General features: G+C 47.8%; 1 protein-coding gene and 1 long non-coding RNA gene across 8 annotated transcripts; one reads left to right on the top strand and one right to left on the bottom strand.

Moving 5' to 3' along the window:
• Nucleotides 1–40,327: 40,327 nt before the first annotated feature.
• Nucleotides 40,328–60,298, bottom strand: IRX6 (iroquois homeobox 6). Of its 7 annotated transcripts, XM_077310294.1 has the most exons (9): nucleotides 56,051–56,116; nucleotides 55,754–55,816; nucleotides 55,299–55,466; nucleotides 49,142–49,402; nucleotides 47,520–47,632; nucleotides 46,037–46,344; nucleotides 44,301–44,927; nucleotides 42,164–42,281; nucleotides 40,328–40,984 (listed from the first exon to the last, which is right to left on the bottom strand). In XM_077310294.1, the coding sequence occupies exons 4-8, from the start codon at nucleotides 49,238–49,240 to the stop codon at nucleotides 42,169–42,171; spliced, it is 1,260 nt and encodes a 419-aa protein (XP_077166409.1). In that variant the 5' UTR covers nucleotides 49,241–49,402; nucleotides 55,299–55,466; nucleotides 55,754–55,816; nucleotides 56,051–56,116; the 3' UTR covers nucleotides 40,328–40,984; nucleotides 42,164–42,168. The 7 variants fall into 7 exon arrangements, with proteins under 7 accessions (XP_077166409.1, XP_077166408.1, XP_077166411.1 ...); XM_077310293.1 differs by lacking the exons at nucleotides 55,299–55,466; nucleotides 55,754–55,816; nucleotides 56,051–56,116 and adding exons at nucleotides 58,498–58,585; nucleotides 59,961–60,298; XM_077310296.1 differs by lacking the exons at nucleotides 55,299–55,466; nucleotides 55,754–55,816; nucleotides 56,051–56,116 and adding an exon at nucleotides 59,961–60,298.
• LOC143823727 (uncharacterized) lies at nucleotides 51,309–59,483 on the top strand. Its single transcript, XR_013226563.1, has 4 exons — nucleotides 51,309–51,450; nucleotides 51,888–52,012; nucleotides 52,252–52,497; nucleotides 58,520–59,483. It is a non-coding gene; the product is annotated as an uncharacterized LOC143823727 (long non-coding RNA).
• Nucleotides 60,299–70,706: the final 10,408 nt, after the last annotated feature.

Below are 70,706 nucleotides of genomic sequence, written 5' to 3'. Positions count from 1 at the left end.
TCCCATAGTAATGTTTGAGGTCCTAAAGAAGAAGAAATGTTGGTTTTTCGGCCCTGCTTATCACTGCCTGAAAAAGTCTCAAAGCGGCTTACATTTTCCTTCCCTTTCCTTGCCCCACAACGGGCGCCTTGTGAGGTAGGTGGGGGTGAGAGAGCCCTGAGAGAACTGCTCAGTCAGAACAGCAATATCTAGGCTGTGAGGAGCCCAAGGTCACCCAGCTGGCCACGTGTGGAGGAGCAGGGAATCAAACCCGGCTCACCATATTAGAAGCCGCCGCTCTTAACCACTTCCCCACACTGCCTCCGATCTGAGAAATGGCAGAGGGACCTGGGAACTGGCCTTAACAAAAGCCCGGTTGCTCAGGAAACTCCGGGCCGCAAAAATTCCGGGAGATTTGAAAGCAGAGCCTCAGACCGTGCAGTTTCAGGAGAGGAAGGACCTTGGCGTGCAACAATGTCACCCAGTCCACCTTCAAAGACAACCATTTCCCTCAGGAAATGTGGAATAAATGTTTTAAACCAACCAATCAATCAATTATTCATGTAATCCAGAAACAGGAGATCTCCAGCTGCCCCCTGGAGGCTGGCAACCCAATGCCAGCGGCCGCTGTATTGTGTTTTGCGAAATGTCATTTGCCTCCCTTCGCCTCTAGAGGGAGCACGGGCACTGTCATTTCAGGGGGAGGACAGACCGTGGCTGGCCGGCCTCTGCCGCCTGGCCCCTCTTTACAACCCCCCACAGGCCTGGTCTGCAGTCCATGGGAAGCCAAGGGGAGCAGCACGCTCGGGATGTTAACACGCTCGAAATTAAACTCTGCTCACCAAGGGCCTCGTTTCAGAACCGTCGCTGTTCTCCCCCCCCCCTCTTTTCAAAAAGGAAAAGTGTGCAGCTGCATTAGGAACGGATGCTAACAGGAGCAATTCCTGGACAAATTGCAAAGTTCCTGGCATGGGATATGAAACACGGACTTGGTCGTTCTCGCCCTCTGTCTTCCCCGTGCAACAGCAAAAAACGATGCAGGTCATAACCTCTCAGATCTGGCACAGCAGCCAGAAGTGGCAGAAAGGTTGGGGAGGGAGATCGCCCCATGGTACCATATATCCTTCCCGACCAATATATTTGGGGGTCTCTCCAGGTCCCCTTTGCGGGGAGGCTGGGGTGGAGAACAGGCTGTGCCGAAAGAAAGGAACCAACCACAGACAAGTGGGAAGGCAGTTATTAAATGCTCCACACCTTCCAAGGGAGACGGGTGGCCACCACTATTTTAGATCTGGGGCCTGTTCCAGCATTTCCCTTCCAGCTTCGAAGGAGCCACTCTGATCCCTGAAAGGAGAGCAGCGTTCCTTTCATCATTGCCCTGCTGCCCCACTCGTCTACCAAAATGGGCCAGTTTGGAAAAAAAATGACCACAGGGTTTTCTTAAAAACACCGACGGCTCCTGAAAACCTCAGGAAAAACTTTGGGTCTCAAAAGGACTCTCCACTGGCCTTCCAGCAAGGGTTGACCAGTTCCCTGGATTTAAAAAGTGTCCTCTTGACACTATTTACCTCCAAGTTGTGAGAAGCTTCAGCTGCCCGTTTTCAGAGCTAGCATGGTCTAGTGCAGAGGTAGTCAACCTGTGGTCCTCCAGATATTCAGGGACTACAATTCCCATGAGCCCCTGCCAGCATTTGCTGGCAGGGGCTCATGGGAATTGTAGTCCATGACCGTCTGCAGGACCACAGGTTGACTACCCCTGGTCTAGTGCACAAGTGGCAGTGGCTCTCCAGATGTGCATGGACTACAATTCCCATGAGCCCCACTTGGCCTCCCCTAGTCTAGTGGTTAAATCTAGAATCTGGGAGCCCCAGAGGGCAATCCCCACTCCACCATGGAGGCGCGTTGGGTGACCTTGGGTCAGCCATCCCCTCTCTGCGGCACCTACCTCCCAGGGGTCTTGTAAGGCAAAAGTCGGGGAGAGGAGAAAGGTGTGAGCCAGTCTGGGTACCCACTGGGGAGAAAGATGGGATATAAATAAATAAATGGAATAAACAAGGGAGCAGGGCATTTGTTTTCTCCAGGCTGTTTGCAAGCCCACTTGTAGCCCAGTTGAGAGCGGTAGCCTCTAATCTAGAGAACTGGGTTTGATGTCCCTCCTCCACAGGCAGCCTGCTAGATGACCTTGGGCCAGTCTGTTGGGAAATGCAACATCTGTAGTGTGCACGATTCAATGGCACATGAAGAATATTCTGCAGATGGCATCGAAGGAGATGTGTAGTTGGCATATTCGGATTAGGAACGTCCTGGTATTGGCCAGCCCTTCTTGGGCCATCAAATTAGCAGCTGAGACGGCAAGAAGGAGAGATTGGGTAAGGACAGCAGCAGAAAAAAAAGGGGGGGCAGATTACCCATCATGTATTGCAACTGGAAAGGGCGCCAGACCTTAATTTGACCACATGTTGCTGGAAAAGCAGGCCTCTTCTCCCCACCCCACGCCACCCCACCCCACGCCACCCCACCACCCGCCCTACATGTGTGTCATAAAAGCAAATGCCAAAAAAAGGTCTTCAAAACTTGTAAAAAATCGGATATCTTCCAAACATTCACAAACAAACCCTCAGAAATGGGGGGAAACATCAAAGGGGGGGGAAGAGCAGGAAGAACATGGGCTTCCCAAACATCAAAGAAGCTTGAGAGGACTGAAAGGGATATCTGAAACAGCCATTGCTTTGTTTGTCCGCAGCAAATTAAAATGGGAGTCGGCCCGACATGTACTCGATATCTCTTTGGCCTGGTGAGCAAATAGAAAAAACTGATTTCTGCGGACTCTAAGAGAGGAAGGGGAGGGTGGTGTGAGGGGAGAACCAGAGCTAGAGAGATCACGACCCTGGCCTGGATCGCAGAAGCTAAGCAAGGCTGAGCTTCGCCAGTATTTGGATGGGAGTCCTCCAAAGATTTTGGGCGGTAGTTCCTCCAAGGAACACTAGGGGTCATGGCGCGGAGGCAGGAAATGGCAGACCGCCTCCAAAAGCCCCTTGGATCTCCTGGCGCCATGACACTCGCACCATGTGATACATTCATAAGAGATTTCACAACAGCAGGCTCTGAAAATGAAAGCAACCAATGCTTTCTTGGTCACAGAGGGTGATGTGGAAAGCCCACCACGGCAGCCGAAATGCCCACCCCCCTGTCCGTCAAGGGCGGTTGCTCCTGATTCAGATGTAGCAGCAATTAAGTCACAAATACTTAAGGTTCTGCTAACAGTCAGCTGGGACATGTGCAAAGGAAAGTTCTCTTTTCTTCGCGGTGTCTGTCAACTCTGTGTCTCGACAATGACTCTCGAAAGGCCCCGATGCCTTTTATTTGTTTCAAACTCTATAATTTCACTGAACAAACCACAGAGCCGCCTGTCCCCGTTCGCCAATTCCTACTCATTTCCCTTCCTGTCCTTCACTTCCTGTATTTGCTTTGCCTCTCCTGAGGTCGCTTCTTTAGAAAACACGGATCCACAAAAATTCGAAGAATCTTCCTTGAGTTCCCTTTTTATGTTTGTTGATGATTCAGACTGATGATGTCTTTCCCCTCTTCTGGTTGCTGAAATAACACTTCTAACTGAGAATTATGTACCTCTTGAGATCTGACAGCCCGCAATGATGTCTTAATCAGACTTCTCGCTGCTGAAATTCGTGGAAATGTTTCATGAACGTCTTTAACTGCCTCTGAGGCGTATCCTCCAACTGAGCCACCACGGTCTTGGTCTCACAGGGCAAACTGGGTTGGTCTGCTCTGGAACAGTCAGAGTTGCCAGCTCTGGTAGGGAAATACCTGGAGACGCTGGGGGTGGAGGTTTCGGGATGAGAGCCTTCTTCGGTGGCCAGGCACATGTGAGCATACTTGTGTTGTAAGGTACAATAGCTCCAGACATATAATAACTATTTTCAAAATAGGAAAGAGCCAATGGAGGTTGTAAATCGCCCTGAGCCCTCTTGCTTGACAGACATCCCAGGTAATGCAGCCTCTTTTCCCGTTAGTCAAAGGAGAGTCAAAGAGACGTTGTGCCGATTCAGGTGGGCTCGGAACTTGCACGTGCTCAGACTGAATTACCTGGGATGTCCGTCAAGCCACAGAGCCGAACCTGGAAGCCACAGAGCCAAATGTGAATTTCATGCAGCGTCTCAGTACTTTGCTTTAAACACAGAGCTACAGAGCCAAACATGGGCTTATGTTTTGCTTTAAAAAAAATTAATTAGCTATATTTAGATTTATCCACCGCCATTCCCAAACGAAGAGCGACTCATGGTGGCTTACAATAAAATAATAAAAACCCCATAAAACAGGAACAACACTAATCCTTGAAGGTGGGTAAAATAATCTATATCCCTCCCCCTATCCTGACCATGGCCTATAATGCCAAAGCATGCCAGTCTCCAATATTCCCAGACATTGCCTCTATGGGCATCTACAGGGGCCTATACAGATAGAGAGGGACCCGATCTTCTGGGCCCAGCCTCAACCAAATGCCTGATGGAAGAATTCGATCTTACAGGCCCTGTGGAACGTAGAAGAAGAAGAAGAAGAAGAAGAAGAAGAAGAAGAAGAAGAAAAGAAGAAGAAGAAAAGAAGAAGAAGAAGAGTTGGCTTTTATATGTGACTTTTTTTTACCAGGAGTCTCAAAGCACCTAACTTCCTTCTCCCCTCAACAGACTCCCTGTGAGGTAGGTAGGGCTGAGAGAGTCCTGATATTACTGCTCAGTCTGTACAGTCTATCAGAACTGTGAGTAGCCCAAGGTCACCTAGCTGGCTGCATGTGGAGGAGTGGGGAATCAAACCCGGCTTGTGAGATTAGAAGCCACTGTTCTTCACCACTACACCAAGCTGGCTTAACCACCACACCAATTTATTGACCTCCACGCCATGAAAATCTTCAGCTGCAAATTTTCTTATTTCAAGACTCTATGAAAAGGATGCCTCCACGCAATCCTACAAAAACACACATAATTCTGATTTGCTGATGTTTGGGGGGGAAATCCAAGGGTGAGAAAAAATCCAAATGTTACACAAATTCAAGTTTCACGGGTTTGATGAACACAAAAGAGGAGCGAAACCAAAGGTGAAAACTTCAGATAGTTCTCTCAGAAATGAAAAATCTGGTCACGCCTAAGAATTGGCAAGCTTAGTACTCCGAACAAGACGTCCCACAGCTCTCTAGCTATCTTTGCATTTATTGACGCTGTTTGAGATTTTAAAAATGCAACCTTTCTCATCCCTCTCCCTTTTAATTGTCTCCAAAGTTGGGACATTAAATGGACGAGTTAAGGAAGAGATGTCTGAAAGAGTTAAAAACTAAATGAAGTCCCTCACGTACTTTCTTCCCCTTTTATTGACATTTTAATTAAGGCTGGAGTATCCTTCAGGGATAGCTGCACTTAAACAGAAATCATTTTAATATGCGACCCTGGCAGAGCGTAATAGAAGCATACAGGCCCATATTCCCGTATGTTTTATGGCACTTAATGATTCTTTTGTACAATGTATTATGATGTTAAGACATTTTATGAGTTTCTATTGGCTAAGTTGAGCCATATCAAATTATAATTTTGCTCAGTGGATTTCAGCGTAAGGAGATTAAATAGGGCACATTCCATATTTATTCTGCACTTCTGAAGGCAGGCAGAATTTGCGTTGTTGAACTGTTGTTTTTATGCCTTTAAAATGAATGGAACGAATATTCGATGAGAGCCAGACTGAATTCTGAATCTAGTTTTCCGGGCTAATAAAACCTTCTCCGTTTAGGGTGGGAACAGACCAAAATGTCGCTCTTCCAATGACTTTTTACCCATTTAGCCGCTTTGCCAACGTTGCTGCAGATGTTCTTCGTAAAGCCAACGATTCGACAAAGGGAATGAATGCTCCAAGTCCCTTCCCCATCCAATGAGTTGCCGATCATGATCCTATCTTTCTTTGGCAGGAACGTCACTCGCTCTGCTGTTAAATATTGTTGAAAATCTACACCCAGTTTCCTGACTCCAAAGAAGAGTGGTGTCCAAGAATTTAATTAGAAAAGGTCCTGGAACAAAGAAAGAAACAAACATTTGAACTTCATGTAGTGCCAAGCTCACTCGACCTGCTATGTGGCCAAGCCCGTGAGTATTTGACAGATCTTTCAGCATTTTGAGTTGCCCAGGTTTCATTTACAAGAGAGTAAAGAAGAAGAGTAGATTCTTATATGCCGCTTTTCTCTACCCGAAGGAGTCTCTAAGCGGCTTACAGTCACCTACCCTTTCCTCTCCCCACAGCAAACACCCTGTGAGGGAAGTGAGGCTCAGAGAGACCTGAGATTACTGAAGAAGAAGAAGAGTTGGTTCAGATATGCTGCTTTTCTCTACCAGAAGGAGGCTCAAAGCAGCTTACAGTCGCCTTCCCTTTCCTCTCCCCACAACAGACACCCTGTGAGGTGGGTGAGGCTGAGAGAGACCTGAGATTACTGAAGAAGAAGAAGAGTTGGTTCTTATATACCGCTTTTCTCTACCCGAAGGAGGCTCAAAGCAGCTTACAGTCGCCTTCCCTTTCCTCTCCCCACAACAGACAATGAGGGAGGTGAGGCTGAGAGATCCCTGATATCCCTGCTTAGTCAGAACAGCTTTATCAGTGCTGTGGCCAGCAAACGCTGGCAGGGGCTCATGGGAATTGTAGTCCATGGACATCTGAAAGACCACAGGTTGACTACCCCTGCCTTAGATGATTTAGTTTTCTGCAGCAACCCACAAAGTTCCTTCCTTCTCACTAAAGTTTTACTTAAAGTCCAGATGGTCAAGACATTACCCAAAGATGGCTCTCAAGTTTTGTTCGAAAAGGAGATGCCTCCAAACCACACCCATCCGGACAGATCTTGCTTCTGTTGATGCCTTCCCTGCTCAGAATATACAATGTCATGCCTAGAATTTGATGGATTTTGTCCTCAATATTCCTTTAGGGGGATACCTCCTTCTGAAAAGGGGACAGTAGGTATAAGAAATGAATTCATTAACGTAGAACAATAGATTAATATCAAGCCCAAGGGCTGGAACTATCAAGTGAAAAGGTATTTCTTTGTTCTCTGGAGCAGGGGTAGTCAACCTGTGGTCCTCCAGATGTCCATGGACTACAATTCCCATGAGCCCCTGCCAGCGAATGCTGGCAGGGGCTCATGGGAATTGTAGTCCATGGACATCTGGAGGACCACAGGTTGACTACCCCTGCTCTGGAGGATATTCAGCCAGCAGGGTCTAGTGGTTAAAGAGCAGCAGACTCTAATTTGGAGAACCTGGTTCGAGTCCCCCTTCCCCTTCTACATGCAGCCAGCTGGGTGACCTTGAGCCAGTCACAGTTCTCTTAGAGCTGTTCTCACAGAGGGATCTGAAATAACCTAGCTTTTCTTCTTTCTTCATCACTCTGCAGCTAAGTGAATACATTTTCATATGCCAAAGGAATTCCTTAGTATTAATTTTTTTTTCCCTTCAGGAAGAGGGGATACATCCAGAAGCTATTGCTTTGTCTGTTCTAACATATGCTAACAATAATCCCTCCTCAGATGGGGAAAATACAACCCCACAATAACTTTAAAGCGTTAAGCACGGAAAATCTCAAAGCTCTGCCTTTTTGCCACCGGTTGTAATTCTACAGTTAATAATGTACCTTTCCCCACCCCTCTTTATTTCCATGGGAGCCTCTGATATTTTTCTCTTTTGTCTCTGCATTCTTACCTCTTGGTGGAGAAACCTTAAGACTTCTGGAGCACGGAGAGAGGAGAATGGGACATGGATTAGAGATGTGAAGTCGAGGCACAGACCATCAACTAATTGGGTGGGCAACTGTGGCCCTCCAGATGTCCATGGACTACAATTCCCATGAGCCCCTGCCAGTTGGCAGGGGCTCATGGGAATTGTAGTCCATGGACATCTGGAGGGCCACAGTTGCCCACCCCTGAATTAATGGATGCAATTCTTCCAAAGCCATTGGGGTCCTAGAACACAATTTCCCAGCCCTTAATATCATGTTCTTTTCATATCTCCCTTCATCTCCCTTGCTTCTTCACCCAAGGCATTTATATATTTTTTAATGCATTGTTCCTTTTGCTCTTGATTAAAAAAAAAAAAGAAAATCCTGCAAAAATGTGCTTTCCCGAATTAGTATTTGACCTTCAAAACACAAATTTGCAGGGAGTTTCCTTCAATGGCAGAATCCATTGCAATGCAACTGGTCAGGCGCTTTGCATGGCTGCATTTTAGATAAAAGTGTTGTGTTTTGAAAACAACAACAACAACAACAACAAAAGTGTCCTTAAAAATATTGGCAGGAAAAAGGAGGTGTTGGGCTTTAGCCTGAGCCATTAGCGGGAGAGAACTTTGCCTCTTTTAGAAGAAGAGTTGGTTCTTATATGCCGCTTTTCTCTACCCGAAGGAGTCTCAAAGCGGCCTCCAATCACCTTCCCTTCCTCTCCCCACTACAGCCACCCTGTGAGGTAGGTGAGGCTGAGAGAACCCTGACAGAACTGCTCTGTGAGAACAGCGCTATCAAGGCTGTGAGGAGCCCAAGGTCACCCTACTGACAGCATGTGGAGGAGGAGCGGGGAATCAAATCCAGCTCGCCAGATTAGAAGCTGCAGCTCTTAACCACAATACCAAAGAGGGCTTTGTTGTGAAGAAACAGATCAGCAACATATCAATATTATACCGTAACATTTTTTTAGATGTTTCATCATGTTTTATGCTGTGAGCAGCATACAGAGCCTGCTTGTGGAGAAGGGTGGGCTACACATGTAGTAAATTAGTAGTAGTAGCAGTAGTAGTAAAAGTCCATCACTTTTAACTACTACACCCCCCATGGCTCATTCTTACATATTATCCTTGAATATCCAATCTCACTTATACATGCAGGTTATCCTTCTCCTTTCTTTCTGTTGCTGCTCTTGCTGTTGCTTATTTGGTGTAATCATGACGAATTGGACCCTTTAATATAAAGCTGACATTTAAATTCCACTTAGTTCAGAGAGATGGATGATCGAAAGGAATAAGCCCATGCCCAAGAGTGGTAACTCCCTCAGTCTGCATTTTAAAGCACTGAAGTTTTCAAAGTAATCACGGCCATCGTCTTCTTCTTCTTCTTCTTCTTCTTTTTTTTTTCCAGAGGAACCAAATTGTGAAGACATCTGTTATGTTATTAATTTCACATACATCTTAAGCTCTTCAAGGCCTGAAATGAGGCTTCGTTCAAGCTGAATTAATGAAACATGATTGTAAGGTCCCTTGCATAGAAATGCTGTCATACAGTATTGAGTTGCTTATAATCACCGAGTAATCTTTCGGGCTGCCTAGGGAGAGCTACTTTAAATCCCTCCATAAAACAATATCTGAAAAATATCAGAACACTAACTATATCCTGAAAGATTAATAGCAGATGAGGATTTCTGTGAAATGAATCATGCTTTCTCAGGAAAAGAGACCAGGCCTTAGCAGGGGAAACGACAGCTTTCGGTAGAACGTGGCCGGGTGTGCAACCTCCTGGCCAGATGTGAGAGGCGTTTAAGCCCCACGATTCTAGAGGAAGACCAAGTTCCTGCGAGCGGGGAAGAATTTTTATATAATTGAGAAAATGTTTCTGGCCTCTGAGAGGCTCCCTAATCCAGGGTGCCTCGAATCCGGGAGGACTGACGGAGCCCCGATGCCCTCCCGACCTTTTGTTGGCTTTCCCCCCCCCCTTCTCTTTTCCTGGGTCGGAATGACAGGATTAGGCCCCGTGGGCAAGAGGAACAAAGAATGTATTTGTGATGTTTAAACGCTGCGTTCTTGCCGCAAATGGACTCCCAGAACTGTTCAGCAAACCTTTAGAATTAATTGGGAATCTGCTAAAATAAATAAAAAAAAGCAGTCCAGCAACTCTCGAATGTTGTGGATGTTTCTGCATGGTGGCAAAAACAAAATGGCTTCCTGGTTAACAAAATGGCTGCCATAGGGGCCAGTCACAAAATCCCAGGAGCCTCTAGGGAAAGTGACTTTGTACGATGAAGGCAACTATTTCCAAATGGGTGCTCAGTGTAGGCCTGAAGGTGGTGCCTGCTGGGGTCTTCTAAAGCTCTTCTTGAAAAGAAGAGGTCTTCTGGGGACAGGTCAAGTAGCAGTGTGTGACCCGCAAGCGCCACAAATTCTCATCTAAAAGGTGCTTGGAAGTTTTCTATGAGCCCCTTCCAAATCTCCAAGAATTTCCCAACTCCCAAGAGTTGCTAACCCAATGGCTCCATCTTTTGGTAAAACTTTGGCTCTCCAGATGTCCATGGACTACAATTCCCAAGAGACCTTGCCAGCGCTGGCAGGAGCTTATGGGAATTGTAGTCCATGAACATCTTAGAGCCACAGTTTGGCCAACGCTGGTGTATGTTTTATATGTGTACACACACACACACACAAACAAACATACGCGTGTGTTTTGCATGGAAACTGCATAATATTCCGTCTGATGTGTTAAGAATTGTTGTATCCAGGGACTGGAGTTTTCTCATCAACTTTCAAAACACCGACTGATCCAGCCGAAATGGGAAATGAGACGTTGCAGATGGTATTTACTTTTGCAAATCTTCTGAGTCCTGTTAGCTTTGATAGTTTCTTTTTTTTAAAAAAATAACAATAATAAAGGGAATTGAATAATAAAATAGCAAACTCTTTAATGTAGTGCCAGGATGAATCATGGGCTGCTGCATTACCGGCACCCTGTATTTAAGGGTCAGGATCCAAAGAACTATTTTAGCTATGGGCAAAGAGTTCACACATGCCCAGTAGGACTTTCTTCTTTGAAGAACAAGAGTTGGTTCTTATATGCCACTTTTCTCTACCAAAGGAGTCTCAAAGCAGCTTATAATCACCTTCCCTTTCCTCTCCCCACAACAATGAGGGAGGTGAGGCTGAGAGATCCCTGATATCCCTGCTTGGTCAGAACAGCTTTATCAGTGCTGTGGTGAGCCCAAGGTCACCCAGCTGGCTGCATGTGGAGGAGGAGCGGGAAAGCAAGCCTGGCTCACCAAATTAGAAGTTGGCAGCTCCTAACCACGACACCAAGTTGGCTCTAGAAAGTTATAGAACATATGATCATGGGATAAGCGACTGAAATCTCAGATGTACGCATGCACTAACTAAACATTCGCCTTTATTTGGTCTTCATGGATGGCCAATAACCCCTGTCTAGTTGGCTCGTAGATATGATCTTCTGGCAAGCCCCCTCCTTCTCCTTTCATGGTCCTTTCCTGCATTTTTCTTTCTTCTTTCCTTGATTTAGGAAGTCCGTGGGATTTTGCTCTGTTCATGCTTAGCGATTTTAAACAAATAGTTAAGAAAACGTTTCTCTAAGCGAGCCACAATTTTATGAGATCACATGCATTGGTTCTGCTTTTAATTAAAACATTTGTTCCGTCCGAGATCCACAGGGCTAATTTAGGTGGCCCCGATAGGGTTCTGGAGTTTCTGTGAAGTGTGTGTGTGTGTGTGTGTGTGTGTGTGTGTGAAACCCAAGTCCAGATCCACCCTGGCAGCCTGGAATGAGTTGTGTCCTTACTTCCTTGCCAATGTTCCCTTTGATTCCAGTGGTTATTGGTTCTTAACCTGCAAGAAATAAAAATTCGCTGTACTTCTGATCCTGTGTAGCAACTGCTAACAAGAGGAAGAAACTTTTGATGTTTTGCCCAAGGGAAATGAGAACAGCTGTGGATTTATAATTGTATATGGGTTTTGTTTGGGTGTCTTGTGCATGTCAGCCTGGCCCAGAGTCCCCTGGATATGCAGAAAATATGTAGACTGGGCTAGCCCATTCCTACTGTTTCAGGCACCAGAAAAACACCCGAACGAGCCCTTTACAATGTATATATTTCCTTAAAACATTCGTACCCCTTCTTATCTGTGGAAAATCATGGCAACTGAGAGAAGAAGTTGGTTTTACTACTCTGTTTTTCTCCCACGCGAGGGAGTCTCAAAGTGGCTTACAATTGCCTTCCCTTCCTCTCCCCACAACAGACGCCCTGTGAGGGAGGTGGGGCTGAGAGAGCTTTGGCCATATTTGGCCATATACATATGGCCATATATAGTCGTCTCACTTGATAAATGTTTAACACATTCAAAAACTAAATTTGAAATTAATTCACTCCCACCCATTTGGGAAACCATTCCAGGGCCGTCAAGGAAACCCAAGGCTTCACGAAACCCTGGCTGAGGAAGCCTGCCCTAACCACTACACCCCAGAGCCTCCCAGACAATCTGCAGGAAATGAACAACAGCCCCCCCTTCCGACATCTCCAGCCCCGGCTCACTGGTGGACTTGCCAAGCTGGTTCTGATTAACGGCCATTCGTTTTCATTCCCCACCTACATCCTTTCCGAACAATTCTTTTAAAATTAAAAGCTGGAAAGCCTGCTGCACCATTCCGTTTTTCTCCCCCCCCCCCCACACACACATGCAGAAAATCAAATAACCATTACAAACTGGGATCATGTTTGTTTCTTGCAGAGATACAACCGCAAATTTATACGCGGAGATAAGGAAATAAGAAGTACATTATTTCTGCCTCGCTTTAATCAGAAGCGGGAACAGAGGTGGTCTAGGCGGAATGGTGTGTTGCAAATAATAATTCCAAGAAAACGGATCGAGGCAATGATCCCGTGCAACAAGCTGTGTTCTTCCACTGATGTTATCGGCTCTCTTGCCCTCCCAGATGCACATACATCATGCGCTTGAGCCAAATAAGCTGCAGATAGCAATGGACGACTCACAGCATTTCTTTTGCATCATTACGACCCTCTGGAGAGGTTCTCCTTCATAGAAAAGAGTTTGTGGAAGGGGGGGGGGGCATTTAGGACTCATGCAGAGGTTTCCTTTGCGAAGTTAAATGATATACGATCTCCGGAGCAATGTTGTTTGGGTTTGTTTTCACTGATGCTTTGCAAATGCTTAAAGCCGATAAAGAGCATAGGAGGCCAATCAACTCTGACAGCCATGTCTGTTTGCTGATCCATACGGCATGCCTGTGGTTAGTTTTTTTAAAAAATATATCTCCCCCCCCACCGATTTCCCAGGGAGGGGGGCAGCTTTCCTGGAACTCATAAACCTGGACCCAAATCACTGCGCCTCAAAATAGATATTCTAGCATCGGGAAAGGTGCAGAAAAGGGCAACTAAAACAATGAAGAGGATGGGACACCTTCCTCATGAAGAGAGGTCAAAGAGGTGAGGGGTCCTTAGCTGAGGGGGGGGGCGTGATAGAGGCTTATTCCAGGTACTTGTGGGATAGAGAAGATAGAGGGGGGGTCCTTTTTCTCCCTTTCTCATAACACAAGAACTCGCGGGCACTCGAAATGAATGAGCAGGAGGCTTAGAACAGAGAAAAGGAAGTCCTCCTTCACCCAAAGAGTCATTAACAGGTGGAATTTGCTGCCTCAGGAAACGGTGGCAGCTACAAGCATAGGCACCTTCAAGAGGGCAGGGGTAGTCAACCTGTGGTCCTCCAGATGTCCATGGACTACAATTCCCATGAGCCCCTGCCAGCAAATGCTGGCAGGGGCTCATGGGAATTGTAGTCCATGGACATCTGGAGGACCACAGGTTGACTACCCCCGCAAGAGGGGACTGGAGAAACATCTGGATCAGATCCTGATTCATTGTGGCTACTTGTACGTTCTTAAGTCTTTGGCTGCTTTGTGGCAAGATGATTATTGGCCACCAGCTGTATTTTGCTGTGGAACTGGAAGTTTGAGGATTCTAACCAGCATCCTGCCCACGCCCTTTCTTCTACCACCCTACCATCAGCTTTAGCTGATCCTGCATTGAGCACGGGGTGGGATAGATGGCCTGTATGGCCCCTCCCAACTCTATGATTCTATAATCCATTTGAGTTGAAGACTGATTCAGGAGAAACATCTTCTGCCTTGGTCCATTTGTTCACTTAGCCCACTATCTGGTGCAGATGGACTTTCCAAAGTCTCAAGCATTGGCCACTTTCTCAGCCACTGATAGGACCATGGCTTCAGATTCAAAGGGGCTCACAACTAGTCCGTAATATTGCGACAGGTTGATTTACTTTGTAAGCCACTGTGACTTCCTGTATGGTAGAAAGGCAGCTGATAAATGTTCTAAATAAAAGATGACAGGCAGGCAGAAAGATGGACAGATGGGCGGATGGACAGATGGATGGATGGATGGATGGATGGATGATAATACCTTCCAGTTTTGATAAACTGTTTCATGAAGTTTCCATGTACATTTTTTAAAACAGATGATCATTTCTCGAATTCTAAGAAGTTTAGATTGCTCTTTAGCTGATGTTTTAAAGGGGGGGAAGCCCTGGACACTCAACTTAATATTTAAGTGGTAAGAGAAAGCCACAAAACAAACTTTAGTCTCATCTTTGGTCCCAGAGGGGGGCTGGGGAAGTTTCAATATTGAGAACAGATAGACTAGAAGGTGAGTCTGTATCTCTCAACAAGAGAGGGGTAACTTAAGTCTTATACACCTGATCAAGGCCTTTTTTCTCTCTGCCTTGTAGGTATTTTCATACAAATGTGTCTTTCATTTGACTGATTGAAGGTCTCCAACCTGCAATAAGTCGACCATCTGATCTCCTTGAATCCAAATCACTTTTTTCTTTGATTTTCTCCTACTTCTCTTTCTCGGCTCTTTGTTCTACAGCCAGAGTCAAATTTCCCTGTAGAAATTGAAAGAATGTGTGTGGGTCTCCCCCCCCCCCATATGTGGTGTTCTCTGCTCCCCCCCCCTCCCTCCAGTGCTGTGAGAGTCTTTGCAAAGAAAGTGTTATTGGAGAGTTGACTGGTGGGGAACTGAAAGGAAAATTCGTTTCGCTGGCAGGCTGCGGTGAAGTGCTTTACATATCATTACGGTGCTGAAGGGGGAGGGGGCAGAATACTATTTATACAAATTAGTTCCTGTACATTATTTGCTAGATCTCCCCCCCCCCATGTTTTGCATTACCAACATTTTTCCCCCCGCCATCAGATATTGATACAAACGCTGCAAATGAAGCAGTACATCCATTTGGCTTTTTTAAAAAAAACGCATTCTATATCTCTCTGCATATTCTTTGTGTTTCATAGCCATCTAGTAGCTAACCTGGGACAGTTTGTTTTTTTTTAAGCTTGTAAACAGGATTTTGCAGGGAACCGCCGATGCTAATGTTGTATATAATTACGCCTTTGTACAAATCAATCAGGTCAAATGAAGAATGACAGCCTGTTCAAGCCATGACTGGGTTCGACTGTAGCATTTATGCCTTTTTCCAGATGTTGGTGATGTTTATATATATTTAAAGGTGGGGGGGGGGAGGAAGGAATGAAAGAGCTACAGGAATCGGAGAGCCAAAAAGCTGTACAACCACCAGAGGTGTTGTTTTATCAATCCACCTGTGTTTTGGGGGTATTTAGAGTCAACGCCCACACAGTTTTATGCATATAACGTGTTTCCCCCCCTTCGGATAGTGGTATGGTATCACATGTAGGAGCATCTAAGGATGGAGAACAAAGGCCTGCAGGATGCTGCAAACGGAAATAACCACTTTGGTCAATGGATCGGCAAAAGGTCACCCAAGAGGCAGATGCCTTTGTGCGTCCCGTTTGCTAGAAGCGCCCATAATGCACCTCATGCACACGAGTCCATGGCATTCACTCTGAAGGTGTTGGGATGGCCGGCAGCTCAGGCACGGCGGCTTTCAAAAATCATTAGGTAATTTCACAGAGGAGAGGTCGGCTGACGTTGATCGGCTGAGACAACTCAAGATATTTGAATGGCGTTAAAAAGTTAGCCATGGTTTCTTTTTGGAGTGAGCCTGGAGACAAGAAGATCCTTTTTATCTGCAAGCCTGCCCATTTGTTTATTTTATTGAAGTATTTTGTATCCCTCATTCCTCCCTCTGCAACCAGCTTGCGCTACCGCGATACGCAGAAGTGTCGATTTTAGCAAAGATATAGGACTTAAGAGGCCCCGAGTACACTTTTCAAGCAGGCAACGAGCAAGACGTTCACCCCCACCTGTTAGGGTTGCCAACTTTGGGTCTGGGAATTCCTGGAGATTTCAGGGTGGAGGGTGGGAGGGTGGGGTCAAGGTAAGATCTCAAAGAATGGGCTGTCAACCTCTAGGCAGGGCCTGGAGATCTTCTGGAATTGCTTTTGATCTCCAGGCGACGGAAGTCAGTTTTCCTGGGGGATACGGATGCTTTGGAGGGGTGACTCTATGCAGTTGTACCCTGCTGCGTTCTCCGGAGGTTTTGCAACCCTAGAGAAGATGCTTAATGCAAAGCATTCTCCGCTCCCGTCAGAACAGCTCTGGAAAGGTGCGTTGCTTGCGTGACAGAGCCCCCGAAACGACAGTGTAAGAGGATTACCTGGTCTGGAGGCACGGCAGCTGTTCCAGCTGCAAGTCATCCTCGGCTGACCCCCCAAGGATTCCTCCGATCTCCCACGAAGGCATCGGTGGGCCCTGCTGTCATCACCTCGCACATGTCAGTCAGCCCCCCTGCAGAGATGTCCGTTGTCTACTGCACCTGCCCAACGACACCGATTCCGTCCCCTCGGCGAGGCTTGAGAGCAGCTTTCTTGTGGTTTCACAGAGATGTGGGAGGGCAGAGGGATGTGTTCTGCAGGATCACCAAAAAAGCTGGGAAAGCTGGGGTCTTGGCTTCCCCCAGGCACTTTGAGCAGGGGACAGGCAGACTCTTGCAAATTCCTGCAGCAGCTGCTTGAACCAATCTGAGATTACCTAGAAACGGGAAGGGTTGGTGGAATTCTGGCTCCACCGGAGGACCTCCAAAACACAATATTGGTGTGGGCCAAGGGCCTGATTTAGGAGGAAACCAATTCCTATGGCTGCATGTTCCTTCAGGATGAAACAAGAACGCCCAGGCTAGCCAAAAGAGGTTCCTTATAGTTCAGATGTTCTTTATGGCTGGAAGCAAAACAGAGTTTGTCCTGGCTAGCTTTTGACTGAGAGGTCACCAAGAAATTCCAGAGGGCTGAGGCAAGGCCAGGAAATAGCAAACCACCTCTGAACATCTCTAGCCTTGAAAACTCTATGGGATCCCCATAAGTCCGCTGTGGGGAGAAAAAGGGCCAATTCAAACACCAATTCCATTGAAAGTGCCAGTTAAAAGAAACCTTTTGAATATTATTTTATCTGAGGGGGAGACATCTTGGAGAGTAAATATTACTAAGCCATGGCATGTATTACTTTTAGTTTTCCAGTTCCAGGACTGGGACAGAATGAGAGCCCTTGATCTAACCAACGGTCACCTCCAGATTAGATTTCTGTAACTCGCTCTACGCGGGCCTATCCCTGTCTCTGATCCGGAAACTCCAGCTGGTACAAAATGCAGCCGCTAGGGTCCTCACCGGCACACCTTGGAGGGCCCACATCCAGCCTGTGCTGAGGCAGCTGCACTGGTTACCAATTGCTGTCCGGATCCGGTTCAAGGTTCTGGTTCTAACCTTTAAGGCTTTACGCGGGCTGGGACCCACATACCTGAGGGACCGCCTAGTGCCCTATGCCCCCCGCAGGGCTCTGCGCTCTGCGAGTGAGAATCTTCTGGTCGTTCCCGGCCCTAGGGAAGCACGCCTAGCCTCGACCAGGGCCAGGGCCTTTTCGGTCCTGGCCCCCACCTGGTGGAATGAGCTCCCGGGTGAGCTGCGGGCCCTGCGGGACCCTTTAACATTCCGCAGGGCCTGCAAGACGGAGCTCTTCCGCCAGGTCTATGGTTGAGGCTGGGGCTGCCGGGGTACATCGACTGCTCTCCCCCGGGCTTCTTGAACATCGTTGACCTCCTTCTCCTCCACCTCCCCCTTTTTTAGGAATGGGGGTAGGAAGGGGATCTTATTATTGTGCTGCCATGTTGTGACATTTTAAAGTCTTTTAATGGGAGTTTAATGGGTTTTTTAAGATATTGTAACCCGCCGCGAGCCATTTGGGAGTGGCGGGAAATAAATCGAAATAATAATAATAATAATAATAATAATAATAATAATAATAATAATAATAATAATAATAATAATAATAATAATAATAATAATAATAATAATAATAATAATAACCAATGAGGGCGAAGAGGTTAAAATTCTTTTCAATTTGCAAAGATAACTTTAAAAAAAAAACGTCCATCCGATATTTAATGCAGCTGGCATTTCTGGGCTGAGCCATATTTTGCATCTCTCCCTTCTAACGTCGGAAGATTTGAACCACGATGACTGGTTATTATCCTGCGCATTATTGATTAAAACCTCTGGCCATAGACCTTCCTTCTCACTTTTCCAGTAATCGTGATTTACTTCCCTTCTTACTCCCTGTAGCAGATGATTAACGCTGATCTAAGGAGTCCCGGCGAGATGAAGCAGTGTGTCAGGTGTGATTTGTCAGCTTGGAAGTATAGATTATTTTATGTTTCTCGAACTTTGCGGGTCCCAGAGAAACCCCGATCTTGATTGTTAAATCCATCCACTCTTCCCCCAGGGCTATGAAATGCCAGAAACATTAAATAGCCCACTTAATACATAACCTCATTCTGTATGCTTGACTATTTTGTTTTTAATTTTTCTTCCCTTTTCCCAGGCTGCTCGAATGAAATGGGATCAAAGAAGAAAAAAATTATCCTCCCCGGATTTTGTTAAAATATTAATAGGTTAGGGTTGACTGGCTAAATTGAATATCGGTGCGGATCTCGCTTGCATGTTTAACTTGTGCTTAGGAAAATATGTTTCCTAGGTGATAACCTTTTATGTACCAGCCTGACTTCATTGAAATGCATAGAGATAAAAGTATGTCACACTCCACAGCTGTGCTATTCTTGTGTGGCAGCCTGATTATTCAGATGATAATTGACCCCTACCTGTAGACAGCTCAAATTCTGTAGTCAATCATTCCATTTGATGTTAAAATATGGAAACGTACAATTACGTAATTTACATAACAAATCTCTCTGAATGCCATGCCTCTTGGAACCACTGACAACTGGGGGTGGCGAGGGGGTGGGGGCTACCCCAAGTCAATAATGGAAGTTAAGTGCGAGGCCAAATAAATGCAACTTTCTCTCTGTCTCTTTCTCCGTCTCCTTCCTTTGTTTCTTTCAGAGGTGTTTTTGGGTGGCCGCCATTGGCCAAGTTCACCTGAATGGATGACACTGCCTTAGACCAAATCGGATTCTCGTTCCGTCAAGTCCGTGCCATCTTCTCGGACTGGCAGCTTCTTTCCAGGGTCTCAACCAGAAGTCTTTCACGCCACCAACAGCCAGGTCCTTTAAACTGGAGATGCCGGGGACTGAACCTGGGACCTTCTGCACGCCAAGCAGAGACTCTGTCCCTCACGTTGCAAACATTGCTCTGTTACTCTAGTTCCTTGATGTTAACATTTTTTTCTGAATTTGGTCTTTGTTTCTGATCAAAGAAGCTTGCTCAAAGAAGCCACCATGGTGTGGTGGTTCTAATCTGGCTTCTAATCTGGCGTGTCGGGTTTGATTCCCTGCTCCCCCACATGCAGCCAGCTGGGTGACCTTGCGGTCCTCACAGCACTGATGGAGCTGTTCTGACTGGGCAGAAATATAAGGGCTCTCTCAGCCACACCTGCTTCCCAGGGGAGAGGAAAGGGAAGGCAGGGAGAGGAAAGGGAGGCAATTGTAAGCCACTTTGAGACTCCTGGAAGAGAAAAGTGGCATATAAGAACCAACTTCTTCATCTCCTCCTCCTCCTCCTCCTTTCATGGATAATTTTCCAGGAAGGCAACAGCTGCTGCTGCTGTGGGTATTTAGGATATTTCTGTGCCACCTCTTCAGAGTCCTGCTTGTGGTGGCTGAAAATGAAAACAACATCACAATAGACCAGCAAGGATACCAGCGCACACCACCCGTCCATCTAGCTGAAGGCAAATGTCTGTGCAGAAATGAAACTGGACTGAAATTGGTAAAGTGTTCCCAGCCATATTCTGCCCAATAGAAGCTTGAAGAATGTTTCAGGGGATTTTTAATGCTAAAATAGTAGAGAAAGGCTGGTTTAGTCGGCGTGTCACAGAATGTTGGACTAGATGGTCTATTTGGCCTGATCCAACATAGCTTCTTTGTTGCTCTTTTATATTCTCCTGAGTGTTGACCTGGTGGGGCTATTAGTATGATCCTGCATGGCTTCTCTTATCTGTTCCATTTAATATTTCTGGTAAGGGCTTGGAGGAGGAGCGTGTCTCATGGCTTAAGTGCCACTCAGTGCTTAACACCCACCACTGCCCTGCCACTGAGTTCCCAAACAGCTGCCTGCAGCATTTCCAGGTCCTGGGGGGAGGAGGAACCTGTCTGCAGAGTTTTTCCACCCCACCCCCCTTTATATTCCTGAATTCAAGGGGCTTGGCCCCCAGTGTTATCATAAGCATAGAAGATGGCTTCTTATGTTCTTGTGTGCATGTCAAACTTCTGATTGTTCCAAGCCCTGACTGACCTTTACGCTGAAGAATATATCAGTGTTCTGTCCAAACCAGTCCCAAAAGTTCCAGTTCTTTGCTGTGGGCCAGAGAGTCAGTTCACAACTTTTACCCCGCCCCCCCCCGCCCCACTATCTTTAATTAAAACTAGTACCTAACCATCATTAGACTCCACACACCCTGTACAGGCGATCAAATTATGTTCTTCAATTAGTGGTATCCTTTCTTCTCTCCTTTTAATTTCGATTCCATCAAAGCCCTGGTTTAGTAAATCAATTTCAGTGGGAATTTACACAATGTGAAACCTAATGGGATTCAAAATTGACTTAGCTAATGAATAGTCATGGTCTTTAGGGTTAATAGTTTGGGGTTTTGTCTCAGGTACTTTATATTAAAATGTAATTTTAATATTGAACTAATATATTACTTCTGCTTTTTCGCCAAGACACCCATGCAGGGTTCAGCTTCCATTGACGCCGAGCAATTGTTTGGAAGGATGGGACGGAGGTGAGCAATTTCCATTTTAGAGAGACGTTCGCTTCCGTCTTGCATTGTGTCACCTTTGCAGAAATATTCAGCGCCAGTGGAATGAAAGCCCGTCCGGTGATATTCGTGCCCATTTTGCTAAGGTAAAGCACCCTGGAAGACTATGTGGGGGCTGGCATGGAATGCTGTGGAAAGGAGGCTGGTTGTGGCCAGTGGGTGACCCTGATATTATAGGACTTCCTCTGACTACCAATCTCCTGAGTCCAATAGCTTCTAAAGCCCTACATGGCTCGGGACTGGGTTATCCGTAGGACTAGCTTCTGTCATGTGTTCCTGCCAAGTCCAGCTGCACCTTGGGGACCAATCAGATTTTTTGGCTTAAGGCTTTCAAGGGCCAAAGCTCTTGGTAGAGTTTAAATCTGCATGACTGGGGTGCAGCACCGGCATCTAAAAGAATAAAAGTTTTATTATGAAGAGAAGCAACTTTGTCAAGAGAGAGAGAGAATAAGGAGAGAGATACTCCTAACTAACTAACTGCTGTTCTTCATTCTGGAGGCAAGCAGGGAGGAAGTGTGTGCAAAAGAACAGGAAGTCGCCTACGGTGGCAATCAGGATGGTGAAAGGGACTATTTGGAAAATGTCAGAAAGTTCCTGATTTAACTCTGCTAACTACGCATCTCCCTCGTTAGCCCCTACAGCAGGGGTAGTCAACCTGTGGTCCTCCAGATGTCCATGGACTACAATTCCCATGAGCCCCTGCCAGCATTTGCTGGCAGGGGCTCATGGGAATTGTAGTCCATGGACATCTGGAGGACCACAGGGTATTCTTCCTATGCTTTTGAACCGTGCATGCTACAGATCTTGATATTCCAGCAAGGTTTCTCGATGAGAGCTTTGATTCTCAAGCTTCTACTCCTCCAAATCGTATCGGTCTTGGAGGTACCACCGGACTCGAATCGAGCTGATCGACTGCCAGCTGACACGGCGACCCCCCTGCAACCGAGCTAAGGGCATCTACTGAGTTTTTGAATCATTTGGACAACCGTCAGAACGCCATCCTGCAGGAAACATGAATCTTGTTTATGAAACCTGCTTATGGATGTGTTTATGAAAATTGCTTCGTTGCATACCGGTCCCTTTGGTGCTTGGGAGACTTTAATAAAATTGATTTCCGCCCCCCCCCCCTTCTCATCTTTTTAGCAATGACTGAATTGGTGTGAAATATGAACACTCTTGTTGTTGAAAGTGTGTGTGTCTGTGTGTGTGTGTGTGCCTGTTTCTCCTGTAAGTAATGCTTGAAGAAGGAGTGGGCTTAGAATTCTCAATGCCTGCCATTTTCATAATTAAAATTGGGCTGATAAGAGCGAGGTTTTGCAAGCTTTCCAAACGGGGGCGGTGGGGAAAAGATCCGGCTTTCAAGGCTTCATTAGGAGACCTCTGCAACGAACCGTCAATGAGTAAAGCACACCCTTGTGGCCAGTCAGACCTCTCTGCGCACCTCTTATTTACCAAAGTGCAAAAGTGCCGTGGCCGCTGATTGAAAATCACCCTGATACTTCCTGAAGGGCTCTTAAGTAATTGTTTGGGGAAACCTAAAGTGCATTAATTGGTTTTAATACCTGCAGTCTAATTTGGGTGCTTGAGACGAGCCCTCTCCTTTCCCGTCTAATCTTCACTACACTGAACAAGCAGATCGATAAAAGACATATTTATAGTGACAACGTCGCCTCCTGTGTATACTTTGCAAAAACGAATATATAGATCAGCCGGGAATGCAGGCAGCTGGTGTTTAAGGCTTCTTTCGTGCCAGGTCCAACTTGGACCCAAGATCGATTTTCAGTTGCTGGGCCTAACGTTTAGAAGATGCAGAAGGCAGGGTTATTTGCTTTTCTCTCTCTTGTTTCAAAGTATTCCTTCCTTCCTTCCTTCCTTCCTTCCTTCCTTCCTTCCTTCCTTCCTTCCTTCCTTCCTTCCTTCCTTAATTCAAATGTTCCTTAATTCAAATGTTCCTTCCTTCCTTCCTTCCTTCCTTCCTTCCTTCCTTCCTTCCTTCCTTCCTTCCTTCCTTCCTTCCTTCCTTCCTTCCTTCCTAGAACTACTTGGAAGGGACAAAAGGTATCTCTAGGAATCGCTGGGAAACATTACACTAAAACCCAAAATCCCAAGCGTGGCCAAATTGTGGCTCTCCAGATGTCCATGGACTACAATTCCCATGAGCCCCTAGCATGGTGGCAGGGGGCTCCTGGGAATTGTAGTCTATGGGCATCTGGAGAGCCACATTTTGGCCACCCTGGTTTTGTCACTTCACAATAGCTCTAGGAATCACCAGGAACTCTGTGGCAACAATTTCTTATAAACAGATGAGGCCTTATTTTTTTAAACAACAACAACAAAATTCCTTGTGCCACTGCTTCCTGCCAGGCCACTGGATTCCATCGTGAAAAAAAGCCATGATCAGTGGCATGTGATACCATCCTAACCATAATCTGTGGCCTGCTTGTGATTGCTGACTTGATTGGGATGTGAGTGTCCTGCACAGTGCAGGGGGTTGGACTAGATGACCCATGAGGTCCCTTCCAACTCTATGATTCTGTGATTCTATGAATCTATGAAAGCCAAATATAGATGACGTGCCCTGATTTCCCCTCCTCCTTTGTACCAGCAGTAGCAAATGCACGGTCAGCTTGCTCAATTGGCACACTTAGGTGGTGATGGAAAGTTCTACAGAGTGTCAACAGCTGATTTATGGGAACCTCCCATGGGGCTTCCAAGGCCAGAGACATTTGGAGGCGGTGTGGCGGTTAAGAACAGCAGCCTCCAATGAATGTCAGGAAGCTGAATGATTTGGACAGGACAGCCAGTGATGTCTTGTGGTTAAGAGGGGTAGCCTCTAATCTGGAGAACCAGGTTGGATTCCCCATTCCTTCACATGCAGCCACCTGGGTGACCTGGGGCTAGTTACGGTTCTTTCAGAGCTGTTCTTGAAGAGTCTTACAGCTTTCTCAGCCTCGCCTACCTCACAGGGTGTCTGTTGTGAGGAGAGACAGGGAAAAGTGTTTGAAAGCTGATTTGAGATTCCTTCGGGTAATGAAAAGCAGGGTATAAAACCAGCTCCTCCCCCCCTCCTCCTTTTCTTCCTCTTCCTCTTCCTCTTCCTCTTCCTCTTCCTCTTCCTCTTCCTCTTCCTCTTCCTCTTCCTCTTCCTCTTCCTCTTCCTCTTCCTCTTCCTCTTCCTCTTCCTCTTCCTCTTCCTCCTCCTCCTCCTCCTCCTCCTCCTTCTTCCTCTTCCTCTTCCTCTTCCTCTTCCTCTTCCTCTTCCTCTTCCTCTTCCTCCTCCTCCTCCTCCTCCTCCTCCTCCTCCTCCTCCTCCTTAGAAGAAGGGATGCAGACGCAGGATCCCTCTGCTGACCCGTCCTTTCCCCTCTGCGAAGATTTCTTTGAGGCTGGACGGAGGTGCTGCTCTCCCGGAATAACACTAGAGAGCAGGCTGACACAAGCATTCCAGGCCAAGCGGCATCAGCAGCTGTCCTGCAAGTTCTCTGATTCCACTCCGGCTCTAAAACCTGCCCCTGCCCTTCATGATTCCTAAGCTTTCTGGACACAAAAGGAAGAGCAGAGAATTAGGAGGGAAGGAACGCTCCAGGCTCCAGCTAGCACATGTGCTGCCTGCTTTCGGTGGCCCCCAGAAGCTTGTGCAGGAGGCCTTCCTCTCCCTTCTTCTATTAGTCCAAGGCACTTATCGATTAGAGCCCATTAGCACATAACTGATTGTTAATTGGACCTATCTTACAAATCATGTTTATCTCTTTCTCTGTAGAGAGAGTTAGCACGAGATCTGCATAGAGCAGGGGTGGGCAAACTGTGGCCTTCCAGATGTCCATGGGATGCTGGCAGGGGCTCATGGGAATTGTAGTCCATGGACATCTGGGGGGGCACAGTTTGCCCACCCCTGGCATAGAGATTGAAGCCATGTTATGTTGGTGATGCCCATGGACAAATAATCCACACTGGGGGTGCGGTGGGGGCTGGTAGGCTATCCTGCCACAAAAGGGAGAAAGTCATATGTATGTTGAAGTTGTTAGAATCATAGAATCCTAACCTGAAGTGACCCTAGAGGCCATCTAGTCCAACCCCCCTGCTCAGTGCAGGATCAGCCTGAAGCATCCAGGATAAATATCTCTCCAGCTGCTGCTTAAAGCAGGCCCCAGATCATGTTGTGTTCGAAGGAACTGGATGGGTAGCTTTAAATCCTGTGAGGTAGTCATTGACCGACTGCTTATGTCACAGGCACTTCATTCTGTCCTCACCACAGCCCTGCAGGGTAGGTTAGGCTGAGATTGTGTGACTGGCTCCCAGTCACCCACCGAGCTTCCATGACACAAACAGAGCTCCGAACCTGGGCCTCCCAGATCCTAGACTCAGTCCCAGTCTGTCTTAATCTTTTGGCTATGGAGTAACCCCTGAAATATTCTTCAGCCTTCAAGTAACCCAAGAAAGAGTGTTCCATGTATACCTTGCAGCAAATAGCCATTGATGGACGTCTGGTCCACATATTTATCGGATCCCCGCTGGATGATGCCAGGGTTTGTAGTCGCCACCACTCCCTGGTACTATAGTATGCATTCCTACACATTTGACCTTTGAGTGAGTCCTCAGATTCCTACACACCCCTTCCTCTCACTTCTGACTGTGTTCAGCTACAAAATCGCATTACCCAAGATCCCAAAATGTCTCCAGAGAGATTTACCATAAAGCCTTTTTTTTTTTGCTTCAGCCTGAGGTTTCACAAGCTTAAAGACGTGCAAAAATATTTATGCTGCATTTCGGTCATATTTGATTTCCTCTCGGTTTTATTGTCTTGCGGGATTTGTGGGGAAGGCTCGAACAATTCTTGCCGGCATGCTTGCATGCACCCAGGTCCCAGGAATATCTTTGGGAAGATGTAAAATTAGAAACAAATTCGGTGCACTGCGTAGTCCCCCTCCGGCGCTGTTAAAGGACAGGAACCCAAAATGTGGCTTTGTCACAAGGAAACCATCGCAAAAGAGAGCTGAAAAACAAAACCGGGAAAGTAAAATCAGAGTCCAGTGGCACCTTTAAGACCAACAAAGATTTAATCAAGGCGTGAGCTTTCGAGTGCAAGCACCCTTTGTCAGACGAAGGGTTCTTGCACTCGAAAGCTCACTCCTTGATTAAATCTTTGTTGGCCTTAAAGGTGCTACTGGACTCCGATTTTATTGTGCTACTTCAGACCAACACGGCTACTCATTAAAATCTGGAAAGGTAAACGCAGAGAGGCCAGGCAGAGTCCCCCAAGGTGCCAGGCTCAACCATGACAGCTCAGTGATGCTAATTGCTGTGATTTGGAGGAAATCATCAACAGATCATGGATTTAAACCCCCCCTCTTAACTGTCTGTAGGGGTTGCTCTTTAATGCACCTGTCTTTTTTCATGTAAGGAAGAAACAAACTGCGGCCCCCGAAGAATAGAAACACAATGAACAGCCCGTCCATCAAATTAGATGCCGACAGTTTCCCATTTTGGAGATTGCTTATTTAGAGATGATGGATGGTATGTTATATGTCTCTATAATGAAGTTTTCATTACAGATAAGATTTTTTCTTAAAGAAAAAAAACAAGCACAAGAGGCCGGATTAATCTTTCCACGCTTGAAAGCGTGGCTCGCTTGGCCATATATGGAAATGGACAATTATGAGCAAGAGGGGGGGGGGGGGAGACGGTTTTAATGATCGGCCACAAGGTTGCCAGCCTGCAGGGAGGGGCTGGAGGGGCACTCCCCTGAGTAAGACGGTGGCCTGACAGGGGTAGTCAAACTGCGGCCCTCTGGATGTCCATGGACTACAATTCCCATGAGCCCCTGTCGGCGAACGCCGGCGTTCGCCGGCAGGGGCTCATGGGAATTGTAGTCCATGGGCATCCAGAGGGCCGCAGTTTGACTACCCCTATACCTGGATGTTGTTTTCTCCAGACTGCAACGAAGGGGAAAGAAAGAGACTTCTCTTTAGCAATTTGTCAAGTACGCAACTGTCTGAAGTTTCCACACAACAGAACAAACAATGTGTTTTCCTTCCCCCCCGCCCCCCCTCTTTCGTTCTAATACAATGTGTACGCCGCTTAAGCAAGCACACAGTAAAGTAATTAGGCTGCGTTTGGGTGTTATTTGTAAATGTCATATTAGCATGCCAGTTTTCTTCTAATGCTACAAGCGAGGGCCCTCCAACGGGATGCCAGACAGGGTCTTCCTTCCCTCCCTCCTTTCAGAAGCATTCATTTGCTTGTGGGCAAACAACTCATTTATTAAGCTTTGTTCTAACTGGTTCTTTTGTCAAGAGCGGCAGTTCACTTGTCTGGCTGCGTACAACCTCAGAAGCCGGGTGGCTGTTGCTCAATGGGGAAATTCCTGGGGAGTGGGGCTTGGCCAAGTAGGTTGCCAAGCTCCAGGTGGGGCCTGGAGACCTCCCGCAATTACAGTTGATCTAGCGGTTCGAGCGGGCCACCGTGTCGGTCTGAAGTAGCACGGTCGATTTAATCAGGGTGTGAGCTTTCGAGGAAGAGCGCCTGCACTCAAAAGCTCGCGCCTTGGATAAATCTTTGTTGGTCTTCAAGGTGCTCTTGGACTCTATTTTCATTGATCATGGAGATCAGTGTCCCTGGAGAAAATAGCTGCTTGGGAAGGTGAATGGTATGACATTGTGTCCTGCTGAGTTCCTCCCCCTCCCCGCACCCTACCCTCCCTGTAGACCGGCCTTTCTCTGGTTTTTTTTTTTTTTACTGTTGAGGAACCCCTGAAAATTTAAAATGAATCCAGCACCCCCAGGCACGCACATCCCATCCCAAATATCTATGTATTTCCCTACCCAGTTTTGGAAATCATTCCGAAAAGCATACATTTGGGTTAAGGGTGTGGCAGGGTGTAAGGCCATTAAAAGCCCCCCTCCAAAGCAACTGTTTTCTCCAGGGGAACTGATTTCTGTCATCTAGAAACTGGTTTAATCCCGAGAGATCTCCTTGCTTATTATGAAGGGCACCGACCTGTATTTCCGCAATAAAAGAAAGCTCGGTTCCTCAGCTGTATCCTAAGAGGTGTATCCACATAAAAGTGGATACCTTGAATAAAAACCTGCTGGCCTTAAAGGAGCTGTTGGATTCAAACTTTTCTGCTGCTTCAGACCCACCTGAATCTGACCTAGATGGCTAGGGTCTTTGGGAACACAACAAGGATTTCCCCGGCCTTCAGTCTCTTGTTCCTATTCAAATTATTATAGACTGAGGAAAGGGCCACTGTTTGATGCAGTCAGTCAGGGATCCTCACGTCCACAAAAGAGCAATTCATTTAAAAGCGTTCTATGTTTTCAATGGATTCTGACCCCAGGCGAGTTCTCAACAGTTTGCTGCATTCTGACTGGCTTCAAGGAAAGATTAGGGGCTGCTACATCAAACCAGAGTCCTATGTTTGGCCTGGGCATGATTATTAGAAAACACACACACACACACACACAGGAAAGAAAGAAACATACTTTGTTTCACAATAGATGAAATTGTGTTCTAAATTACTCCAGGCGTGACCTCATTGATTTCGATTTCTTTATTGTGGTCTCTTTTTATTTAAGCTTTTTTCTTTCTTTCTTTTTTTTTTTGCAACTTAAAGCAAGCCGAAATCAGCTTAGGATGTGTATTCTTATTGGACTCAAAGGAAGCCCAAGGGACTGCCCTGTAAGCTGATTTCCGACTGCTTTTTTTTTTTTAATATCAAATAATTTATCAAAGATTAGCCGTCAGTTGTCTGATTCCCAACCCCCCCACCTGGGTTTGGGACCCATTTGACTCATGTCAAAAACACATAAAACTGTGATGGGGCTGTTGAAGGAAACTTTAAAAAAAAACTACTGACTTGGGAAGCTCTTTGCCAGACCAGGTGAAAACGAGATGCGTCATCCTTGTAAGTATGTATTAGTGCAGAAGATATCCAGGGGGCGTTTTAATGAAATGTTCTCGGAACGGATCGTACAGTTGCAAACCCTTCTGTATTCTTGGAGTGGAAGAGCCAGGACAAGTTTGACGCTAGCTGATGATAACAGGAGAATGCCAAGAGGGGCACTCCCTCAGAGGCGGGGCATAAGCCAGCCAATCAGCTGCAGAGCTTCCATGCAGAGATGCAGTCTCCATCTGAATGACAAGCGTTCTTCTGGAGGCCTTCTTGCCTGTAGTTTTGTGCGCATCCAAAGATATCCACCTGGGTACATTTAGTGACGAATGCTGAACCCCAGAGAACATTAGGCCTGATATAAGGATCACACCCATAAACACACAAATGAGACACACGCAACAACATTGTGGCAAGTTCTTCTGACTTGCCATTGGTCTATGGCAGGGGTAGTCAACCTGTGGTCCTCCAGATGTCCATGGTCTACAATTCCCACGAGCCCCTGCCAGCGTTTGCTGGCAGGGGCTCATGGGAATTGTAGTCCATGGACATCTGGAGGACCACAGGTTGACTACCCCTGGTCTATGGGACCAGGGTCACTCTCTGATCCAGCTAGGTTTCACTTGTGTTTTTACGAAAACAACACCGTGGAGAGCATGTCAACACCTCTGTCTACATACGTGAGCGTACTGGTGACTTCATCTCATGACTGCGGGTTTTGTTTTGATTTGACCTGCAACATTTTGGAGGATCCCTGTCGTTTCCCTGTTGGTTAACCAGAAGCCAGTTTGGGGTTCTGAAACCAACCATGTCTCAACAAACCCTGGGAACCAGATGCAAAAAGGGGCTTGAGGCCGGACAGATTGCAAATCGTTCTGGCTCCTGTGTTTGTTTTTATGCTCTTCCTTCCCCCCATCCCCACCCTTGGCCCAAGCTCTTATTATTTGCTTTAACAACAACACACCGCCAAAAATCCTCACCAAAGCCCCACATCCCCCAAGTCCCAAACCAACACAAACCAACAGTCGGCAAAATAAACAATAAATTGACCAAGAATCCAGGTTGGAAACAGAGGAAGAATTCCTAGGGGGTGGGGTGGGGGATCAATGATACAGTAAAATAGTTGTGAAAAGGAGTTCTTATTTTTCTCCCCCTATTAAAAAAAAAGGCGAAGGGGGAAAGCATTAATTCAAGTAGTATGCCTTCACTTCTCTCCTTTCCAAGGAGACATTCTTTCTCTGGAAGTTTGGAGTGGAGTTGGTTCTTTACTTCGTGTTGCAGTTTGCAGAAGACACGTTATAGTAGAATCAGTTGTATTACACTTTTCTCCTAACAAGTACTAAGGAAAAAAATATCTTTGGAGAAAAGGCTAACTTACAGGCATAGGAATCTCTCTGTGTCTCAGTCTGTCTCTGTGCAAAAAAATTGTGTTTTGCTTTCATAATAAAATCCAATAACTTTTCATTTTGACATCTTCGGGTCGGGTAAGGCTGAGCTTTTTTGTGTGTTCCTTGATCTCAACAGGTTTATCTATCTGCTGCGATGCCTTCTCCCTACTGACCTTCTTCCATCTTTTTGTAAAGACTCACTTCCTTGTTCTGCTTCCAGGTAAGTACATAGCCCAGCTTGTAAACATGTTACTGGATAATCTCTTCTTCTTTTTTGGCATCTATTTTATGTTTATATATAGGAATTTACAGAAAAGAACCAAATAGGGAAAGAATAAACATACTTGCAGGGTTAAATGCATGATTCCCCCTGGAGCCCCAATCTTCTCCCCCCTGATATCCATCTTCACTCCATATCTAGGTTCTATTTAGTGAGATAATCCGTATAAAAGTGCCATTGTTCTTGGTATTCTTCTGGTGGTCTTCTGTTAACTATGCTGGTAAGTTTGACCATAGTCAGCAGGGAGTCTTACGCAGGGCTAGAGATCTCCTTGCCTGGGCACACGTGTTCAGTGGAAATATCCATGATGTGCCTCACCATCCAAAACTCAGCAAGGCAACGAACAATAGTAGAAATATCTCTCTCTCTCTCTCTCTCTCTCTCTCTCTGCCATCAAATCACAAATGGCAACTGGTTTTCAAGGCAAGACACAGTCAGAACTGGTTTGCCATCATCTTCCTCTGCATCATTCTGGCATTCCTTGGTGGTCCCCCATCCAAATACTAACCAGAACTGACTTGGTTCCCAAGATCTGATGACATCAGACTAACCTGAGCTATCCAGGAGAGATGAATGAATGAATGAATGAATGAATGAATGAATGAATGAACGAACGAACTGAAGGGTTCTGGTGGACAATGAGCCAATAGTGCCCTATGGCAGCTAGAGGGGTTTAGCTGATGTATACCAAGGAAGGAACAAAGCTGAGATGGAGATATTCAAATGGAAAGACCGAAGGGGAAGAAAAACCCAACCTGAAAGCTCAAGCTAGGAACCCAGAGGCTTAACAAATTGAAACTTAAAATGAACTACAAGAAGGCATTGTCTAGTCTAGTGCACGCAAATAGGATTTAAAAACTTCAAACGGAAGCATCATTAAAAACATACTTCCACATTTACAGGAACTTATGAAAACTTGCATGTACCATTCCCAATAATAACATCACTGGCTACACAAGCTGTGACCAAATGCGTTTTTGGATGCTTTGTAAGTTGGACTGTAGAGCACTGGACTCCACTCAGGAGCAGTGGCAACCCCCCCCCCCACATCAAGTGGTGCCCTGGTTGCCACACCCTAAATATGCCATCGCTTGTCCTTCCCAGATCCCTCCCCAAATCTCCAGGAATCGCCCATCCTGTAGCTGGTGACCCTACTCCTCACACCCCACTGGTGGCCAAGGGGCACCTGGCAACCCTACCAGAGACCCCTCCACCCCCCCAAAAAAGAAAAACTTGTCACAAGCCCTCATTCTGAGCCAATGGGACACATGGATGAGGGAACCAACAGTTAATGAGCCAGGGATTCCCTGGGCCAACCATCCTAACCGAATCGGCTCCAAGTGGATGAATCGGGCTGGATTTCACCTCCACGATCCAATGCTCACCACCGAAGCTTCCTCTTCCAGTTAGCGTTGTGGCATAATGAATGGCCTTGGACTCCTGCGCCGAAGCCTGCAGGGGCCTAAAAGCAGCATGGCAATTACCTCTAGGTGCATCACGGAGGGCTTAATGGACCCCGCAGCCCCGGGACGAACGAGGGAGGTGGCCAGTGGCCAAGCATTACTGGCGCATCCGATACATTTTTTTGATCAAATTCCACCTATTAGCATTCATTATCCTTTCCGCCAAGGTTCTTTTAAAGGGTATAAGAGAGAGATTACATTAGGGCTGTAATTGAAAGGAAATGAGGAGAAATCTCTCTCGCTTCCTGTTTAGTTACTGGTGGACTAATTGCCAGGAGCGCGGCAAGGGTTTCAACGGAAGAGTTTCGACAAAAAGGGTCGCGTTGGTTCCACCGGCGTGGGATGCTCGGTGCATGTTGATGGGCTGTTCAGCCACCATCAGCCAAAGAACCGCAGTGGCTGGGATGTGCGCAAGGCAACATGGGCGGAATGCCACACAAAATAAAAACAGAGCAGGGAAGGGATGACGGCGAGGTTTTCCGTCCTGGAAAACACATTTCTCAGTGTGTTGAGAAATTAAGAACTCACCTTCCCCCTCCCCTCTCAAGATTAGTCTTGTTGTCTGAAACTGGAAATATAGGTCATAAAACCTACTCATGCCTGAAGCTGCGCCTGATGGGCTGTGGCAGGAGATCCCCCTGGTCGCTGCCCAGAGCAGCCCTGGTTCACCCAGAGGGCACCGCAGAGGGGGCAGGACGGGGTAACCGGCAAGTCTCCGGTCCACAAAGCCAGCTTTTCATGGAGAGTCGGGGTTCCACTGGATTATTTCGCCCAATTATCTCGGGCGAAAATTCATTAGTGGCTCTCGTCCGATGAGCAAAGAGGGGCATCAGCTGTCCTAGAAATTCCAGGCGAGACTTGACAGGACCCCAAACAATGACGGGCTCACCGTTTTCCTCCTCTGCCTTTGACTGGGGGTAATGAAGTGTGGAGGCGGGATGTCCTAATCCACATCTGACCTCCATTGGCATAAAAAAAAACATGTCTTTCGGGGCAGGGGAACATTTTAAAGCCACTTCTTCCTAACCCAGTTGGCACCCAGAAGGGGTTAGCAATTCCTCAGATCCACTCGCTCGTGTGATGTAATGAAGGAGAGGAGGTGGGAACGGGAGGAAGTGTCTGTATACTTGCTAATTGTGGCACAATGACAAACCGCGAGGTTGTACTTTTCTTTCTAATATGGAAGAGTCCTCCCTCCCTCCCTCCCTCCCTTCCTTCCTCCCTCCCTTCTTCCTTCCTTCCTTCCTTCCTTCCTTCCTTCCCTCCCTCCTTCCCTCCCTCCCTCCCTCCCTCCCTTCTTCCCTCCCTCCCTCCCTCCCTCCCTACTTCCTTCCTTTCTTCCTCCCTCCCTCCCTCCCTTCTTTTCTTCTTCCTTCCTCCCTCCCTCCCCCCTCCCTCCCTACTTCCTTCCTTCCTTCCTCCCTCCCTTTCTTGATTGCAGCTTTTGTTCATCACTTAATGAGGGAGATGGTTTTGATTGGGCAACAGCGTGGTTAATCCCACCCCCTTCCTCAGCCCTGTAGCCCAGGTGTGTTTTGACCTCCATTTTGCCTGTTGTAGGGACAACGACCACTGCTAAAAAATGGACATCCCACAGAAACAATTGATGGATCAGTTCTTGGATCACAAATTGACGAGAGTGGCAATTGTGGTATGGAAATAAAGTGTTGGATTGCTCTGGGTCTCTCAGCAATGATGAGCTTGAACTGAACATGAAAAAGCGAGGACAGAAGCCTGATCATGTAGATTCGTTCGTTCTGCCACATTTACAAGAGACGCTTAGCTGTGAAAGTTGGACGACAAAAAAATCGGACAATGGATTCGTTTGAACTCTGCTGTTGGAGAAGGCTTCTGTGGCTTCCATGGACCGCACAAGTCACCCACAAGGATATACTACAGCGCATAAAGCCTGAACTATCACCAGAAGGCAAAATCACAAAACTCCGGCATACTTAGTTTGGCCGTATCCTGCGATCCAACTCAATGGAGAAAGCAGTTATGCTAGGATTGGTCAGTGGCAAAAGGAAACCAGGCCGATAAAGAACACATGGGTTAGACACACATTCAAAATGGACACCGGCCAGAACATTATACAACTAAAAGAAGCAGTGAAAGATTGAAAATCATGGTGACTATTGAGCCATAGGTTAGCCAAGAGCTGGATTCAACTGAATGGCTAACAGCATCATCAGGGACTAATGACGCATCTGAATTTCCAGAGATTGGGTTTGGCTTTTCCCCTTCTTGAATGTCTCAAAAGGTACCTGTCCTGGGGACATATTTAATTGAAAACAGTGAATTAGTCAATTCATGGATTAGGAGCAGGTAAGGATTCTTGTACTTTGATGGTTCTGGGAAGGTTGGTATGTTCAATACACACACACATACACAGAGAGATATTAGAGGAGTGTTTTCCAATCTCTAGGCATGAACCTGTCAGAACCAGCCCCTGTATATTCCTTTTGTCCCTGGGGGGGGGGACTTATTCAAATTATTAGATTCAAATGAGTAGCTGTGTTGGTCTGAAGTAGCACAATAAAATCAACAGATTTATTCAAGGTGTGAGCTTTCGAGTGCAAGCACTCTTGAATAAGCTCACGCCTTGAATAAACCTTTGTTGGTCTTAAAGGTGCTACTGGACTCTGATTTTATTGTTCAAATTGTTGTTGTCAACAAATTCTAGGTTGGTGGAGAGAGGAGGACGAGAGAAAACAATACATGGCCTTCTCTTCCTTGTATCATACGACAGAAGAAAGACCTCCCAACGAATATTAACCAGGATGCTTAATAAATACGCAATACCCTCCCCACATCTGAACGCCAATCTGGATGAAGCTATTAGTTTATGTTGATGATTCAATATGGAGCCCCCCCCTCCCCGCCTTGATACTCCTTGTCCTTTTCATATTAGTGCCTCCTCAGTCTTAGCTCCGGTTTTTAATCAAAATAGTATTCAGAATATGATTCCGAAAGATTATATGTGGGGAGATTTGTGATACATATCTTGCCGATATGACAGATTGCAGGGAGGTCGGAGAGAGCGGCATAATCTTTTGCGAGGCTTGCTTGACCTTTAATAAAAAGAGAATTGGAGGGGAGGGAATAAATAAAAGTCTTAAAGGACTCCCAACGGGTCCCCTTAATTCCGTCGACGGCTCTTAAAACCGCACCAACTTAAAGCACATCCCGTCGTTTTTCGGGCGCCGTCATTTTCGGCTGCCACAATCCTAGAGAGAATTACGCCAGTCTAAGCCCAGCAATTTCAGTGGCCTTGAATCAGATCAAACCGCGTAGGGTGGCACAGAGAATAATCTTTCTAACGCAGGTGGCAGGGATGGAAACACAGCAGATCTAGGAAGGACGGACATCCAGGTCAGGGCCTTAACATCAATATTTTATGGGGTTTCTCTGAAAGCGAATATTCATCACAGACACACGGAGTGAACATTCGTGGGACGAATTTGCCCCTATCACTTTCTCTGGCCTCCTTTCTCGCTAGAAAAGAGGAGAACATTTCCTACATCGGTTGCTTTATGTTTTGGCCTTTATTGTCCTCAGCAATTTAGAAGAGCCAGTGGGGTGTAGTGGTTGAGAGCAGCAGCCTCTAAAATGGAGACCCGGGTTTGATTTCCAACTACTACTCCACACGCAGCCACCTGGGTGACTTCCAGCTAGTCACAGTTCTCCTAGAGCTGTTCTCACAGAGCAGTTCTCTTAGGGCTTTCTCAGTCCTACCTACCTCACAGAGTACTTCTTGTGCAGAGAGGAAGGGAAGGGGACTGTAAACCGCTTTGAGATGCTTTTGGGTAGTGAAAAGCAAGGTATAGGAAACCAACTCTTCTCCTGAGAAGAGCTGTTTATTTATAATGTGTATGTATAATGTGCATATAGTTACTTATGATTATAACTGAGACAGGAAGTGAGACCAAAATCCTCAGCAAACCAACACTGAGACAGGAAGTGAAACCACAAGCCTCAGCCAATCAACAATGAGACAGGAAGTGAGACCACAAGCATCAGGCAATAAAAACTGAGACAGGAAGTGAGATCACAAGCCTCAGCCAATCAACACTGAGACAGGAAGTGAGACCAAAACCCTCAGCCAATCAATACTGACAGGAAGTGAGATCACAAGCCCCAGCTAATCAAGATCAACACAGGAAGTGATAATTGAGTCCCAGTGACAACCAGTGATATTCTGGCTAACACAATGTCCTCCAAAGCTCACATACCTTAATGCAGACTGGAGAAAAATCAGATTTGAGTCCAGGAGCGCCTTAGAAAGGGGCAAGAGTTTCATCAACTGGAGCATTTGAGTCATGTTGCTAATACAGTCTGCACTTTTGAGAGCTCTTGTTTCAGTACCTTGAATTTTACGTCTTCCTTAAATAAGTACAAAGCTACAAAGATATTAGGTGTGAAATTGATCATGCCCAGGGAACTAAATTCCCCAGGATGTGGCCCTGAACTATCCACAGGCCCTGTCTTTATGGAAGAGCACATGGGAAACAAGGGGACAGCAGTTGCAAACAGTGGGAAGCACCTGGGAAGGGAAGAGGAGGAGAAATCAAGATGGCGGCCTTGCAGAAAGCCCCTGAATGGGCCTAATACTCTTTATTACAAGCCTTAATCCCTCAAATCCAACTTGAAATAATGTTTATCTTTTCGCGGCTTAATTTCTTTGCCTCTAAGCTGCAGGTCACTTCGCCAGCTTGCGCTGTTTCTTCCTTGATCTCCGGGGCTTACCCAAGAAGGCTGCGAGACTAGGACGAGAATGCCGTCTGACAGAGAGGTGTGAGACTTCTCTAGGTACATGAAGGGATTGAGCAGGGCCAGATGGAGATGGGTGTGTGAATAATCAAGTCGCTTCTGGTGCCAAGTGCAGGGATGAGCCATCAGTCTGAGATGCTCTTGAGGTAATTTTCACTCAGCGACACGTGCTCAGCACATCGAACAGGAGAAGGACAAGAGCCTTTTCTTTTTAAACACCCCACTTTTCACTACCCAAAGGAATCCCAAAGTGGCTCACAAAGAACTTTCCCTTCCTCTCCCCACAACAGACACTCTGTGAGGGAGGTGGGGCTGAAAGAGGTCGAAGGGAACTGCTCTGCAAGCACAGTTTTGAGACAACTCTGACTAGCCCAAGGTCAGCCAACTGGCTGCACGTGGAGGAGCCGGGAATCAAACCCAGTTCTCTGGATTAGAACCCACCACTCTTAACCACTACCCCATGCTGGCACTACGCCATGCAGACTCAGTCTACTAGACCCCAGGATGAGAAGACCAAACTCTGTTGTTTTGCTGCTAGAATGACCCTTGTTGAAAATGAAGTCATGAAGTCAGGAGATGAGAAAGCTCTCTTGAAGGTCTCTGATGACCCATTCTTCATAGCCACCAAGGGCCGACAATCCCTTCAATGATCTTTCCAATAGAAAGCCCTGTCAAGTCACACCAGGCTTATGGCAAGTCTGTAGGGTTTTCAGAGCAAGAGATGTCAAGTCTGTAGGGCTTTCAGAGCAAGAGATGTCCAAGGGTCGTTTGCCATGGCCTGCCTCTCCATAGCGACCCTGGACTTCCTTGGTGGCCTTCCATCCAAGGACTTTCCAGGGCTCTCCCTGCTTAGCTTCTGAGATCAGTTCAGGCTATCCTGGTCTCCAGGTCACAGCCAGACATACTATACTGGACTTAATGCTATCAGGTGTGAACCTGCCTCTGCAACTCGTTCCAGTTAAGCGAAAGGAGCGCCATTTAAATTGCCCCATGCTTGCCTCTGGTTAACGCCTTGATCTGATTCATAAACGCAGGGTCTGCTGGGCTGTATTGACCGCAAATGACTTAATGTGAAAAATTCTGACCCCTTTGAACACGGGGAAAGCTGGTGTAGAGTTGATCTATAGATGACCTCTTAATTAGCACTGTGATTAAATTATGGCTACAGCTTCCAGAGACGGAGGAAACAAAGCCGCATTCTTCCTTTCGCCTCCGCCTGGTTTGATAGTCTATTCCGAAAGTGTCTGGTGACAGTTTTAATTAGAGCCACAGAATGCAGAGGAGCATGTTTCTTTTCTATTTCCCCCTTGTCAAAAGCTGCGTTGCTCTTTTACATGAATTAGGACGGTGACCCATTGACAATGCCCTACTTTGCCTGTTCCCGAACACAGTTTTTTCCCTCTAGAACGAGAGCTCGGCTCAGCCAAGGAGAGGAAGGGACCGTTGTGTCTGAACTTTAATATGGACTCGACTAGACACCAGGATGAGAAGACCATCAAGGGAACCACCTGCTCAGCCAAGGTCAGAGTAGCTTCCAGAGCATCATACGAGCAGAAACTGATCCAGAAACCTGACCCAATTGCCTAGTCTATACTCCTAAAGCCTGCCCCTTTTTGGTGGTCCAGCCCCCTTTCCAGAAGTCATCCAATGACCCATAAGGATGGCAAGGTTTCCAATGAAAGACTGGTCCCTTTCAAAAGCTCTGCCTGGGATTTTATTGCTCACGCCACCCCATGAGAGTTCAGCAGGGGGTTGATCTTCCTTGGAAATCATCATCTGGGTCTAGCATGGAGCAGATTAGTTTTTTGGGGGGGGGGCAGATAAAATGGACTGGGCCACTTCAAATGACAGGTGGGAGACACCAGGGTTTCTCTTCCCCAAAACATAATAGAGGGAGAAAGAGGGTTTATCTGCTATGTCTGTTTACGATACTATTTTTGTTTCATTTGATATTGCCTCAGCGATCCCTCCTTCCTGCCCAAAATTTTGATGGTTGATTTAACTGGGATATATTAATGTGATATTGGTCATATTAACCAAATATTCCTGTAAGGTTATGGGCCCAGAATGGGTTTTTATGTCTGTTGTAACCCACCTCTTGAGAGAGGTGGGCCCAAAAAATCTAACAAATAAATAAATAAAAATAATAAATGCAATAATGGTTACAACCCATTGGCTCCTTTACATAAAATCAATTCTGCGGACCAGGAGACCAGATTAATCTATTTGAGGTCTCTAATGTTTAAAAGCAGGCCCTGGTCAAGAAAAGTACTTTCAGTGTCCAGCAAGTATCTTGTCATCAGGATCCAACCTTCATCCAGAGTATGATGCTGTTGACTTTTGTTTGGCTCAGGATTTTTTCTCCTTTTTGTTTTGGGTAGGAATTTTTCATGTCACCCCTGTACCATTGAATGCATCATGGGAACGCTTATGTTCTGCTTCAGTTCATCATGGGGCTTCCATGTTGTCAAATGAATGGATTCATTTTTGTTATCTACCTTCAGTCTCTTCTGTTTTACTGGTTCTATGTACACCACCCTAAGATATCACAGTAAGGAAGGAAGGAAGGAAGGAAGGAAGGAAGGAAGGAAGGAAGGAAGGAAGGAAGGAAGGAAGGAAGGAAGGAAGGAAGGAAGGAAGGAAGGAAGGAAGGAAGGAAGGAAGGAAGGAAGGAAGAAGGGAGGGAGGGAGGGAGGGAGGGAGGCTATAAAAAGATGAATAAGGCAGATAAAGAAAAAATAATAAAATAAGCATATCTTTCACAATGTAATGAAGCTGTTTGAGTTTTCCATCGCAGACACGAGCTTCCTATCAAAGCTGTGACTAGTGGTTCATGTATCGCAGGAAGTTGACCTTCTTCAGTTTGATGTTAAGGTCCACCGCTTGGGAGCAGCTCTCATCCACCTGATGCCATGTTCCTTCACTACCACCTCTTCATACAGCTCTCTATCCAACCCATTCCTTAAGAAAATCATATCCCCGTGACGGAATCTTGCTTGTGGTTGAAACAAGACAGAAGGTCATTGCTTAATGAAGAATGCAAGTAGGCAGAAGGTGCCCCATTCTAACAAACAACAACAACAAGAGTTGGCTTTTATACCCAGCTTTTCAACATCCAAAGGAGCCTCAAAGCGGCTTACAATCACCTTCCTTGTGAGGTACGTGGGGTGGAGAGAGCTCTGACAGGACTGCTCCGGGAGAACAGCTCTAACAGGACTGTGACTAGACCAAGGTCACCCAGCTGACTGCATGTGGTGGAGTGGGAAATCAAACCTTGCTCACCAGATTAGAAAGCACTGCTATAAACCACTACACCATGTTGGCTCTCAGCAACTTTGAGGAAACCCAGTTATGACTGGGAATATTGTACCCATCGTCCGGAGCAGCTTTAGGCAGCTTGATACTTACACCAAAACATAAAATAGCCCATGATGTGGTCCCGTCTTCTCCCTGCCCCCGCAGCTGATATCCAGACACAACAAAACTCATTTGTAGACTCTCAGACTCAGGTTTAAACTTTTTTTTTTTTTTGACAGCATTCATTTGGCTGATTATTTAATTAGAGATTTTGAAAAATACTTTCCGTGATATCTTTGTACAAGGACAGAAAATAAACAAACCTGCATTTCACGCTACGAGAGAAACCCCCTCCAGAGTACAAGACAACGTGGCTGACAAGCACATCATACTTAAAAAAAAAAACATTAAAAAGACAAAAGGGGAAGAAAAAGAAATCAAGAACAAGAACTGATAGAAAGGAGGAAAGCCCCATATCTCATGCAGACTTTTTAAAAAGAAAGAAAGAAAGACCTATATGTTCAGGAATCACATTAATAGCTTGCATTTTTTGGGAAAAAATAAAGAAGATGGAAGCCAAGGCCCTCTGAAACGCATTCATCGGGGCTTGCCGGAGAGGGATCCTTCAGCCTGGCATAACCTGGTGACTCAGTGCATGAGACATGTTCATAGAACGGAGCAGAAGCAAAGCGCGACAGTTCCTTTCTGACTGGGCTCTGGGTGGTGACCCTGGAGAGCTGTGCAAGACAAGATCTCTTTTCCACCCTGATGCTGGAGCTGCAGTTCATGCTGTGAAGGGTGTGGAGAGAGACAGACAGAGAGAATTTGCATCGGGAGTGATGGACAACTTCCTGGGAAAGCCTGGTGCATCTGAACCTTCTTGAGAAGTTTCTCCAACGCTCAGTTAGCCTGAGAAAGAGAGAGAGAGAGATCGAAATGTCCCTTGCATTCAGTGAAAAGCATCTGCAAAAGGTTGTGATACTCTCTTCCAGAAGAAGAAAAGTTGGTTCTTATATGCCGCTCTTGTCTACCCAAGGGAGTCTCAAAGCAGCTTACAGTTGCCTTCCCTTCCTCTCCCCACCACAGACACCCAGTGAAGGAGGTGAGGCTTAGAGAGCCCTGATGTTACTGGAGAAGAAGAAGAAGAGTTGGCTCTTATATGCCTCTTTTCTCTAGGAGAGGGACAACCAGGAAGGCTACAATTTCAGCACTTTTCTTAGGCCTCAACCATAGGCCTGGCAGAAGTAAACTTTGTCTAACAGGGCCTGTGGAACTGTCCAAGGTCCTGCAGAGCCTTGATCCAACCAGGGAGAACATTCCACCAGGCCGGGGCCAGGGCGGAAAAGGCCCTGGCCAAAAAGGACTTGGCCCTGGTTGAGGACTACTTGATATCTTTGTGGTTGAGGATCTTGAGGGGGGGAGGGGGAGTCCAGCCTAACCAATTCCAAGCTCTGTCACTTTCTTGATTTTGGAAATTCCTGGAGATTTTTTGGTGGGGGGGGGGAGGGGAGTCTGGGGAATGCAGGACTTGTTCAGAGGAGGGGCTTCAGTGGGGTATAGTGCCTGGAGCCCAGCAGCCACGTCCTCCAAAGGAACTGATCTCTGTAGTCCAGAGAACAATTGTAATACCAGGGGATCTCCAGGCTCCACCTGGAAGACTGGTAACCCTCATTTTGTTGCAGGTATTGACCAAGCCTGAGGTTAGACCACCGGGGCATGCTGAGACCAGGTGCTTAGCAAAGCCACGCATAGAAAAGCAACAATGACTAAACACAGACCCAAACACACAATAGACCAAATTCTAAAATCACGGTTGGGACCCCCCATAAATAAAAACTCAATCCGCCAAGTGCGCTTCTAAATAAAACTGCTTTCAAGATGGAGAATGAAATTGGGGAGGCTGTTCCGTAACTGCAGGGCTGCCCCCGAAAAGGCCCTCTCTCTCCAGGCATGCTTCTTGGATAGGAGGGGCAGTCAGGAGAGCCCCTCTCTGAGACCCCAACTCCCAGGCAGAAATAGGTGGTGGCTTTTGGGCTGAAATACTTCTGTGCATTCAGGTGTTACAATGCAAAGTCTTCCAATACTTACCGGCCTCACCTCTTCAGCACTGGCCTGAAAGCTGTCCGTAGTTTGTCCTTGTGCTGACTGAGACAAACTTCGCTCAGATCGAGAGAACCTTGAGTGGCTCTCACCGTTCTCTCAAACCCTGTTTCAACAAAGGAAAACACAAAGCCTTACTGGGATACAGGCAGCAGGCAGCTTCTTCCACTCTCAGATTTCACTCGGTAGACATCTTTCCAGAACAAAACACCTTAATGCATTCAACAGCTAAACCTTTCCCAGAGCCTTAAATGGAGAAGAGGTTGTCCACTGCCTCTCTGCACGAGCCTGTGTTCCTATTCCTCCTTCTTGACCTCAGGCAGACGTTACGATGTTTCATCAAGAGACCGTGGCAGAGCTTGGGCGTTGCATACGGAAAGCCCTGCGTTGAGTCCTTGGCCTTTCCAGGGAGCAGTAAGTGATGTGGAAGACCCTGAAGAAGCCCTGCTGGTCAGAGCAGATGATGGTGACCTTGAGAGGTCTAGTAGGTCACACGTTACCATAATTAAATATGTGTTCTGCATGTACTTGTGTAGCTCTGTTTTCCAGAAAGAACCAATACGGGCTCAGTTTAAAACTGAAAAGAGGGACCTAGGGGTTCAAATCACATGTTTAGCTGTACGGACATGGGTGCGACATCAGAATTAATTATTGCATGTATAAAGGAGAAGAAAAGCCTTTCAAGGGCAGTGAGAAGCATAGGGGGTTGGCCATTGTCTTCTTCTGCAGAGCCATCCTTGGTGGTCTCCCATCCAAGAACTGACCCCAGCAAGAGACTTCCAAGACAAGCAAGAAGCAGAGGGGCATGGTCACTCCCTTCCTCTGCAGAGCCATCCTTGGTAGTCTTTCATCCAAGTACCAACCCAAGCAAGGGGCTTCCGAGGCATCTGGGAAGTGGAGAAGGTTGGGCTCTACCTTCCTGGTAGTCTTCCTTGGGTGCATCCCTTCCAAGTTGCCAACTTACCCTCTTATGAGATTGACCTCCCCTCCACAAAGTTAGTTGGGAGTTTGTATTTGTTTTGTAAACCTAGAGAGCTAGTGTCTTCATCAAAAAGGAGGTTTCAGTGAGTGGCAACACCCAGCCAAAGTTCATCGCCGTTCGGTTCCGTCCCTTCCAACCAGAGAGAGAAGAGCATATGTAATGCTTTCCCACTGAGTCCAATGGCCGAAAAGCATAACTTTGGCTGGATCACACCCTCAGCAAATAAGAGACAAGGAAATGTCCTTGATAAGGACATTATCTACCATTTAATCAATGCATTGTCAGTAGCCAAGCAGGTCAGCATTTGAATGGGAATCCAGCAGGGTTGCTATGGAGAGGTAGCTGAAGACAAATCATCTTTGCTCCCTTCTTGCCTCAAAAATTCCCATATAGTCATAGGTCAGCTGTGACTTCACAGAGCTCTATTGTTATTTATTAAATTCATTGGGGTGATCTTTTAGGGGTTTCAACCCAATGTCATGACCTTCTTCCATATCTTTCCTGTGAAGGAAGCCTCGGATAATACATTCTGCTATTACCACTGTCAGCATTGCCCCTGGCTGCCAATTTCTGCTACACCCCCCCCCCCCGCTTCCTACCATCCTGACCCAGAATCTGAACAGGTCATGTGTCTTCTCTCCTACAGAATATCCTACAGGGGTCATCGGAAGAGATTTAGCATAGTTAGATAGTAGGAACTTCCTGATATTTTCTCCTCCTGGGTCCTGATTGGCTCAGCTGGAGACTTCCTTCTCCTTGGAGCACGCTTCCTCCCTGCTTGCCTCCACAACAGACAGAATGATTGCAGACAACAGTTAGATGGTTAGTTAGGACTCTCTCTCTCTCTCTTTCTCTCTCTCTCTTCTCTCATTCTATACAGAGTTGTTTCTCTTCTAAATAAAACTAGTTTATGCTTTGAAGCCACCTGCTGTTTCACCCCTCTTTGCAAATTTAAAACTCAGCAAACCTGCCCCAGAGGGCTCCTCTACCTCTTGCGAGGATGCCATCACAAAACAGAGCAGCATATTACAGTGTCCCTGGGCAGTGGCATCGTCAGGCTTTCTGAGGCTACAGGCGACTCCCACCCAAGCATCACTTCTGGGCAAGTGAGTAAGGGGAATAGGCCAAGATGAGAATAGCTACCTTCCACTCCGGCTGCATATTGGCAGGTCTCCCCCAGCATGGGATAGGAAGCACAGTTAAGAGAGAGGGACTGAATGTTGAACGTGGAATTCCTAAAGATTTTGGTCGGCTGGTTCAACTCCTCCAAGGACTTGTCCTGAGCGGGTTGCGTTCTTCCCAGGCCGCCCAGCGTCTTCTCCTCGCTGCATTGTCCTCCGGCCCCAGGGAGCCTTCCCCGGAGAACTAAACAATCCGGGCTTTCTGTCCTCTGACCAGGGTTGGCCACGGGTCCCACGATCACATTGGCGCCCGCTGTGTGGGCCAGGGACCAAATCCTGGGCTTCTCCGGACTTTCGTAGGCTTGGCCATGTCCTCCCAGGTGGCTCACTAACGCGGCCCCCTTGTGGCTCAGGAAGTCCCCCGAGGTTGGCAAATCGCTCTTGGCGCAGGAAAACACACGGAAATGGCTGGGCGGAGTCAAGCCGCAGTGGCTTTTCTCACACTCGGCCAAGGCGCTGCTGATGACGACAGGCCGTTCCAGGTGGGGGTGCTTAGGCTCCGCTTCAGCCTTGGGCTCCGGTTCCTCATCATCCAGGTCCTCCAGATCACTCAGCCGGAGCTCCTTCTCTTCTTTGCAGCTTTTGGGATCTGCATGTTTGGGAGAGAAGCAGATGGGGGAAGGAAAGAAGGAAGTCACTCAAGGGCGGTCAATTGGACTTCAGTAGACCAGCTGGAGCCTTGGATAGCCTAAACGCACCAGAGCTGGGAAGATAAGCAGATGGGCACCACCAGGGATGTTCAGAGGACAGCAAACGACCCTCTAACAACCCTCCCTCTGGTTGTCCCTCTCCTTGAAAACACTAGGAAGATGAAGAAGAAAATCTGGGGTTTTGTACCCTGCTTTTTACTACCTGGAGGGGTTTTCAAGGCTGCTTATAGTCCCCTACCCTTCCTCATGACGCCAAGCTAGCCCCTTTTCACCACTACACCATAACTCAGTAGCAATGAGCCTTAATTATTGCTAGATAACATGCACATATCACAAAATGATAGAATCATAGAGTCAGGAGGGGCCTACAGGGTCATCTAATCCAGCCCCCTGCAGAATGCTGTGAGATGCTAGCCCGGATTTCCTTTCAGAGGGTAGTTGCATTGGTCTCCAACACAACCGCTAGGTTTCAGCTCAGTAGCACCTTAGAGAGCTACGATATTTTTAGGGTATGAAGTCTCAAGCGTCAGCGTTCCTAGACTCTGACTGGTCTCTAAAATGCCGCTGGACGTGAAAGTAGGGAAGTAGTAGTAGTAGTTGTTATTATTGTTGTTATTATTATTATTATTATTCGATTTATTTCCCGCCACTCCCTACAGGCTCATGGCGGGAGTAACATGAGGGAGTAACATGAGCTCATGGTAACAATAGTCTTAAAATCCCCCATTAAAACCCCCATTAAAAGACTATAATTCTTAGTCTTTGCATGCAAATCCCAAAAACCTTGTTGGTCTCTCATGTGCCACTGGACCCCAAACTAGCAGGAATATAGTAATTCTTAGTCTTTGCACATAAGTCCTCCCCAAGTACTATCTTCGGTATCGTCCTAGCAGTGCCTTTTCCTTTCCCCTTTCTGCAGTCGGGGAAAGGACTGTGTCCTCCACGTTCAGATCCAGGATACCTTTCCAGGGAACCTCAGTGCCTGATCTCAAGCCAAGGGCCTTTAGGAACATCATCTGTGGCCCCAGACAGACATCTCCATCCCTACCTTTGTCTTCGTTTTCACTGCTGCAGTCGTCCCCGTTCCGCCGGTCGTCCTCTCTCCTGTCCTCTCCGGCTTTATTTTTGGGAGACCACGTCATCTTGTTCTCCTTCTTGAGCCGTCTCCGGGCGTTGGCGAACCAGGTGGAGACCTGCGTGAGGGTCATCTTGGTGATGATGGCCAGCATGATCTTCTCGCCCTTGGTGGGGTAGGGGTTCTTGCGGTGCTCGTACAGCCACGTCTTGAGGGTGCTGGTGGTCTCCCGGGTGGCGTTTTTACGCCTGGCCGAGCTGCTGAAATCCACGGTTCCATACCTGGAAAGAAGGAAGATCGAAAGAGGGGAGCTGAAAGGCGCACCCAGGTCAAGGCTTTCTGCAGCCTGGATGACAACCATGAACACAAAGGAGATGAGGAAATGATTCTGAGATGCAGGATATTATTTAATTCAATTGCTTTATTGCATAATGGCCTGCATTTCTTGCTTTTACTGCGGTGTTTACTAATTTCTGTAATCCATTTTATTGCATTCCTTAAATCAAGTTTGAGAAAGTTTTTCATTGAAATGGGGTTTGGGGAACCAGTTTGGTGTCATGGTTAAGAGCAGTGGCCTCTAATCTGCAGAACCAGGTTTGATTCCCCACTCCTCCTCCACATGCAGCCAGCTGGGTTCTCCAAGAGCTCTCTCAGCCTCACCCACCTCACAGGGCGTCTGTTGTGGGGAGACGAAAGGTAGGCAATTATAAGCCACTTTGAGACTCCTTTGCACAAACCCCATTCTTATCTGTATTCCAGCCTGGGTTGGAATCCCCATTTGCGTCCTGGGAGCTTGCACTGGGACCTCAGGCCAGTCCCATGCTTGCAGCCCCACCTACCTCACAGGGTTGTTGTGAGGGAAAAATGGAGGAGAGGAGAAGGGTACAAACCACCATTAGGGAGGAAGGGAGGGATAGGAATGAAACAAACTGAACACCTTAAGAAAACAAAACAAATTAAAATGAACCCGGTTAAAATGAACCATAATACAGTATTACCTTCAAGGAATGTTGCAAGGATTTTAAACAAAGCCCTAAACACAATAAACACTAGAACAGGTAGTAGCTAGCTAGATAGCTAGGTAGACAGATTTGTCATTGTTATAGAGAGTATAAGAAAATCCTTCAGGGATTTGGGGTTTGGGGGACAACAATTTAACGTATCCTGCCATGTCCTCATCCCATGGAAGAGAATGAGATCCCCCAACACATGTGCATGGAAATACTGCCTGTTACTCATGTCCCCCCCCCCTCCCCCAGTTCTGCACATTGACCCAAAAACTAGTCCCCTCAAGTTGAGGGGCTTTATTCCATGCAAGGGCATCAAGCATTGCAGGCCCATTTCATTCATTATCTTGGGTCAAGGGGGATGGGGGGAGCAAATACCAGAAGCTAGAGACAGGGGGGGGGCTTGCAGAAACCCCCGGCCAAGTTCGCCTCCCCAAGATATGCATTACCTGTCATATTGGTACTGCCCCAAGGAATGTTCGTACGTGTAATAAGCAGTGGCAGGCTGAGGGATCCCCGGGTGTAAAGTGGAGGTGCCTTCTTTGATCTCGTACTGGGAGTTCTGGAAAGCAAAAGGCAAAGACAGGTAGGGTCACAGGAGGGCCCCTTCCCACCTTGCGGAGAACATTAAAAGAGCCCTGCTGGCCCCCTCCAGTCTAGCACCCTGTTTCACCCAGTGCCCAAGCAGTTCTTCTGGAGGGCCAACCACTGGGCAGAGAGGCCAAGGCCTTCCCCCTGCTCTGGCCTCCTGGCTCTGGGATTCAGAGGATTGGGGCTTCTGAATGTGGAGTCAGCTGATTAATCAATCTAAGGACAGCAGAAGCCCTACTGGATCAGACTCATGGTCCATGAAGTCCAGCTTCCTGTCTCACACCGTGGCCAAACAGTTCCTCCAGAAAGCCAACAACAGGCCAGAGAGGCCGAGGCCTTCCCCTGATATCACTTCCTGGGATTCATGAGGCCTAATGACTCTGAATATGAAGGTTCCCCCAGTCACCATGGCTAGTAGTCACAGATAGACATGTCCTCCGTGAATCTCTCCAAAAAGCTGCTTATTCCTGGAGCCATCACTCTATCCCCTGGCAGCGAATTCCACATTTTAATCACTCTCTGTATAAAGTAGTATTTCCTTTTGTTTGTCCTGAACCTCCTGCCCATCAGCTTCCGTGGGTGCCCTCAAGTTCTAGTATTTGGGAGAGGGAGAAACAGTTCTCTCCATGGTCAACTAGTTTGAGACTCAGTTCTCTTCAGTGCCCATTTCATAAAATGAAGAATAGCAGCCCGGCAGCTGTATTTTATGTCTGTGGTCCCAAATTCTTCCTGCCCTCCTTTGCTTTTGCTATTTCCCCTGCTGCTCCTTGGGGATGGAGACCCCAGACCTTCACATGGGCTGCCTCAATGTACCTGTTGCCTAATGTAGCCTTTGTTTCAGGTGGAGGGATCTCTGCCCCCAAGAGCCTACAGTGGTTGTTGATCAAGGGATAGAAAATGACGGGTATTGAGTGTCTCGGATCTTGTTTGGGGGGAATTAGCCCTGCACGTTCTGACTCCGTTCTTTGGCCCTGGAGTCCATGCAAATTCCCTACTATTGCAAGGATGAGCCCACAATCACATTGTGACTTACTCCCGAGTAACCCTGGTCAGTCCCACCCCTGGATCCTCCTGGGCTCTTTTATTCAAAAGCACACTTCTCCAAGGGGTGGGGGGGGAGGTTGCATGACAGTCCTTAAAAAGCACTGTCCCTAGTGAATAAAAACGGGGCTTACTTCCGAGTCGACCTGTTTAGGCTCGCTCCCTTGCTTCCCGGCAAGGGCGCCTAGGACTGCGTCAAGATCTTGACCGCGCCTTTGCTGGGGAGCAAGTCTCCGTGGCGCTTACTCCCAAGGAAGGGGGCGCAGGATCGCAGCCTCCTGTTTTCTGCTTTCAGCCGGGGCGGCGCTCCTGTCCCGTCCCCCGTCCCCCTCCCTGGTCTCCCGGAGGCTTCCAGCGTTTGGGGCCCGCGCGTGGTCACCAGGGACTAGCGCCTTCGTCCCGCCCAAGTCCCCATCGCTCGCGACGGCCGGTCACTCACCAGCGTGGTATAAAGCGCGGAGGGGTCGGCGTTGTAAGGCAGGTAATTGGCGTAGCCTTGGCTGGCGGCGGCCGCAGCGGCGTAGGGGGAGCCGTACATGCCCAGAGCCGCATTGAGGTCGGTCCTGGATCCGGCCAGCAGGCGGTTCTCGTACGAGGGCCCGCGCAGGACGGTGGGCTGCGAAGAGCCGGAGGAAACATCCGAGGTGGCTCGCGATGCGGAGTCGCAGCAAGTCGTGGTGGAAGCGGCGGAGACGAAAAACTGCACGGGGGGAGGGAGGAAAAAGAGAAGGTGAAAAAGAGAAGGGGAGAACCGGAGAGGGAGGGGCGTCAGGTGAAGGGGGAGGGTCCTCGAAGGGCCTGCGGAAGGTCCCAGATTCAGTCTACAGTACCCCGGATCGGGTCCTCGGGGGGCGAAGGGCCTCCAAGCCCAGGCCCCGGAGCCGCTGCCGGTCAGAGCAGGCAAGCGCGACCTGGTTTGACTCCGGGGTAAGTCGCTTCTGGCGCGCCAACCACTCTGCCTAGAGGCTAAAAGACCGGCCACATTTCTTCCCGGATCGAACCAAGGGGAGGATCCTGTTTGGATCTCAGAAGAACCAAAATCCGGGAGGAGAACAAATCCAGAGTCCACTAAGGAACCGCCTTGAGGGAACCGCGAAAAGTGATTTTTAAAACGCGGTTGATTTCTTCCGCGAACGGGGCCAATGGGGGAGAGAACAAGAATTTGGCAAGATCTCCGATCCGCTCTCCCTCCCCTCAACCTATTGAATGGGGGAGGGGGGAGCGCAGTTTTGACATTGCGCAAGAAATATGCGGTTTGTTAGGCAATTAAGCGCTCCCGTCGCAAGTACAAACACGCAGCGGGCGGCGGGCAATGGAAAACTTTTTTCTTTTTCGTATAAAGGGAAGGGGTCCACCTGATCGCAGGTGCTTTTGCTTCGGAAACGGGCGCGTGTGAACAGGCACGCACGTGCAGGGGAAACTCGAACCAGGTTGCGCCCTTACGTCGGAAGGCAAAGGGAAACGAATCGGAGACCCGAAGACAGTGGAACCGGCCGGCCTCAACGGGCTTAGTCGGACTCGGCAGTCCGTCCCGTCGGTTGTAAGCGGGGGGGCTTACTCCCGAGTAGGCGTGCCCGGGATTGCAGCCTTAGCTCACTGGCATCTGCCTTGAAACGGACAGGGCTCCTCTCCGGAGGCCAAGAACGAACCTGAGGGAGGGAGGTCTACTCGGAAGTAAGTCCGGGGCGAGTCCTTGCCTTTTCCCTCAGGATCGCGGACAGAGCGATCGCGTTCGCACAGGATTTTTGTTCCGGGGAAGGGGGGGGGGAGTCTCTTTTGGGAGTTCTCCCAAGGACCGTTTCCTGCAAGAAACTCGGGGAAAGTGGCGGTCCCCGACGGAGCTGCGAGCTGGACGCGACCCCTGTCCCCGCCTGTCTCGCCCTTGCCCGCCTCGACTCGACTCGCGGATCGATCGCCCGTTTGCAAATGAGTCGCACTCCAGGGCTTCCGCGCCTCGGCCACCCCCCTCCCCCCGGTCCCCACCCCAAACAGGCAACAGCCAAAGGGGGCGGGAGGGGAGGGAAGGGAGGCAAGGCGACACGCTGGTCCAGCGCCGGGCCCGTCCAAGTCCGCGGGAACCTCCGTCGGCGCAGGAAGGAAGCAACGAAGGGAGGGAGGGAGAGAGAAAGAGGAAAGGGAGAAAGTGGGGGGGCATCCCATCCCCCCTCCACCACGCACTATTTTTTTTAAGGAAAAAGACGGGAGATTGAAAAGAAGACATGGAAGGACACCTGGGGTGGGGAGGGGAGGGGAGTCCAGGTAATTGATGGGCGTTATTGGACTTACCTGCGAAGTGGTGCTGTAAGGATATCCAAATTGGGGGAAAGACATCGCGGCTCTCCACGGTTGGCTCCGAAGCAGGCGATGGGTGACACCCCGCCCCCTCCTCTCCTCTGCCGCCTGGCTCCCAAATCCTCCACCGCTTGGCCTCCCCTCCCCCCCGTCCGGTCCCCTCCCGCCCCGATGCCCCCTTTCACACCCCCATGGCCGCCTGGCTCCTCGAGTCTTACGGCGAATAAGGACTATGATTTATTTCAGACACCCCCCTGCCTCCCTCCCCTCCCCTCCCCTCCCCAGCAAGCCGCGTCAATTATGCAGGATGGTGAGCGGGCCTCGGCGGCAAAGGGGTCCCAGCGCCTCTTCCCAGCCCCTCCCCATGATGGCTCTTAAAAAAAAAAACCCAAATCAATCCGGGGTGGGGGAACCCCTTGTCTGGGGCAGAGATCACCCGGCGCGGGCTGGAGAGAGGTATTCTGGAGGAGGAGGGGCGGGGGGCTGCCCCGCAAAGCCCGAGTGGGGGCAAGCAGTGGGTGGGTGGGTGGGTGGGTGGGGGATCGGAAACGTCAGGGCTGGCGGGCGGCGGCGGCGCTGGGTGGCTTCGCTTCGCATTGCCGGCGCGCTCCGGCTCTTGAGCGGGGCTGGGTCGCCGGGGAGCCGCGTGACGTCAGGAGCGACCCCCGGCGGCTCCTTTTGCCAAGCGCCTCGGCACGTCGGAAGGGGCGGCCGGCCAGGGCTGGAGGGGAGGGGGGGGACCGGCGGACGGCTCTCGCTGCTGGCGCCTTGCCCTTCTAGCAGGACCCCAAATTGCTTTCTGGCCATTAACAGCCTGGTCCTCCCAGATAGGAGGAGAGAGAGGAAGAGGAGGAGGAGGAGGAAGAAGGGTTTCAACCTTGATTCTTCTTTAGGTGGGATCTTCCCGAGAGAAGAGAAGAACTGGATTTTTATACCCCGTTTTGCACTGGCAGAAGGAGTCCCCGAGAGGCTCACAGACGCCTGTCCCTTCCGCTCCTCACCACAGACACCCTGGGAGGTAGGTGGGGGCGGGGGGGCGGGGAGAGCTCTGCAAGAATTGCTGCGAGAAAACTATGACTAGCCCAAGGTCTCCCGGCTTGGCTGCGGGTGGAGGAGCAGTGGGGAATCGAACCCAGTTCTCCAGATTAGAGTTCGCTTGAACCGCAACACCAGGCTGGTTTTGGAGTGCCCTGCTTTTTACTACCTGGAGAAATCCTAAAGCGGTTTACAATCGCCTTTCCCTTCCTCTCCCTGCAGGAGACACCCTGTGAGGGAGGTGGGGATGACAGAGCTCTGAGAGAACTGATCTGCAAGAACTGCACTGAGAGAACTGTGGCCGGCCCAAGGCCACCCAGCTGGCTGCATGTGGGGGGCGTGTTCCTGAGTTTGAGGCTCAGCTCACTTCATCAGATGCAACTCGAATGTGAGTCCCTCCGTCCTCATATCTCGGAGAGTGGGGATGTCATGTGCTGATGGACAACAGCAGGCAAAGGACAGTCGCAGGTGAATGAGAAAGGGCCAGCCCGATCAGATGAGGGGTGATATGCGGAGGGGGACTCCGGGTGGGGAAAATCAGCATTGGTACCCCTCAGGAAACTTAGGTCTTGGTTCAGTCCAGGAGGACGCATTGTCTTGAGCGTCATGACCCCTGGCAATTCAGCACTCTCTCCTAGCTCCGCTCTCCAAGGTACAAGGACGGACCGACTGACATTCTAGCTGTATCTGAAGGAGCCAGCAGCCCCTGGGGAAAGCTTCCACGAATTGTCTTAGTTTACTTCCAAGCCTGAGAGAACAGATTTGAATTCAATGGGCCAGTGATGACCAACGATTACATCATCAATTGGATTTGACAGCCACAAGGGTCTTTCTTTCTTTCTTTCTTTCTTTCTTTCTTTCTTTCTTTCTTTCTTTCTTTCTTTCTTTCTTTCTTTCTTTCTTTCTTTCTTTCTTTCTTCTCACATGAGGGGAGCCGGGAAAGCAAGAAAAATAAGGATTCTCTCAACCTGCCCTCAGTAGCTTCACCTGCAGGCATGGCAACCATTCCCCAGGAGTTCTTCTTCCTTTTCCCTCTCCTTTTCCAATTCATCTTGCTTAAAAACAAGCCAGCAAACAAAATCTCACACCAAATTGGACTGGAGGTGGAAAGCTGAGAGCAGCCACTGTGTAAAACGCACCTTCTCCTAAATCTTCATCCTGCAGGATATCTGTCCTTAAAATTCTTTCTTTCTTTCTTTCTTTCTTTCTTTCTTTCTTTCTTTCTTTCTTTCTTTCTTTCTTTCTTTCTTTCTTTCTTTCTTTCTTTCTTTCTTTCTTTCTTTCTTTCTTTCTTTCTTTCTTTCTTTCTTCTATTCCCACCCCACCTGCATCTCTTCTTCATGCCCATCTCTTGCCCCTCTAGAAGGACCTGGCTGGAAATCTCTATGATGTAGGGGCATCCTACATACACGGATCTGCCATTACTCACGTTCTCATCCCGCCTCCCCGGACCCCCTCCTCATATCGGCGATGCCTTTCCTCTGCCTGCCTGCTTTCTCTTCTGATTCCCTCTTCACCCAATCGAAAAGGCGATTGGAAGCGTCTCGGGGCAGAGCACTGGCTGGGCTATTCCCCCCCCTCCCCATAATAATCTTTCCCACCCAGGAGGGATCGTTCAGTCCCTCCGCGCGGATCGGCCCCTTCCCTCCTCCTGGCAAGTGCGGGGGAATCCAGCAGCTGCTGGGTCGACCCCAACCACGCACCCATTTCCAGGGGGCTGCCCCGCACGACCCAATCAGGGGTCTTCCGCCTCCCCAAAGAGGTTTTATCTCCCCGCCCCGGTTCAGATCTCCGACTGGGGCGTCAGAAGGTCCGGAAGCCGATCGGGCTTTCAGCGTACCCAGAAGAATCTCGTCACTTGGGAGATGGGGAAGAAGCCCCCCCTGGGTCACGTGGCATTTCTTTCATTCTTTTTAGCCGCCTCTCTCCTTTACGGCGCTCCAGGCGGCTTGCAAGGCCCGCAGGGCTCCGCTCGTGCGTTTTCGAGCGCGTAGGAATCGTGGAGCGCCGCCCTGGCAGAAAGCGAGGCCGCCCTTTCGAAGAAAGCCCTTCTGGGTGCCTCCCGAGGGACTCAGGCCCAGACTGCAGCCTCGCCGCGCCTACTCGGAAGTAAGCCCCACGAGGCCCGGCGAGGCTGACTCCCCAGGAAGTCAATCGCAGTCTCCCGGGACCGCCTTCTCAGTCCAACACGGACAAGGGCGCGATCTTCGGAGACCCCGCGATCCAATCCGCAGTTGCGCACAAAGCGCCCCCCCCCTCTTTTGGAGAAAGTGGGAGAAGGATCATTCTCTCCCCCAGAAGGGAGCCGGCGAGCTTGCAGCTGCTTTGGGTCGACAGGAAAACAAAGCCACTTTTTCTTTTTTTAGGCGTAAGAGACATTTTTAAAAGCCGCGCTCCACTTGATCAGGCGGATCCCCCCCGTGGATCTCCAAGGCTTCATCGCCTGGCTCAAATGCCGCCTCCCGAGGCCAACAGAGGCCCGTCTTTCCCCTGGGGGAATCCTACGGCCTAGTCCAGCGCGCTCTTTGCCCCCTTGGGTGCAATCCTAAAGCCCGCGCCCAACTCTGCAGAGGATCGCTCTTGTCTGGTGCCCCCGCCGCTCTCTGTGCGGCCCCTCCCCCCACAAGCTCGTCCTTCCTTTTGATCTCAATAACAATAACATATATCCATTTGAAATGGCGCCTTGCTTGACACGCCCGCCTCCTTCCCTTCCTGGAGGAAAGCAGCAGGAGCAGGCGGATGGGGTGCGTGTCCGGGGGGAGGGGGGCTGCAGAAAGACCCCCACGTCGACCGGCATAGAGGAAGGACTTCAGGGCCGAGCGGTTCTCCCTCCTCCCTCCCTCCTCCTGCTCCTATGATGCGCACTCCCAGCACCTAGCCCCCCACGCCCCATAAGTGAGGGTCTCCGCCAGACCCCGGCCCGGACTCGAGAGGCAGGAGCTGCTGGGAAGCCGTGGGGGGGGGGGGAGGGAGGGAGGGAGGGAGGGGGGTCGGGGCGAGAAGGCGCTGACAGATCAACGAGAAGAAGACGGATGGGTGGATGGCTGCCCGGGGACCGGCCTCCCTCGCGCCGCCGCGGCGTAATTACCCCAATTAACCACTGGCCCGGCCCCTGTTTAAGCCACCGCGGGGACAGCGCGACGGCTCGACCGCCAGGTGCGCTCCTGGAGCACGAAAGGCGCTTTGGGCGACTTCCCCAAGAGGGGCTGGAAAGAGCGAGCCGGAGGGAATCTCCAGGCGCTGCTTTTGGGCGCACAGTGGAAACTCACTGCAGGAATGCGCCCGGCTTAAGGCCCTTCGAGTGCAAGGACTCCGGATCGCAGAGGTTTCTCTCTCTTTCTCCCTGGGCGTCCGAGTCTAATCCAAGAGGTCAGCCGGCGTTTTAGGCAAGGCAGAAGGTCCCGTTTGCACGCGCGCCTCTTCAGCGTCCTCAGCCGCTGTAGGGATCGGGGGTGGGGGTGGGGGGAGTAAATAAGAGCCGAAGGAAGACAGAAATAAGAGAGATGGAGGACTGGGTTGATAAGAAGGGGGGTGGGGAGAGGAGGAGTTCTTGATCCCCCAGAGCCTTAAGCAGCTGTGCCACGCCTTCCCGACCCCGATTCCTGCCCTCTCCTTCGTCGTCTGCGTTCTAGCAAAGCGACCTGAAAAGCACGGATCCGGGGGCCAAATCCTAACTCGTGCGCCGAGCAAAGCAGGCGGCCAGTCTCACTCTGCCCTTGCCTACCTCACAGGGTCGTCGTGCAAATAAACCAGAGGCAGATCGAGCCAGTTCCCTTGCTGTAAATTCCTGGAAGAAAGCGTGAGATGTAGCAAGACCTCCTTCTTTGCTGTCTCTCTGGGCCACGTGTTCTCTTACTCCCGCTGTGTAAACGGGCCCACTAGGAACAGACCAAAAGCCGCACCCGATAAGAAGGTCCTCCCGCCCCCTCCCAAAACGTCCCAAGCCAAACGAAAAAGCTTCCTTGGGGGAGTTTGGAACGGGAGAGGATGACCCCCCCCCCCAATACACTCCACCACCCACCCCGTTAAACCTCTTGCTGCCCCGGTTCAGCTACGAAAGCAGGGCGCCGGCCTAGCTGCCGTCGTCTCCTCGGGAGTTGTGAAGACAAAAAGTGATAAGAGATGTATTATTTAAAAAAAGAAAAAAAGAAAGGCAATTGCAGATGCGCTCATTCTCTACGGGTGGCGCTAGAGAGCCGCGAGTGAAACGGCAGATCTGATCAAACCCGCCGGAGCCTAGATCAAGATTAGAGAAGAGGAGCGGGGCCAGGCGCCCAGCCACCCACGACTGCCAAAACGGGGAATAAACAGAGTCAGCCTGCGACCGCAGGGGATGGGATGCTCTGGCCAGGTAGAAATCCGTCCTGCTTGCAGTCTCTGTCTCTCTCTCTCTCTCTCTCTCTGTCTCATTTCTTTCCCTATTCATTAACTGGAGCCTCTGTCCTTACCTTATTCTGCCCTTATTCCCCTTCTTTTGCCCTTATTCTGCCCTTATTCCCCTTCTTTTTTGGGGACCTGCTCGACACCCACTTCAGTGTCCTTCCAGAGGTCGCCCTGTCGGTCTGAGAGAGAAGAGCTAGAAGAGCACCAAGATTTTCCAGGTAGGAGCTCGGAAGAGTCAAAGCTGCCTGTGACAGGTACAGGGGAAAGGTGCATTGATGCTCCCCAAGTCATACCTGCAATTGCTCAATGAGCATCTGTGTTTGTCTGTGCCAGCCGAAAAGAGACAGAGTCCTGGAGCACCTTCAAGTCTAACAAAATTGGTGGGAGGGGAGGAGCTGTCTGGAGTCTTCTGGCTTCTTTGGTTACCTTTCATGAGCTCCTCCCCTGCCACACATTTTGTCCGTCTTGAAGGTGCTCCTGGACTCTTTTCTCCCACGACAGACAGACTAACACGGCCACCCATCTTGATCTGACTGAAGAAGTGAGCACCTCTTCCCCTGCCCCAAATTTTTGTTAGTCTTTAAGGAGTTACTGGGACTGAATCACAGAATTGGGAGGGACCTCCAGGGCCATCTAGTCTAACCTCCTGCACAATGCAGGACACTCACAACTCCAAAAAAAGAGACTGTGCCTCTTTTGTCCTGCTGCAGACAGACTAACACGCTGACCCATCTCGATCTATCTGGAGACATGAGCAGTGACTCCTGAAAGAGCTTTAAGATGTTCCAGACCATTTGCATTTTTTCCTGAAAGTTTCAAAGATGCTTCTGGGCAGGACTCTAATCCTTCTGTCTGCTACAGGAAGTAGTACACAATGCATTTTAAACAGACACGTGCTTTCCCTTCCTCCCTCTTCAGATGTTTAAAGATGTTTGCACTGCTGCAGAGCATTACACCTTTCACCAATGGTTTGTAAATAGTTCTGTCCTTCTGATCCAGACTTTCTCAGACAGGATTTCATGAAATCCTGGGGTTTCTGGATAGCCCTGGGAGGGTTTCTTGGTTGGGTGGGAGTTAATTCCTTTTTGTGCAATTTTAAAATCTGTTAAACCTTTATCGGGTGATATGATCACATATGGTCATGTCGACCTTTATACCCCCCCTCCCAAAATGGTCAGGGATGGGCCTGGAGGGGGTAGGAAGGGGAGGCGCCCCAGGTGGGCATGAATACAGAAATGTTTTCCAACCGTAGTCTGTACGATTGCGCTACTTCTGGGGTTTCTCGAAGCCTGAAGACCATTTCAAGGATTTCTCAATGTTAAAAAAAAGCTAAGAAAGGCTCTTGTGATCTATCGATCGGCAAAAGTGAAATCCTCTGGTGAGTTAGGGAGCTAACCTGAAGCACTTCCCCTGCGTGTTTGGAATGGACGTTTGGGTGATGCTTAAAACAGTGGAAAATTTGCAAATAAATAAATGAATGGCAGTGAGCTGGTGAGCAGGACAGTGGTGTGGTTAGCTTTACATAGTTGGAAGGCATCTTGGAGGCCTTGCTCCTAAGGGGTGTCAAGAATATATAGTAAATAATCCTAGAATCATAGAGTTGGAAGGGACCTCCTGGGTCATCTAGTCCAACCCCCTGCATTATGCAGGACTGGAGTATAGATGCATATATAGTAAAATAGATATTGCTGACAGTGGAGCTAAAGAGGGGAGGGAATGGCTTACTAAAGACTAAGCAGAGATTAAATTTGAAAGCACAGCCTTCATTCTCATAGATCTGCTCTGAATGACCCGGACAACCCTGATCCTGCCAGAGCTTGGAAACTAAGGTCAACCCCGACTAGTATTTGGATGGGAGACCTCAAAGGATTTGGGTGGTAGTTCCTCCAGGCAACACTAGGGGTCATGAGGCAGAGGGAGGCAATGGTGAATCACTTCCCAACATCCCTTGCCTGGCTATATTAACAACCTTACAATGAATGAATGAATAAACCAATTCTCATTGGTTGCTGTGCTCGGTCACTTCCACCTACCAGGGAGCCCCACACAGAGAGATTAATGCCACAATCTCTTCTCCCACCTTACCTTTTTAATTTCTGTTTTTCAGACATTTAGTCTCTCGGAAACTTGCATCCTGCCTTCCGATCATTTCTCCCTCTTCAAAGATGTCCCACTGGATTTATTCAAGAAAACACAACATCAACTGTAAACCCCCTGACGTTTAACAAATCTATAATATTTATAGAGTGTAAATGCATATATAGTAAATGGATATTGCTGATGGTAGAATTAAAGTGGAGAGAGAATGGTTAACCAAACGCTAAGCGGAGAGCGGCCCAACTGTGGCCCTCCAGATGTCCATGGACTACAATTCCCATGAGCCCCTGTAAGAGCAGCTGCCTCTAATCTAGAGAACTGGGTTTCATTCCCCGCTCCTCCACATGCAGCCAGCTGGGTGACCCTGGGCTAGCTGCAGATCCATTAGAAAGTGTGTTGAGTCCTGGTTGAGTATCGCTGTTAATGTGCAGAATAGCTTTCAATTCAAGATTGCTTTTACCCAGACTTGTGGGATAAAAAGAAGGCATCAGAAAAGAAAAATGTCTCCCTCTGTTCTCAGTGTTTTGCAGCTGTCCAATTAAGTAAAAGGACGGGAGGTTACAGTATTCTGTAGGTACCTGGGACATCCTATTAAATATGTATTAATATATATATATATTGTGCTTTTTTCCCCTTTTTGGAAAGTGGCCTGTAATGTTTCATAGCTTTTAGCATAGTTTAATCTACAGAAGGACCCAATCTGTTTATATTCAGACACTGCTAACTTCCCTGAAGAGGAGTAACAATTATTTTAAAATCAAATGATGGTTTGTGCTAAAATGGCTAATCTTTTCTAATTTGAAAACACACACACATACACAAACAAACAAAAGACAACAGCACAGCTCCCCCCCCCCAAATATAAACTTGATCAGGTTGAATTATTGTTAACAGAGATAAATCTACACTCCTAGTCATTAAGAACACCCTTGGGTGACATTATGGCTAATTATTTAATTGCGTAAATCCCTAGTGGAAAGAGTACATTAATTATATCGAAATAAAACGATTTGTTCTAAATCACCTGGCTCAGCAATTTTTATGGAACTGTGTATGCGTCAGAAGATTTGCACGCTGGCGTGTGGGCATTAATCGCTCTTTCTGTTCATGTTTTTTTTTTTATAAACGCTCCAATCACGATGGGATTTTATTATTTTTTTTAAAAAGTGGTGTTTAAATCTTTTTTTTTTTCCAGTGCAACACTTAGGAAAGAGCAGCATAAAACGACTGAATTATATGCAAGTCGTCTTGGGTCTCCCTCCCCCCCCCCTTTTTAAAATACAATATGTTAATCTATTTCCTTTGCTCTGATCCATAAAAACAAACGAGAAAGCGGAAACTCAAGCCATCATTCTGCAGACAAGGGGGAAGGAAGGGGAAATCAATGCTGTGATTTAGATCATGCAAATCAGTACATTCCTTAATTAAAAAGTAAAGAAAGAATTCATTACCTGCTATGCGTCCTGCAGTGGAAGGTCGCTTTCTGAGATGCCCTTTTGCAATTAAGTTTCTTTCTTTACTGCCCTGTAGCGATTTTTCCATACCGTGATCTACGCTGGCACTAATGCCGGGAGCATGTGACCATTTAAAATTACCCAATACCCACAGCAACGTGGAATATTAAACTCTGCTCCCTCGAAACCAGCGTTCACGTCCCCCAATTCTCCCGAACTGCCTCTCCTTTTGCAAGGTCTATATTTTTGGAGAAGCCCAAACTGCTGTCTTAGGTTCCCCTGCAATTCTGCTGTCACATAGGCAGAATCTTTTTCATTTCACTTAAGAGGCTAGGAAACAACCTGTCAGGAGATTCTGAAATGTCTTCCTTCCAGCAGGTTGTAAACATTGGCATAAAGCTTACGCGAATGGATTCGTGGACCCCTCTGGGTCTGATAATGGTGACTTTTCTGGCTCTCTTAAATTACACCGGGGAGTCTCTTTTCAACCATGAGATTAATTTTTTTTTTTCTCTCTCCAATGCGTGTGTTCCAGAAGAAATGTCTCCCTGACTATTGAAACCCTGGTTTCCCCAAATATCATTATATTTATGGCAGCTATTCCTTTCTGCAAAGAGAAATTGAGGGAAATTATACCCCTAACCCCCAAATCTGTATTTGGCCAAACACTTTTGCCTGAGGAATCACAGCGGTTAGAAAAGAGCCATTTAAAATGCCTTGGAGATGTCAGACAGGTACTCTTTCATTTTACTGGTAATATTTTAAACCATCTTTTCTCCGGAGGACTTTTTACTTCAGAAATAAACTCACTGTATGCTAACGGGCGTGTCTTTTAATTGCACCTCTCCAAACAGAAATAATAAGAAAACAAAACAACGAAGGGGGGTTTAAATAATCCTTGAAAAGTGTCATTGACTCGACAAAAGAGAGGGGCCAGAACTGTATTTACCGGAGTCATAGGTGAAAATTCAAAGGGCTTTAAAATTTAGGAGTACAATACAGAGAGCTGAAAAGAATGTTTGGAGCATTGTAGATTTCTGTTTTCCAAACTGGGTTCTTGTGGTTGTCTTTTCCTTTGTGTGTGTGTGTGTGTGAGTGTATTGTGCGGAGATGGAAATTCTTCAAGTCCATGCATGAATAAACAAGTGCAGCTGGATGGCTCCAATACATAATTTATACTGATCAGTCACTGCAGATCTAACCAAATACATCCACAATGAACACTAATTGTTTTGACAAACTGGCATCTAGGCAGGGTCATTTGGGAGACTTTCCTGATTATTTGCTTGATTTCCACAGCTAACATCTAACACATACAACTGGGGAAGATAGGGGAGAAACACACCAACAATCCTACAACACCCCCCCCCCCCATAAACCAAACCCAAACAGGACGGTTAAAGGGAGCTAAGCAAGTAACACACAATAAAGGGTTTTAATTGTTCGAAGAGAAGACACTGCAGGGGCCCGAACTTCAAGAGGGGCAGTGTAGTCAAACTGCGGCCCTCCAGATGTCCATGGACTACAATTCCCATGAGCCCCTGACAGCCGCTGGCAGGGGCTCATGGGAATTGTAGTCCACTGACATCTGGAGGGCCGCAGTTTGACTACCCCTATATAATATACGGCATCCGACTTGATTTAACGTGCAAAGTAATGCACACTGATGACTTGTCAGTCAAGGAGAGATCTGGGCTGCCTGGGGAAGGCGGTGTTATTAGATCGGATTGCCAAGATGAATTTGAGTCCCTGAATATCAGTGTGACAATTCTTCCTGGGCTATCTGCAGGTACTGGTATCTCTCCCTAGCTCCAGTTCCTTGTTCCATTTCTGTTATTTTTTATTTGTTCTGTTTATGAATTTATAAAGCGATGGGGAGAGGTCTCCATTGCAGAATTCTTTCTCTGTCGCTAAGTGTTTTTTAGTCTCCCTCCATATAAGGTTGGGTCTTGTTCCATTGTTGTTTTTCTGGCAATCGCTTCCAACCCAACTGGGGTGTCTTGAGGGTCATCTTCAGTCAGACTTTCTTGTCTGGGAATTAAGATCACATTAAGTTCACAGGCCTTCCTGTCTGTCCCAACCAATCAAAGAAGAAGGGCTGGGTTTTATGCCGTTTTTTTTAAACTATCCAGAGGAGTCTCAAAGGACCTCACAATCACTTTCCCTGGAACAGAAGCAGAGAGAGTTCCGAGAGAACTGTGACTGACCCAAGGTCGTACAGCTGGCTACATTTGGGGGAGGACTCAAACCCGGTTCTCCAGATCAGAGTCCACTGCTCTTAACCACTGTATTACACTGGCTCTCAAAGAAGCTCTTCTGGTGTTTACACAAAAGAGGGCCTTTTCGGTGGTAGCCCCGATGACTGAACAAATCCGCAGGGAGGTGTGGTTTGTCCTCTCCCTTCAAGAGGCAGCTGAAGACAGTTTTATATTTAGGACTGCATTTTATTTTATTTTTTTTAAATATTGCCAGGAATCTTTACCTCCATCACAGGGTGTCAGTTGTGTGGAAAGGAAGTAAGGCGATAGTAAGCCATTTTGAGAGTTCTTTGGGCAGGGGAAAGCTGGGCATAAAAACCAACTCTTTTTCTTCACCAGATTTCTAAAGTTAGGACAGGGGTTGAAGCAGAGAATTCCAAAGTTTTTGAGCCTGTAAACATCTTTGGAATTCCCACACAATGTGGTTAGAGCAGCTATAAGAGGGATGCCACCGGAGGTGAAACCAGCCACAAAATGGCCCCTGCAGCTTACCTTGAGTCACACAGTGAAGATTTATGTATTTATTTATTATATTTATATACCTCCCTCCCTGAAGGCTCAGGGCTGTAGTGATCCCTGGGCTACAGTGGCAGATGCGACCCAAACAATGGTATTTGTTTGCTTTTTAAAAAAAAAATCTGGACAGCCAATCAAATATCCAGTGGCCAATCAAAATGCCGCGGAATTTCATTGGGTGACCTTGGGCCAATCCTTTCCCCTCACCCCACTCACGAGAACAAAATGGCGGAGAATGATTTTGTCAACTGATTTGGGTCCTCATTGCTTCGGGCATAAATACATAACATAGATGGAGGAGGGGACAGGTGTGTCATTTGTGTAGCCTCAGGATGAGAAAACAGAGTAGAGAGGTGGGTTCTACCCACAAAGGTGGGTTCTACCAACAAATCAGATCTTTTTGCAAATGACACCTGTCTTTTCCTTCCTCTCTCAATGCACGTAGCTCTCCATTTTCAAGTAAAGGCGGATCGTTCCTTGGTATATAACATCTGCTGCAGGCTACTCCAGAAAAGCAGGGTCGACGTGAGATTCCACACCCAAGCTGCACTAATCTACAGTAAATCTTGCCGAATCAATACAAAAATCTCAGAAGTATATCATTTTTAAAGGGGGAAGAAAACCCCCACAAGAGCTGTGGCCATTAAAGGCAGAACCCCTTTTATACCTGTGACTCGTGGCCAATGCATTTAAAAACGTTCCACCCATAAATCAAGGCATTGTCCCCTTTAAGGCTTTTAACTTTTGTCAAAGTTCAAGGTTGGCATTCCCCAAAAAATGTGCCCGGACATTCACAATGTATTTTTATAGACTCATAAATAAATATGACAATTTGTCCACGCTGTATTTCTTTCAGGATTTGATGACAATGGATTATGGCATTCACTCATTTTGGCGCACAGGGGGAAACTCTAATGCACTTAAAATCGGATTTCAAACCAAATGTTTTATGGGGAAATATTCTATTGATCATCCATTTAAAGGTAGCATGAAGGTGATTCATAACCAGCTGGTTTAAAGAGGGGGAGGGGGGAAAGGAAGATCTTACAAGGGCAATCAGAAGATATTTGGTGGAAGGGTGGTGGGAGAACATTCAAAGAAGCAGCTGCCCCTGGGTAGCTTCCTCATTCATTTGCTCATTTTTTAGCATTTCAGCAAACTGGCTCTTCTGCCCATCATGTCTGTATCCTTCAGTAAAGAGCCAGCTTGGTGTCGTAGTTAGGAGCGCCAACTTCTAATCTGGCAAGCTGGATTTGACTCCTCGTTCCTCCACATGCAGCCAGCTGGGTGACCTTGGGCTTGTCACAGCCCTGATAGAGCTGTTCTGACCGAGCAGGAATCTCAGGGCTCTCTCAGGGTGTCTGTTGTGGGGAGAGGAAAGGGAGGGCGAATGTAAGCTGCTTTGAGACTTCTTCGGGTAGAGAAAAGCGGCATCTAAGAACCAACTCTTCTTCTTCAGTAATATCAGGGCTCTCTCAGCCTCCCCTCCCTCACAGGGTGTCTGTTGTGGGGAAAGGAAAGGGAAGGCGAATTTAAGCTGCTTTAAGTCTCCTTTGGGTAAAGCGGCATACAAGAGTCAACTCTTTTACTGTCCAAGTTTTCCTGCTCATTGGTTACCAACCAATGTAGGTTACCAACCTGCAGGTGGTAGCTGCAGGTCTCCCAGAATGGCAGTAGCTGGGCTTTTTTTTTTCTTCTTCTGTGTGTGCCCTGTTTTTTTACTACCTGAAGGAGTTTCAAAGCGGCTTACAATGGCCTACCCTTCCTCTTCCCATAATAGACACCTTGTGAGGTAGGTGGGATTGAGAGAATTCTGAGAGAACTGGGACTGGCCCAAGGTCACCCAGCTGGCTGCATGTGGAAGAGGAGTGGGGAATCAAACCTGGTTGTCCAGATTAGAGGCCACTGCTCTTAACTGCTACACCAAATTGGCTTTCAATGTGTGTGTGTGTGAGAGTAGGGGGGGGTTTCTTGTAGACCAGGGGTAGTCAAACTGCGGCCCTCTAGATGTCCATGGACTACAATTCCCAGGAGCCCCCTGCCAGCGTTCGCTGGCAGGGGGCTCCTGGGAATTGTAGTCCATGGACATCTGGAGGGCCGCAGTTTGACTACCCCTGTTGTAGACTATCCAGATCTGTTTCCTTTCTTTGCAGAAGTTCCCTCATCCTGCAAGTGTCTTCTCCGGCATTGGCAAATAAATTAGCATGCATGATCTGCTCATAAATAAAACCGAAGTTAAAGGACTGCTCCACCCATCGGAGAAGCCCAGGGAATGTGCCTTGTCGGCTGTCGTATGTCACGAAAACGAAAGGACGGCTACAGGAAAGCTGCCAATTTTGCATTTAGACGGAAGGGGGGAGAGTGACTGGGAAAAAAAATACATGTCAAAGAGCAGGACAGGTTTGAATGGGGACTAAAGAAGAGTGCGTTGTAATGTTGCTGTGGAATCGGCCTCAATCGCCAGACACCGTGCAATGCTAGGTGTGATTTCCCCCTTCCCAGCAGACTTATATTATTACACTAGTATACTAGTCGATGTTATATTATAAATTATTACAGTATGTTATAGCAGGCAGCATATTCACAGTAATGAAGTAATGAATCTGGGGAAGTGAGGTTCGAATTTCCTCTCGGCCCTGGGAGCTTGCTGGGTGGCCTTGGGCCAGTCAAACACACTCGGTGTAGCCTACCTCAGAGGGATGTTGTGAGCATAAAGTAGAGGAGGGGAGGACTAGGTTTTTATACCCTGCATTTCACTGCATTTCACTGCCTGAAGGAGTCTCAGAGGAGCTTACAATCGCCTCCCTTTCCTGTCCTTACAAAAGACACCCTCTGAGGTAGGTGGGACTCAGAGAGCTCTGACAGAACTGATCTGTGAGAACAGCTGTAATAGAGCTACGATCAGCCCAAGGTCACCCAGCTAGCTGCATGCGGAGGAGGAGTGGGGAATCAAACCTGACTCGCCAGATTAGAATCCAACTCTTAAACACTATGCCAAGCTGACTTTCTAGAGGAACAATCTGGAGTATTTTTCCCCTTAATTTTTATCCTGCTTTTCACCCCAACAGGGACCCAAAGTGTCATTCATCATTTCCCTTTCTTCCATTTGAGCCTCACAACAACCCTGTGGGGTAGGTCAGGCCGAGAGTGTGTGATTGGCCCAAGGTCACCCAGTAAGCTTCTGTGATAAAAGTCAGGATTCGAACCTGGATCCCTCAGTTTTATCTTTGCCGGTACACCATGTTGGCTTTCTAATAGTAATGAAGATTTAAACAATGAGGCTCTTCTTCAGTGGAAAAGCCTGTATCCTGCCCTCTCCAGTTTGTCCACATCATTTTTGAAGTAAGACCTACAGAAGTGGCCATGTACACCAGGTGTGCTCTGACCAAGGTGGTATATAGGCTGGACTATGACATCTTGCAATTTTGATGAGATGCCTGTGTTGATACAGCCCAAGACTGCGTTCACCTTCTTTACCACCACATCACCCTGTCAGCTCATAATTAGCTACAGTCCACAAGTACCCTAAGATCAAGATCACATGCACTGCTACCCAGAAATATTCCTCCCATCCAGTCTGCATGCTTCTTATTTTTGTGACCCAGATGTAGAACTCTGCACTTCTCTTTATTGAATTGCACCTTGTTCTCATCTGCCCACTTTTCCAGCATGTTCAGATCTCGTTGAATTCCATCTTCTGCGGTGTTTGCTACTCCTCCCAATTTAGGGCCATCTGCAAGGTGAGATGCAGTGACAAGTTCAAATCCCTACTCAACCACAACACTCTTTCTGTGTGCTCTTTTCTCCTGACGTACGTCTCAGGGGTTCTTGGGAGAGTCAAACGGAGAGCCAGGAACACCGGCCTGTGCTCTTTGGAGAAAGGGTGGTCTAACTGGCTGTCTTAAAAACGTCTGGAGATCTTCATTTGCTTTTGTCAGCTCTCCAAAACCATGTTGAAATAATCCTCTCTTTTTATATATATATAAAAAAGTCAGTGTGTGACTTTCAATGACTTCCTAACTCATTTAGTTTCACAAACCTGCTTTTTAAAAAGTACATATACAAAAGTATAGGGATGGGGGAGAGAGAATTTGAATAAATAGCTGCTCCTTTTATGAATCCTATCCATTGTTTAAGAAGTCTTCAAACTGCTGGTAGATAAATATTTTCCTGGAATCCGGAACAGAGAGAGAGAGAGAGAGAGAGAGAGAGAGTGATGCTTGTGGTGTTCAATTACCAATGTACACATTTACTTGTCAATAAGTGGAGCCTCGGCTCTATAATTTAGCAAACCTTATAATTACGATCTTATTACGATATTTTCATAGCACTTGCAACAACACACAGTGCGTTAAGGAGCAAACAAGGGGTGAAATGAAATTATGGGTTTTCTGTGATGTCGTATTCTTCCCCCCACCTCCTTCCCCACCTTTGTGTGTGTGTGTTGCGGCTGTGTTACAGTGTCTCTTTTGTGCTTTAAATAGCTCATTTCTTAATTTGCCAGTTGGAATGAAATTGCACGGGTGAGAACTTTATACCCAGTGGCAATTTTTTTTTTGTATTTTTATTACCTGTGTGTTTAAAGAATTTCTTTTAATAGGAAAAAATGTATGAGAATTTCTTTGCGGAGTGGACTGGACAGAAATATATATAACGTAGCCAAAGAGTAACTGGCCTTGATGTTTCCAAAAATCATATTTTCCTGACTTTACTCATTTTGGCTCCCTCATCTAAAAGGTTCAGATCAGTATATATGGGCCTTTTCTTCCTCCATGTATTTTCACAACAACCCTGTGAGGCTGACATGGCTGTGAGAAAGAACAACTGGATGGAAGGCAACCAGGGAGTTCATAGCAAGGTCGGGATTTAAACCCAGGGCCAGGCTAACTTCTGTAACCCCAATTCCACGCTGGCTCAGGGTTTTGAAAATGGTGGTGGGGGGGAGTGTGATCATGTTGCAATCGTTTTATGCAACCAAGGCAAGAGATGATCAGAGTGGCTTGCCCTTGCCTACACAGCAACCCTGGATTTTCTTGGTGGTCTCCTATCCAAATACTAACTAATAATAATAATAATAATAATAATAATAATAATAATAATAATAATAATAATAATAATAATAATAATAATAATAATAATAATAATAATAATTTCACACTAAGTTTCACCAGCTTTAAACACTGGGTAGACTTTTGTATTTTCTGTTCAAATTATCTCCTCCAACATCCTGATTGGCTCAACAGGAGACTTCCTGCTTGTCTGAGCTCACTTCCTCCCTGCTTGCCCCCAGAACAGCAGGTGAACAACAGAAGGATGACATCAGACAACAGCTAGCTAGCGAGTTACGTTTCTGCCTCTCTCGCTCTATACATAGTTGTTCCTCTTCTGAATAAAAGCTACATTATTCTTTAAGCAGCCTGGTGCTCCGACCTCACTGCATAGTCAAACTCTGCCAACACCATCTAGGCTGGTTACTGACATGCAAACAACAGCTCTGGGATATTTTCTGGTAGTGGCTTGAGCTCTTGTGTCATAAATGACCCACCCGCATCAGCCTTTTCCTTCGAGGACCACGGCCTTTACATAAGACTTTGATTTTTTTTTCCTTTTTAAAGAAAACCCTTCCCCAAAAGACTGTGCTCTCTCCCCTATGGCTGCCATGTATACTCCAGGCAAATTTACCATTGGCGCTATCAATAAAACATCGGTGTGTTTCTGTCTGTTGAATTAGTAATCCGGGTGTGTGGGGGGAGTAGAAAGGTTATATACACAAACCCACAGCTGCTTTAAAAATCTTGCCTTGGGTAAAAAGCTTTTCTCCAAAGATGGTCTATATTTAAGTATCTTGGAGGTACCCCAGGGCTTTCATGCCAGACGCAAATATCTGGGGAAACCTAATCCAAAATCTAATAATAGTTAAGATAAATGCCTTAAAGTACCATTTGGGGTTTGCTCCATCAGAGAAGCTCTTTGCAGAGAGAGCATATTTTAGAAACGAGCGGCAGAGGGAAGGGAGAAGGGGAGGGGGAGGTGGTTTGGTTAATTCATTTGGCTAAAGGCTCCCTGTCGTTTTTTCTTCTTCTTTTTTAACCAACAGCAGATTCACTCGAGTGTCTCTACAACAGAAGCTGCCTTGCCTTTTAGAACCTCACTTTGATTTTACTCAGTGCATTGATTAAAACATAGGACCGGTAAAGGGGGAGGGGGAGAAAGGAGAAATCTCTACGTGCATCAATGCTCCGTGCGCATTGGTAAGTCAGAAGAGAAAGGAAAACATAAACAACAGATCATGGGCAGTGCCCTCTGAAATTAATTTAGAAACACAGGGGGAGATCCGACGTATGTGCTTATGTGCCACCGGATGCAAGTGACTTAGAGAGACCCCAGCTCCTAAGGTAAGAGAGACTGAGAAGTGGTTGGCCATGGCCTTCTTCTGCAGAGTCTTCCTTGGGGGTCTCCCATCCAAGTGACGACCTCAGCAAGGGGCTTCCAAGGCCCGCGAGAAGCAGAGGTGGTTGGCCATGGCCTTCTTCTGCAGAGTCTTCCTTGGGGGTCTCCCATCCAAGTGACGACCTTAGCAAGGGGCTCCCAAGGCCCGCGAGAAGCAGAGATGGCCATGGCCTTCTTCTGCAGAGTCTTCCTTGGGGTCTCCCATCCAAGTGACGACCTCAGCAAGGGGCTTCCAAGGCCCGCGAGAAGCAGAGATGGTTGGCCATGACCTTCTTCTGCAGAGTCTTCCTTGGGGGTCTCCCATCCAAGTGACGACCTCAGCAAGGGGCTTCCAAGGCCCCCGAGAAGCAGAGGTGGTTGGCCATGACCTTCTTCTGCAGAGTCTTCCTTGGGGGTCTCCCATCCAAGTGACGACCTTAGCAAGGGGCTTCCAAGGCCCGCGAGAAGCAGAGATGGCCATGGCCTTCTTCTGCAGAGTCTTCCTTGGGGTCTCCCATCCAAGTGACGACCTCAGCAAGGGGCTTCCAAGGCCCGCGAGAAGCAGAGATGGCCATGGCCTTCTTCTGCAGAGTCTTCCTTGGGGGTCTCCCATCCAAGTGACGACCTCAGCAAGGGGCTTCCAAGGCCCCCGAGAAGCAGAGGTGGTTGGCCATGACCTTCTTCTGCAGAGTCTTCCTTGGGGGTCTCCCATCCAAGTGACGACCTTAGCAAGGGGCTTCCAAGGCCCGCGAGAAGCAGAGATGGCCATGGCCTTCTTCTGCAGAGTCTTCCTTGGGGTCTCCCATCCAAGTGACGACCTCAGCAAGGGGCTTCCAAGGCCCGCGAGAAGCAGAGATGGCCATGGCCTTCTTCTGCAGAGTCTTCCTTGGGGGTCTCCCATCCAAGTGACGACCTCAGCAAGGGGCTTCCAAGGCCCCCGAGAAGCAGAGGTGGTTGGCCATGACCTTCTTCTGCAGAGTCTTCCTTGGGGGTCTCCCATCCAAGTGACGACCTTAGCAAGGGGCTTCCAAGGCCCGCGAGAAGCAGAGATGGTTGACCATGGCCTTCTTCTGCAGAGTCTTCCTTGGGGGTCTCCCATCCAAGTGACAACCTCAGCAAGGGGCTTCCAAGGCCCGCGAGAAGCAGAGGTGGTTGGCCACGGCTTTCCTCTGAAAGCTGCCTTGCCAGATTTGAGGTCTCTGAGGCCTTCCCGGTTTGAAAACAAAACCCATTTCCTAATTTTTTATTTAAACTCAGGAAATTGATAACACTAGAATTATTCTCTACATCTTCTTCTTTTGTAGGTGTTAGCAGTATTGTGATGTGGAAGATACTGGGGCATTCGCTGCCTGGGGCAAAGAGATGGGTGGGGCTTGGTGATGCGGGAGCTGAGGAGTGGGGCCTTTGCTGGCAGTCTGAAGAACAGACCACCTGAATGCAGAGCCATCTTAGTTTGTGAAAACTAGGTCTTGAAAGCACTAGGGTGTTCGTTGGTCCGGAACTTCTCTTTATATTGGCCAATATACCTTTCATGGAATGG

Source organism: Paroedura picta, chromosome 14 (genome assembly GCF_049243985.1).
Source record: "Paroedura picta isolate Pp20150507F chromosome 14, Ppicta_v3.0, whole genome shotgun sequence".
Lineage (NCBI taxonomy): Eukaryota > Metazoa > Chordata > Lepidosauria > Squamata > Gekkonidae > Paroedura > Paroedura picta.
This window is presented reverse-complemented; position numbering and strand designations above follow the sequence as displayed.

Excerpts from the sequence above, each read along its gene's own strand:
- IRX6 (XM_077310292.1), bottom strand. The coding sequence starts at position 51,033 with ATGTCTTTCCCCCAATTTGGATATCCTTACAGCACCACTTCGCAG. Across the intron at positions 49,403-50,988 it reads CTTACAGCACCACTTCGCAG|TTTTTCGTCTCCGCCGCTTC; the intron begins GTAAGTCCAATA and ends CCCCCCGTGCAG. Across the intron at positions 46,345-47,519 it reads GGGCAGTACCAATATGACAG|GTATGGAACCGTGGATTTCA; the intron begins GTAATGCATATC and ends CCTTCTTTCCAG.